At 38.8% G+C, this 72,089-nt stretch overlaps 3 protein-coding genes across 3 annotated transcripts; all 3 read right to left on the minus strand.

Moving 5' to 3' along the window:
• Nucleotides 1–15,937: 15,937 nt before the first annotated feature.
• LOC143574393 (interactor of constitutive active ROPs 3-like) lies at nucleotides 15,938–21,846 on the minus strand. Its single transcript, XM_077059037.1, has 4 exons — nucleotides 21,405–21,846; nucleotides 21,092–21,305; nucleotides 18,077–18,298; nucleotides 15,938–17,250 (listed from the first exon to the last, which is right to left on the minus strand). Exons 1-4 carry the CDS (start codon nucleotides 21,422–21,424, stop codon nucleotides 16,066–16,068), a joined length of 1,641 nt encoding a protein of 546 aa, XP_076915152.1. The 5' UTR covers nucleotides 21,425–21,846; the 3' UTR covers nucleotides 15,938–16,065.
• A 14,565-nt stretch (nucleotides 21,847–36,411) lies between these two features.
• LOC143575091 (uncharacterized) lies at nucleotides 36,412–37,720 on the minus strand. Its single transcript, XM_077059546.1, has 2 exons — nucleotides 36,806–37,720; nucleotides 36,412–36,687 (listed from the first exon to the last, which is right to left on the minus strand). Exons 1-2 carry the CDS (start codon nucleotides 37,718–37,720, stop codon nucleotides 36,412–36,414), a joined length of 1,191 nt encoding a protein of 396 aa, XP_076915661.1.
• Nucleotides 37,721–39,204: 1,484 nt separating this feature from the next.
• On the minus strand, nucleotides 39,205–42,422 carry LOC143575098 (uncharacterized). The gene is made up of 4 exons (XM_077059552.1): nucleotides 42,372–42,422; nucleotides 40,982–42,035; nucleotides 40,471–40,602; nucleotides 39,205–40,370 (listed from the first exon to the last, which is right to left on the minus strand). Exons 1-4 carry the CDS (start codon nucleotides 42,420–42,422, stop codon nucleotides 39,205–39,207), a joined length of 2,403 nt encoding a protein of 800 aa, XP_076915667.1.
• Nucleotides 42,423–72,089: the final 29,667 nt, after the last annotated feature.

A 72,089-nucleotide genomic window follows, 5' to 3' on the forward strand; every position in this document is an offset into this window, starting at 1 on the left:
CAAAGCCTTGCTCATGTTCGTTCGCTTAAAATTAAACTTGTTCACGAACGGTTCAGGAACGCTAACTGAACGGAAAATCTTGTTTGTGTTCGTTTGTTAAGGAATTGAAGTTGTTCACGAACGCAAACGAACATATACTGTTTAAGAAAAAAAAAGACCAAGCCGAAGAATAAGAATAAGGTTTTTTTTATTTTGTACTTTAATTTTTTTTTTTAGATATTAATGTGTGTTTTTTTAAATAATTTATGAGTTTTTTTAATAATACGTTTTTTTAATACATTTATAAAAAAATAAAAAAAAAACAGCTCGCGCCCCATCTCGCGCCCCTCCACACCAGGGCCAGGGGCGCGAGCGGGGGCTCCAACACCCATCTTATCAAGTTTCTCTCTCTGCCACACGTCACAATATTATTGGCTGGAGCCCCCACTCGCGCCCCCTCTCGCGCCCCCCACACCCCTCAGCCTAAGACTAGATGAAAACGTTAGAATGAAACGTCTAATATTGAATGAATAGCTAGGCATCATTACTAAGTACGGATTATAAGTTATATTATAATAACATTTCATTTTCTAAAATGAAAATGACATTTAAAATTGTTAAAAACGCACTAACATTAAAAATAAAGAAAATCAAAATCGATGTATGTGAAGACAAAATGAAAGATTTGAGCGTGAGAAGATTGGTGTCAGTGAGAGTACCAAATCCCCATTTCAATCTGTACGTAAACCCCAACAAGTATTTTATTGGCCGATTCCTGTCCATGGATTTTGTCTCATTGATGTACATTATTCTATGCATTATTCAAATATTAAATGTTTTTAATTATATTTAAATTATTAGTTAAGATGATTAAAACACATAAGGCAGAGAAAATATTTTCATTTTAAAATTTATTTTTTATTTATAGATGTTTAGCACTTTATGTTTAACATTTTTTTAACAATCAACAAAAGTGAGTTTATTAATGAGGCAGTCATGGAAACTAGCCACGATAAACACTACCACCATGCAATCATCAAAAAATCATATACAAAGATATAACGTACCACCCGTAGCTGCTCCATGTTACCCTTATAATAAATCTAACTCAAAATTAAACCACCTCACCCATATAAGATTCAACTATTTGATCCATTACAAACCCACAAGAAGATTAACGCCTTTCTTTCACACAAAGAAGCTTAAGTTTAACATTTTCAATTTTGATTTCAACTAATTTTTTATTTATAAAATCTAGTACGGCTATATATAATTAGTGGCATTAAATCAACCATCATTTATTAAAATTATTTATTTAAGAGAATAATCTTTTTAACTGATCTCAAAGTAACACCACACATCACCCTTGACAAGCCCACACATAAAGGCTAGTGCACATGGAAGGAGAATACTTTACGACCATCATACCAAATAATTTATTGGGTTTTATTAAACATATTCACAAGAATAATTATAGATTTATCAAGACTAAGGGGCTGTTTGGGATTCCTTATTTTTACATTCTTATAGCTTATAACTTATGATAAGTTAAAAAAAAGTGTTTGGGTTTTCTTATTATGTGAGAGGAAATATTTATAAGTTACACTTTTGTAACTTATGACTTCTCCTTATAAGCGATAAAGAGGTGAAAATAAGGAATCTCAAAAAGCCCCTAAGTGGTTATCAATAATTAAACGGTAATTAGTCTATAAAATTAATGCTTATCATTTAAACTTATTGTTACTATCAACTATATATTTAATGTCGTTAATTCAAAAAAAAAAATGAAAGGAAAAAAGAAAAAAACTATACATTCAGCAGATGACAAATATGTACTAAATCAATTATGCTTAACATTTTAAAGTATCCAAAAGTATATTTTGGCCGACACAAACCTAAAAGCTTTAAACCTAACGCCACATGATATTACATCAGTGAAAAATAAACATACCACATACCGACATAAAAATAATATTTTACAAACTTGATGGCTTCTCTCTTTTTTAAAACATGTTTGTGCTATATTGATTAGGAAAATTGTTTATCTTTATAACTATGGGATGACATTGGCATTGATTTGAAACATATTTTGGTATTATTAGTTTGGTAAAAGTTAGTAAATATGTATTCATACTCACTCTCTCCCAAGTTGTGTACCTAATTACTATTTAACTTTAAGGTTTGAGGTTCCATCGCATGTATTAGGAATATCAGGAATCTTCGTTATAAACTATTTTAACTTTACGCATGGAATTATCATCTCCTAAAATTCATACTCATATTCATCTCAGATACTCACTCGATAATCAAATAAAATTCTTATATATAAGTATCTAATATTTAGGAAATTTTTGATTTGATATCTCTTTTTCATTTGCAACACGGTTGCATATTAATTTATCTGTGACCGACAAATGTGGTTACAAATTAGGCCGTGACTCCATCAACGTAATGATGAGGAAGGCGGTTATGTATGAGTGGCAAGATGAGTGCCACATGTTGCTCATCTTACGATACTTGCATAGTATACTTAAGGATATGTGATAAATGTCTCGGAATATTCCTCTTAGTTGTTAGCTGACTTGTCGAAGAGATATCACTGACATGTTTATACGATATCTGTTAGATCTCAAGAACACAATCCTTTATCTTCTAACATGTAATCTTATGTTATAATATGTGCAAGGGTCACTGGGTCAATATTACAAAGTATAAGGTTCAAAGTGTTAAGTGTTACAAGTTGTTTTACAAGAGTGTTGCAAGTTCAGTGTTGTTTTGGTTCAATGTGGTAAAGTTCAGGGGGCTGCACTGGATAATCCGTTCATATGGTTGTTAATCAGTTTGTTAGGCCATAAAGGGGTTATTTAACCGTTAACTCTTTAAATTCATATAGTTGTTTCTTCCGGTTCATATTCATACGAACTTGTTCTTGTTTTTGTAATTGTTTGAATTTTAATAAGAGGTAGAATCATTAAGCTATAGTTTTGTTCTTTAACATGTGGCACTCTCTTGTGTGTTGTGGATTTCATACTCTTTTCACATTAACATATTCACATTGTTTCGTTGTCATGTTGAAGATCTTTTTCTTTATAGTAGCCAGAAGCAAAGGACACCCATTCATAAGCTTACTCTTCTTCACGGTTCAATGCATTTGTCATATTCATAGTCTTAAGTCATCATTAGAAGTCAGTTCAACTTTAGAGCCTCTTAGTAAATAGTTAGAGAGTGTGAACTTAATACTGTTGGAAATAATTTTAACTAACTATTACAATTTTTATCAATAAATTTACATAATTATTGGACCTAACAAATATGTTAGTTAAAACTCTTGTGAAGAAGAAAGTAGAATGAAAAGATAGAGCCAATAACGGAAGGAACACTAGAAATATGAGTTAGTCGGAAAAACACAAAGGTCACACAATCACAAAAGCCCTATTCAGTTGATGAAGTAGTATGGTCATATTATTGTAAAGAATTTGACATTCCTCACTTATTTTATTCCAGGAAAATTTAACAGTTACTAACTTTTTGAAAATGGTATGTTACGTTATAACGGCTTGAATACAAGCATAGAGATGTGTTGTTTTAAAGGCTATTGACTTTTGTTGAAAGTATGCTTTACACTTTCAATGGTGAGATTCTTGATCTTTGCTTAAATAGGGTTAAAACTTTAAATTTGATGTTTTGAATTTTAAGAGTCTTATTAGTGGTAAATAAATGAAATAAACTTGTAGATTCTTCGGCGCATTGAGTCGTGGTTGTCTGGCGTATACACTTTTTTTACCGGTTTAATCAAGTTATAGAATTGAATTGGGTCGAAGATATTGCTTAAAATAAACACACTACTAAAAAAGCAAGAAGTATGTCCACTGGTTTCGAAACCTTAACTCCCTGAGGTGAGTGTCAGGAGTAAAAAGTGTATAGTCTATCACTTTAGTTTTCCTTGATGAATGACATACTTGTACGATGAGCTTCCAATCTCGACAACCAATCAATTGCCACAACTAAGTTGTTTTTTTAATAGCAACAATCCAAACTCAAAGGACTAAACATGCAAATATCAGAAGTATACTGTAATAATCAAATTTCTCTTTATATATAGGATAATGTTATAATACATTCATGGATTAAGATGTCACCAAAATTGGTTACGGGGCTTCAAAGCAAAAGGACATGAAAAATGAATAATTGCACCATGTGGGCTATCTAATAGGTAGGCCTGTAAACGAACCGAATGTTCAGTGAACTATTCGTGAACCGTTTGGCGGAAAGTTCGTTTATGTTCGTTTTTTTAATAAACAAACAAACATGAACAAAAAATTTGTGTTCGTTTAATTAAACGAACGAACATGAACACATGTTCCGTTCGTTCATTTATGTTCGTTTATGTCTGTTTATTTATGTTAGTTTATGTATCAATAGAAAATAATTAAATATTATTTAGATAACTCATCTGCTTAAATGTTTTATATTTGTTAATTTGTGCCCATTTAAGTGTTTTCATTTAAGTTCGTTTATGTTTGTCTGTTTTCATTTACACTTGTTCATGTATGTTCGTTTATCTTTGTTTAGTTATATTCGTTTAGATTTTAAACAAACGAACACAAATGTCCCTTTTTGAATAAGCAAACATGAACATAAATATTTGTTCGATTAAGTGCCCGTGTTCTTTTAAAGTTAAATATACGAACACGAGCATGCCTGATGTTCGGTTTATTTGTACATATTTTAGTTTGCTAACTTAGTCGTTTTATTCGTTTAGTTTAGAAATTTTGGTACTTCAGATGTGTTTATTGTGTTTCAGGTCACAAGTACCTAACGCACTTAATTTGGACCTATACGAGCACGGGATGAAGACCTGGGATGTCTAGCACGCGAACCGAGACACATTTTGGGACCTACTGAGTGAAGCGACGCATCGCGTAGCGCGATGGGTGTTGAAGGTGGGTCATCGCGCTACGCGATGCCCTTTAATATATTTAATTCCGTTGACTTTTGGTCCATCGCGTGGACCAGGGGAGGTGACCATCGCGCTACGCGATGGTCCCCTTAGTCGTGAAAGTTAGGGTTTGATGTTATATCTCGTTTTGACGACCCTAGACGGGATCATTCAGTTTCCAGAGCATTCTTGGAGAGGAATAGCAGCCTACCATCACTTCCAATCACCTCAAGGCCATAGATATGATCCAAATCATCAGAATCGAAGACCGAGAGATGTCGAGACGCGGCTAGACCCTCCGAGTCATACCCGGGATGTATAGTTTGTAATCGTAGTTTATTTCTCATGTACTAGAACAACTATTGTAACTGTCTTGATGTTAATCTATGAGTATTGATGTTTAGTATGTCTGTGCATTCAGTCGGTTTAGGTTTTTGTCGATCAGAACGATTAGTTTGTCGGTTGCTATAATAATTGCTCGTAGGATTGTTTTGACCTGTTAATTGCAAGAAAGCATACGTTTGCCCTTAGTTGAGTCACACTGGCATGGAATATTTGATAACTAGTGCCGTGTGTTAGCGAGCGTGGATGCCTAAGGTTTAACCGGTTAGTCAGTCTGTAGTTGACACAAGATAGTTAATCTGTTAAGTTGCATGAATTGTTGTTTGATTGCTTACTTGGATTCCCGCGTGTGATTTGCTTTGTTAATTGATTGAATACTTGATTATTTGTTTGCTTATTATAAAACCCAAATCAATTGCTAGTGTGATCAGCACCGTTAACTAAGTTACTTCATAATGTTAGGAATCAATTTCACTTCACACTGACCACTGAAGAAACACCAGTCGAACCCCGACAGATTACGAGTAACCTGAGGGTTAGATAGACGTTTCCCACGAGGGGTTAATTCCGGCAAGATGGTTCTTCCGATAACCTGCAAAACAGACACCGTGAGCTCGTCACTAAGAAAGGGGGGGGGGGGGTTCCTCCTTGTGACCACCCTCCGGCGTGAGAATCAGTCTATATTACTCTTTGAATATAAAAGTATATTATTAATACTAGAGCAGTTATCAGGTAAATTATACAAGATATTAGATGATGAAATGATATTACCATTTGATGTCTTTTATAGCCGAAGGTGGGTTTCCAAGGAGGTTTAGCCGGCCTACTACTCTGCCAACTGTGGCCTACGCACGTGCTCTGCTGGTAATTGGTGGATAGGTAGCGGCTGACAGCGATCAGGCGTGCTGTTCACTTTTCCTTTTCCACCAACTACAGGCTAGGCACGTGATATGGCAGGAGTTGGTGAACAGGCGGCGACTATTGGTCACAGTGCTGTGGCGTGTTGTCTGCCATGCTGCTGTCAGTGAGCTGTCGTATCGTTGGTCAGATCTTTTGTCCATACCTCGTCAGGTATCACACAAAAGATCCTCCATTATTATACGGACTGGCTCATTTAGGCGGGAGTTTTCCCCCTCCCGCCTTTATGCGGGAATGATCCCGGCTTTGCTCATTCCTTCTTCAGGTGACTACTGAATTATTATTGAGTCTGAGCCTTATGCGTGTAGCCATGCTGCGCGGGTGGCCAGTCCCAAATGGCGGGTATCCACTCCTGCGGGAACAGGCGGATACTTGGAAACCATAGGGAGGCATTTCCTGCGGGACCAGCTTGCGTACCGCATGTGAGGTCGTCACAACTCTGAGCGTGGTGGGTCCTGCGGGTTTGGTAGGTCGCGGCGCAGACGTCCCTATGGTGAGGTCTGCTGGTTCAACTGCGCAGACGTCCGTTTAAGGAGTCTTGCGTGTTCAACTGCGCAGACGTCTCCTTTTAAGGAAGTCTTGCGGGTCCTAACCACCTCTGCTGGGACCTACCTCTTCAAGTCCCCCCAGTCCAATGTTCTGCTCATGAATGTTTAATAAAGTGAGGTGAACTTTTGGACTTAAGCAAGGGGTTTTTGAAAAGGGTTTAGTTTTATGGGTTTTCCGCGGGAAGTCTTACCCACGGGTTTCCCAATGTCACGCAGAATTTCCCAATGTTCTGCTTGATCTCTGGGATGATGCGGATAGGTCTGTAATCTCCCCGCAAGTCAGGAGCGTTTAGAACCTTTTGTGTAGATTCTCCATGAGGTCTTGGTGGTTTTGAACATAGTGATCAATCATGTTATAACCACCAATTCCATCCTGAAGTTTCAAACAATCTAGTTCTTGACGTTCCCGCTATGCGGGGATGTTAATCCCGTTTCTGCAAGCATGGCCCAGAAGATCCTTCTTGGTTTCAATTCCCATGGAGTGCTCGGTATGCGAAGGGTTTTGCCTTGACGCTGTACCCGCACTTCGTCTTATTAGTTACTTTACTCCCAAGGTATCCCTGGCGTTAAATCCCTGCAGGGCTAGGTGCGTGAAGGGTTTTGCCTTAACACTGTACCCGCACCTGACTTATGGTTGCCGAGGTGTTCCTGGCGTTTAATCCCCTGCGAGCGCTAGGTATGTGAAGGGTTTTGCCTTAACACTGTACCCGCGTCCGACTTACAATTAGGTGCCGAGGTATGACTTTTTACGGGTGTTAGGTATGTGGAGGGTTTTGCCTTAACACTGTACCTGTGCCCGTTTTGTAGTTGGGTGGAATGCCAAGATTTTCTCGGCTTCACTTCCCTGCGGGTGCTAGGTATGTGAAGGGTTTTGCCTTAACACTGTACCCGCACCCGGCTTTATAGTCGGGTTTTTTCCGGTTTCCGTTCCCTGCGGGTGCTAGGTATGTGTAGGGTTTTGCCTTAACACTGTACCTGTGCCCGTTTTGTAGTTGGGTGGAATGCCAAGATTTTCTCGGCTTCACTTCCCTGCGGGTGCTAGGTATGTGAAGGGTTTTGCCTTAACACTGTACCCGCACCCGGCTTTATAGTCGGGTTTTTTCCGGTTTCCGTGCCCTGCGGGTGCTAGGTATGTGAAGGGTTTTGCCTTAACACTGTACCCGCACCCGACTTCATAATTGGGTATTCTTGGCCTCTGTTCCCCGCGGGTGCTAGGTATGTGAAGGGTTTTGCCTTAACACTGTACCTGCAGCCGTCTTACGGTCAACTGGATAGCCAGGGTAAGGGGTTTTTCCCGCTTATTTTTGAAATCTTTTTGAATCTTTGAAATTTGAAAAGTTGGTGAAAGGATAAGAACAGTCGTCGTGCGACGGTTTCTTCTGACTGTGTCAGGACGTGCTGGAAGTTATGGCGACGTGACATTATATGGTCATTCCAGACGCTTTTTACGGCGCGTGGGCGCGATTTTTCGGGCGCGTGGCCGCTAAATTAAATTCACTCGTCCTTTCAACAGCTATTGCCAGCTTGCCTGGTGCCACATGTCACGGTTTCATTGCACCTTCAATTTCTCTCTCCTCCGCATTAAATTCATCGCATTAATTGCGATCCCTATATAAAGGGGAAGAGGGTCCTTTGTAATTCACATCTTCACTTCTTCTCTTCATCTCTAAGGCGATTTCTGGTGAATACTCTCTTATTTAGTTGAGCATTCCTCCGAAATCGTTTCTTCTTCCTCTGCAATATGTCTTCTCATGATGCTGAAGCTGTAGCCGACGATAGGAGTACTGCTGGCAAGTGCCAGTGTGCTCTGCCTATCGATCTGTACCAGTATGTTGTCAGGAAATTCATGCTTGAGTCTCTTGAGCCTGAGTTTCCTGAACCTCAGCAGACTGTGTATGATGCCCCCAGTGGCAAGATCGGGGTATATGCTGCATTCTTTGTTTATGGGAACCTTAGGTTCCCATTGACAAAGTTTGTGTACCGTGTCCTGGAGAGGCACGGTGTGCACCTGACCGAGGTGCATCCGATGGCGATTGCCAAGATTCGGCACTTCGAGTGGGTGTGCCGAATTCTGGGCATTGAGCCCTATGTGGACCGCCTGATGACCTTCTATACTTGGAGGTGCATCCAGGGGTGGTACACCCTGACAACCCAGATCAAGGGTTTGAAGATTTGCGCGACCGAGCGCAGTTTCCGATCGTGGAAGCGGGAGTTCTTCTACATTTCTGCCCGCGCCATCCCCATTGCCATGAAGTTTAAGAAGGGGCAAGCGCTTCCGAGCCTTCACGCTTCCAACTACCAGGAGGCGGAATGGTTCGCGAAGATATCTCGGATCCAGTCTCCGGTTTACCGGTTTCCGGAGTCCGGGATGGTGATGCTGGGGATGAGCCGGGTATGGAAGGAGGCGTCTCGGTTTCCCATCCTTCTCGAATACGGTTTGAATTCTATTCCTTATGGTATGTCTTTTCTTTCTTGCTGATATGAGTTTGTCTTCTAACTGTTTCTTTCCTTTCAGAGGGGAACGATTTGGAGTCGCTCCTGTACCCGCGGGAAGCTGACGGTCCCGTGCGGGTGGGTACTCGTGCTCTAGACGAGCACGAGTTGCCCATCCTGGAACAAACAGCGGATCGGTTTGTGGAGGTCTATCCGCTGGGCCACGAGATCCTGAGCCACCGGCGGCCAGGTAAGGCGTTATTCTCTCCTCCACCCCTCAATGCTGTACCCGCTGCTGGAATTCCTGACATCCTGTCTTCTTCTGAGGAATCCGCAGATGGTCCTCCGCTGGTGCGGAAGAAGAGGGCTGCCGGCGGGAAAGGGAAGGAGAAGGCGGCCTCCACAGCCGATCCAGTGCTCCTATCTGACACCGAGTCAGATAATGAAGAGGTGGCGGGGAACCCCGGTGGTGAGAAGACCACTGCTCCGGAGGCTACGACTGTTACCTCCGGAGAACCAATGACGACGACGGTGACCGGCATCAAGAGACCGGCTCCATCGGGTTCGTCCCCGCCCGTCCGTACGTTCAAGCTCAAGAAAACCCGTAAGTACAAACATCCTTCTTATCTTTGTAGATTTATCACTTTATAAATTTATTGAAACACTTATCTTCTTGTGCAGGCGTGGATGTTGACGCATTCCAGGGTGGAGCGCAGAGGAGTACTTCTCCGCCGATGACGGTAGGCTCGGTCAGCCTACCTGAGGCGACGACCCAGGCGCCTGCGCCTGCTTCCGCTGGATCAGTTGCTCACTCCTTTGAGCCGACTGTTCCAGCCGAGATGACGTCACCGCCGGTGGTAAGTGCGATTTTTACAGCATCTTTCACCGAGCCGGCGGTTACGATTGCTGCAGATTCTGCGGCAGCGGCGACCACGGCTGCCGCTACTATGCCTCCGCCACCGGCAACGACGGCCGGCACATCAGGTACGCGCAGGGCTTCTCGCCAATCTCTGTCACCTTCCCATCTGTCCGACCTTTTGGATGGATTTCCCTTAGGTTCAGGCGATGGGTTCGGTGGCTATCGGCCTGTGATCGACCCTACAGGTGCGTAGGGTTCTATTGGCCTTTATATTTTTTCTTCATCTTTTCCTAACTGCTTTGTTTCTTTTGCAGTGTCGGATTCCAATGAAGTGTATGATCCGCGATGGAACATCCGCCGAGGAACAACCCTTCGTACCCCTGTGGAGTGCGTGGAATGGGCTCGCCACGCTGCTCCCCATGGTGCGTTGGGGGAAGCCATGGCTAGCTACCAGGATGGTAGGCTAACCAATGAGCTTCGGGTTCTCCAAGCCCGGATGCAGCCGCGCGTCGAGCTGCTTTGTCGTGAAAACGACAAGTTGAAAGCAGCTCGCGCCAAGGAAGTATCTCAAGCGCGGGCTCTTCGGGAGGAGAACCAACAGTTGGCCGCAGCTGCTGCGGAGAAGGAGAAGGCCTTCAAGGCCCTCGAGGTTGAGGTTCAAGCGCGACTCGAGGCCCGCTCCAAGGCTGCCCAAGCTGTTAACGAACAGCTTCGGCTGGCTAAGGAGACTGCGAGGAACGCAACCGAGAGGGCCACCAAGGCTGAAGCCGTTGCTGAGCCTTTACGCGTGGAGAACGAGGAGCTCAAGGCCAAATTAGAGGCTCTCCAACGTGCTCATGATGCCTTGGCGATGGAAGATGCCAAGAAGCTCCAAGAGATCCTGGACCAGAGGGGCGTGCTTGACCACACCGAGCGGAAGCTTAAGGGTGTTGAAGAGGCTGCTGCAAAGGAAGTGCTACTTGCCAACCTTAACAAAAGCGAAGCCGAACGCACCCGCACTCAAGCTCAAGCCGCCCTCCAAGAAGCTCTGGTTGCCAAGGAATGGCTTCTTCGAGAAGCGTTGACTCAGGTATGTTTAGCTTTACGTCTTCACGCTTTCCTTTGTACATAGAAAAGGTGTTTGACACTTGTATTTTCTTTGTAGGTTGTGCATCGGGTCTTCTCAGAGACTACTTACGATGATGCCATGAGCGCAGCCCTCAACGCTTCTCATGAGGATGGGGAAAAGGCCGGCTTCCTGCTTGGTCTAGGGTTCGTTGAGAAAGGCGTCCCGCCTTCCAACTTCCATTTGTTCGATGTGGACACCGAAGCTGCATATGACCAAGCGGTGAACCAATATGCCGCCTTCCCGCATCCGGTGGTGGAGAAGGTGAAGGAAGTCGCTGCTGCTGATGATGGACTTGCTATCCTCAAGGCTTTCCTTGAACCGCCACGCTTCACTGATGGGGCGGGTCCAAGTGGAAGTGGTCCTGAAGCTTGATTCTGAAGATCCCTTCCCGCTGCTAGGATAGACTAGATTTTGTTTTGTAGGCGGGTAGTTACCCAGCCATTCTTTGTAATATATCTTTGTGAAATACAAATCTTTTTGTGGATAAGACTGTTATTTCCTTTGGGTTCATTGCTTTATAAACCTTATATGACTTGCATACTTAGTTTAAATTAGCGATTTCCCAAGTGTTTAGAATAAGTTAACCTTGAATGTGGTTGACAGTGGGTTGAAGTTTTGCTTCCCCCTTTGTGAGTGTGCGGATAGGACCGGCACTTGCACTTGGTAGGATGGCTAAACTTTACCTATGTCTGATCTGCGCATAGGTTTTTCCTTATCCTTTCAGAATGACTTTTAACCGTTCGACGCGCGGTTGTTAATGAGTTAGTGTTCAGCTTCCGCTACCAGGATTCATGCGGGTATACCGGCACTTTCACATAGTGGGATGGCTGAACTCTTCCCCTTTAACTGTCCTGCATGAAGGTCTTGTCATTTTCTGGGTTTATGCGGGTTTTGCCGCCTTCCCCACGCAATGACTCTTCTTGATGCGATGACTACCGGCATTAGTGTTCGAATCGACCGTTCAACGCGTGGTTGTTAATAGGTTAGTGTTCAGCTTCCTCTACCAGGATTCATGAGGATATACCGGCACTTTCACATAGTGGGATGGCCGAACCTTTCCCCTTTAACTGACATGCGTGAAGGTTTGATGCTTTTGGGTTTGTGCGGGTTTTGCCGCCTTCCCTGCGCAACGACTCTTCACTTGATGCGGCGGATACCGGCATCTCCATGTGCAAAGTTCATACAATATAAATATAAAATCATCAGCTTCAATTTGAAGGAGAATCGTTTCCATTAGAAGTGGCTCTAGGCATTTTCTTTACAAATTTGGAATTGATCTACATACAAACTGTGTAATTGAGCTCCCATTAGGCGTGGCTTGGATGGGAGCATCATCGAGCCGACGTGTATCTTGTTCGGGATCTCGTTGTTTACGCAGTATGTAGTCTCCGTTGAAGCTGCGATTTTTATTCGTGCGTTTCCCCAGCTGGGGTTCACGCATCAGCCTGCTCGACGCTCACTTCGCCACAAGGTGCGCGAGTGTCCCATCCTTGACAAATGCTTCGACCAAATCCTTTACGTCTAAGCATTCTTCAGTGTTGTGGCCTTTGGTTTTGTGAAAATCACAATACTTTCTCCGATCAGCGTTGTGGCGATGCCGGATAAACGGAGCCTTTGGCCACGGGAGCTCCTCCGTGGCGAATATCTCGGTCACACTCTTTGTGAGTGGCGTCCACCTGGAGTTCTTCTCCGGTTTAACGTTATCTCTTCCGCCCAACCGATGTTGGAAACCTGACGGGGTGTCAAAGTTTACCCTTGACTGCCAAATGCCCAGCTTCCGCTTTTTGTTTAATCGGGCGGTAAGGACGTTGTTTTCCCTTGTCTTCTGGGTGTAGAGGTTCGTGCTCTGTGGAAGATCTCTACCCAGTTGCCTCTCGGTTTCCGCAAAGCGTTTAGCTGCGGTCATGATGGCATCCCATGTGGATGGCATGCCATCTTTGCCCGTCAGGGTGCGGATGAGTTCCGGGTCGTTTGCGCCCTGGATGAAAGCGGCGCGAACGAGATCTTCGCTAACGTTGCCCAGGCTTAGCTTCTTCGAGTTGAAGCGCGTGATGAAGTCAGGCAAAGATTCGTCCTCCTCTCGGACGCACTTGAGGATTGTCCACTGCTCCTCAGTGTACTTTCTTTGCTGACTAAAGTGTTGGCTGAACTTCTGTTGGAAGTCTGCCCAATCGTAGATGTGGTGGACCGGCAGACGGTCGAACCACGCTCTAGCTGCCCCGACCAGCGTCATTTGGAACATATAACACCACGTGGGTTCCGTCCAGTTACTGACGGTCGCCCCCGCGATGAATCTGTTCAAGTGATCGTCAGGGTCAGAAATACCATCGTACGTGCCTATGTTGGACATCTGTTTGGCACTTCTTGGGGCGATTGCTTCCGCAATGTCCCTTGCGAATTTGGACGTTCCCGCCATTGCCGCAGTTGGCGTGAATGTTTTGGAGAAGTCCCGTGGGCTGTTGCCCACGTTTATTGGACTGAATGCTTCTCCAAAACGCCTTCTCGGTTGGGAATCCGTTTCTTTACGCTTCCCTTTCGCTCTATGACGAGGGTTCGCGTCTTCCTCGGATTCCTCCGAATCATCGTCGTACTCGAATTCTTCCACTTGTTGGAGTGAACGTAAACGTTCATCCAACTCAGCTTGGAACTCTTTTTGACGTGCTTCGGCCCACGCTTTAACCTCATCAAGTGTTTGGCAAGGGAGCCTCGTCTGTTGATTTTCTAACTGGGTATCGGTGAATCCCAGTGTCTGATTATTTACTTCACTTGCCCCTGCTTGGGTAGCTGGGGTAGTGTTCGTAAAGTTTGTGTACTCGGTATTCCCCCTTATAGCTGGGGTCATAATTACCGGAGTCTCTTGGTTACTCGGTTTCAGGACAGGAGTATCCTTAACCATCTTTCCAGAGGTTTTGAAAAAAGACTGGAGAAAAATAAAGTTCTAGCTTTATGCACGGATGGCGCCAATGAAGAAACACCAGTCGAACCCCGACAGATTACGAGTAACCTGAGGGTTAGATAGACGTTTCCCACGAGGGGTTAATTCCGGCAAGATGGTTCTTCCGATAACCTGCAAAACAGACACCGTGAGCTCGTCACTAAGAAAGGGGGGGTTCCTCCTTGTGACCACCCTCCGGCGTGAGAATCAGTCTATATTACTCTTTGAATATAAAAGTATATTATTAATACTAGAGCAGTTATCAGGTAAATTATACAAGATATTAGATGATGAAATGATATTACCATTTGATGTCTTTTATAGCCGAATGTGGGTTTCCAAGGAGGTTTAGCCGGCCTACTACTCTGCCAACTGTGGCCTACGCACGTGCTCTGCTGGTAATTGGTGGATATGTAGCGGCTGACAGCGACCAGGCGTGCTGTTCACTTTTCCTTTTCCACCAACTACAGGCTAGGCACGTGATATGGCAGGAGTTGGTGAGCAGGCGGCGGCTATTGGTCACAGTGCTGTGGCGTGTTGTCTGCCATGCTGCTGTCAGTGAGCTGTCGTATCGTTGGTCAGATCTTTTGTCCATACCTCGTCAGGTATCACACAAAAGATCCTCCATTATTATACGGACTGGCTCATTTAGGCGGGAGTTTTCCCCCTCCCGCCTTTATGCGGGAATGATCCCGGCTTTGCTCATTCCTTCTTCAGGTGACTACTGAATTATTATTGAGTCTGAGCCTTATGCGTGTAGCCATGCTGCGCGGGTGGCCAGTCCCAAATGGCGGGTATCCACTCCTGCGGGAACAGGCGGATACTTGGAAACCATAGGGAGGCATTTCCTGCGGGACCAGCTTGCGTACCGCATGTGAGGTCGTCACAACTCTGAGCGTGGTGGGTCCTGCGGGTTTGGTAGGTCGCGGCGCAGACGTCCCTATGGTGAGGTCTGCGGGTTCAACTGCGCAGACGTCCGTTTAAGGAGTCTTGCGTGTTCAACTGCGCAGACGTCTCCTTTTAAGGAAGTCTTGCGGGTCCTAACCACCTCTGCTGGGACCTACCTCTTCAACCACATACTCCTCGTGGTTTGACACCCTACTTACCCTAGCTTGCTTAGGTGATTAAGACACTGATTTAATAGTTTTTGACTAGATAGCGACAGTCTAGCATCAATGCCCTTATTCATGTTCATTCGATTCATTTATAGACTTTCATTGTTCAAATTAATGAATACATCGGTCTCAATCTTTAGGCTTTGCCGATTTTATTTGTGTTCGTTTGTTTTTATGAACTGTTCGTGAACACATTAATTTATTTAACAAACGAACACGAACATAAAATCTCGTTCGGTAAGTGTTCGCGAACCGTTCGTGAACACATTATTTTCTTAACGAATGAACATGAACAAGGCATTGTTCGTGTTCGTTCGGTTCGTTCACAGCCCTACTAATAGGTGCGTAGCCAATGTTAGAGGTGTTCGTTGGGTTTCGGTTTTCAATCTTTTTTTGGGTAAAATTAAAGTGAAGCGAATTCAATATGCTATCGAACTGAAAATCAAACTATACCTTGGTTTGGTTTTGGTTTCACTGAAAAACCTGATTTTTAACAAAGAGGGTGTTAAGTCAATTGGTTTTCAGGTTTCCTCGATTTAATGAGTTATTTTTATTAAAACAAAAAACTAATTACCTAATTCAATGTCAGTTTAAAACCAACCGAATATGTAACTCAGTTAGTTTTAACAGGTTTCACTCTAGTTCAGTTTAAAATACTTCATACATGCTATAGTTTAGTGCGTTACAGCTGTATGAGTTGTATTTTGTGTGTATGAGACAAAAACTTTTCTTAATAAATCAAAGTGCAAAATAACAACTTGCAAACTTTGGTTTTTAGTATGTTAAAAGAATTACAAAGATTGTTACATAAGAAATTAACAAATATGATGAAAGCTCACATATAAATTTGAAGTAATTTCCAAATGGTATTTCTCATCATGATCACTAATCATTTGTTTTGTGGTTTTTTCCATAACACCCCAATCCTTTTAAGCACATTGCCATTTTTCCTCTTCAAAAACTCATCATCATTCTCGTCGTCATTATCGTTATCAATCCCTACATTGCAAGGCGACCCGATGTTCATCTTTTTTCGGGGGCTATAATGTCCCATTGACCAAGTCCTATCCCCCACCATCCGCCCATTGTTGTCACTGTTTTCATCACAAAGCATGGCGGTAGCCACCTCAGCCGCCTTCCGCCATTGACTCATTTGTAGTTTCAACTTCCTCAACTCTTCCTCCAACTCATAGTTACTCGTCTTCACCCCCTCCGTCACACCATCCATTTTCTTAATGTCGAGTTTAAGCTTCTCGTTTTCATCCGACTTTTCACGTGTTATTGTATCGAGGCTCGTCAACTTTGACTTTAAAATGTCAAACTCTTGGTTTGAGTTTTGCATGACACCATTCATTTTATGCATTTCGAGCTTTAGATTTTCGTTTTCATCACACTTTTTGTGTAACTCGGTCTCTAAACTAGTCAACTTTGACTTTAAACCATTGACTTCCTCTTTCAACTCATTTTCTCGTACACCCGAGACCAAATTCGCCAGTTTCGTACTCAAATCCTCATTCTCCTCAACAACACATTGCAATTCAGTCTCTTTATCCATCAAATTAGCCTTCAACTCCTCAATTTCTTCCTTTGACTTATTCAGTTCAGCAGTCAACTCCAATGTTTGACTTGATTGTTGTTCACTTTCTTTATCTGCCTTCTTCTTATTGTTAACAATCTCTTCTAGCAAACGGATGCGCACCCTCGAGTGTTCTAACTCCAAAACCGTTGCGTTAAATGCATCACTGTTTAAGGTAAGGGACTCCATGTTCTTTTTAGCGGTTTCGAGCTGCAATAATGTTTCATTCGCTAAAGCCCGGGCCTTAGATTCTGAAACTTTGGAATCTTCGAGTTGGTTCTTCATATTATTCATGAGTGAAAGTGTTTCAGACATGTTTTGTTTCAATATATGTATTTCTGCTTCTGCTGATTCTGCTTGTTTGGTTTTCGTAGCTTCTGATTTGGTTGTGGATTCAAGTTTGACTTTTAGCTTGTCAATCTCTAGTAGGGCTGAAGTCAATGCTGCTGAATCATCTGAGTTTGGTTTTTCGAATGCGGAGCCATCATCGTGTTCATCCTGTCAGGAAAATGCAATAATGTAGCTGATTTTCAAATGTGATTTCAAACTTAAATGAAATTTAGTTTTGACTTTTATACCAATGGTCAACAAAGACGAATTAGAATTAACGGATTAAGAACACAACATGATCAACAAACTTGACAGTTATACTGAATATCAAATGCCAACTGATCAGTGATCACAATAAGTTTAACATCCTAGCGCCTATTAATACGCAAACAAATGACAATTATTTAACTAACTTGCAGCTATTTAACTAACTACCATAGCTACTGAAACACCGTTACAGGTTACATATTATACACTTAAGTATTTACAATGACCATTTGACCCATAAATATAATAAATTTAGTTTAATCCTTCGTGTCTAGTAGGGTGTTTATGATCAAATCTGTTGGTTTTGAAGAAACTTAAGAGCCGAATCGCCAATTGTGGATTTGAGAAACAACAAACCAATCATGCGGGTTGGACTAGTCTGTCCGAATGGTTTTCGTGTTCCTTTTAACGGTTTGAACCTTTTTTTTTTCAAAATTGTTGTATTGTATCAAAATGTTAAAGATAGTTCATGAATATGTAATAATGTATAAAACTATAAATAACTGCATTTTCTAAAAATAAAAATGTTTAAACATATGGTTCACAAATTCAAGTTTTAAACCGCTGGTTGGAATGTGACACTGCCAAACCATCAAAATCGAACTGTATAAATCTTAAGCCGACAGAACCGACCAAAATTTTTTATTTAGACCGTTCAGTCTGTTTCAACTTTCAACAGTTTACGAACACCTAGAATATGAACATAATTCTCAAGAAAAGGCCTTACACGCGCTTCAACGGAAGATGATTGATCCAAGAGCTTTTGAGACTCTTCAAGCCTTAAACTCAAGGCCAAAAGCTCCTTTCTCGACTCTTCAGCGTCTATTTTGGCTTGTTTTTTCCAAGATTCCGACACGATAAGTTGATCCTTAACCGTCCTCAAAGCATCCTCGAGCTGAGTAACTTGTGTTTCGAGTTCGGCAATCCTTCCCAGACGATTCTTCTGCGACTTCAAACAAAAAAAATATGATTTTAGCAACTTAGATTCAACATTTATACCAAAAAACTAGTGTTGCTTAAATGTTTATAAACTTATAATAGTATCCCAAAAGAAGGAAATACAAATTTGTGTACATATGATATTCAAGGTTCAAAATTGTGGCCCTAAGTTCCCACTTGTGTTGGTAATAATATAATATTATTTTCGTTACTCGTTGATGCGGAAATGTTAGCATGGGTCACTACTTTACGAAAAGAAAATTATTAAAGAGACGTAAACAATTGTAACTTGAAGCATTCAAAGTACTGCTAAGGGTGTTCATTGGTTAGATTTTAAATAAAACAAAACGTGTCTTTTTTCCTATGACTAGTTTATACATTTTTCTATGTTTTAACACTAAAAAGGCAGACTAAAGACATGTTGCCATGTTGGTGTTCTAACAAACTAATTAGGTGAAAACCATTCATTAAAATCTAATAAAAAAGTCTTAACTTAAGACTCTGTGTTGAGAGAATTGAGTAAAAGTGAAGATGATTATTAATAACCGAGCGTCGAACTGTGTGTAACACGTAACCAAGCGTTGGTAGGCGTGAAACGGGTAACCTGACGCTGGAATGCATGAAACGCGTAACCGGAAAACGTGTAGCAGGGCACTCACGACACATGTAGCCGGGACGTGGGTACACGTTTTTATTACGTATAGTGAACCACCATTTAGGAAAGGAAAAAAAATGTTAACTTAACCCATCTTGACGACTTGACCTCAACCCATCATAACCTTTTTTTTTTAAATGAACTATCATGACCCAATCCAACTCACCCATATTACCACTTCTAATTATTATAGTTATAAATTAATAAATATTGTAGGTTTTGTAATTCGTAAAGGATATGGATCTCTAAAATAGTGTAAAGAATCACTTTTGAAATATTTTTATGATAGAACTATAATTCTATAAATAATTATAAAAGACAATAAGTTATGTAAATGATATTAATATTTTGTAAAGTTTATTTTTTTAATTTTAACTTGATATTAGACTTGATAATAGTTGTGATGTGGAATAGAACATCGTGGGTTCAATTTCTGTAGAGCGTAAAAATTTAGTCGTTCCAAAAAAGTAAAAAAATTATGATATGTGCCAATCTATTACAACAATGACTCAACCTTGTGCACCATAATATTAACTAGTGTGTTCCCTTCGCGCATTGCGCAAGGAACTCGGTAATAGGCTCAAGTTTTTTTAAATAAAGATATACAAATACACTATAACGACTATCACTTCAATACAAAAAATGCTTTAAATCTAAATATAAAAGAAAACTTGGGATCAAATTAACACATTTTAGAACTTTGAGGGGCTAATTTGTAAGAACTTAAAAGTTGAGGGACCTAAAATTACAAAAAACTGAACTTTATTGTAGCATTTTAGGTTTGGTTTTAATATATAGTAGAATATCATATGGTCAGTCAGTTACTATCAATTCATTTAAGATATTGTGTTTATAATTTTATATTGTGTGAAAGTTTTGTTGAATTTATATATTTGCAGCCCACTATTGCAATATGTAGTCCACTGCTGCAGCCCAAGTGCCCAACTAGCAGCCCACCAGTTATCCAGCCCAACACAAAAAATCAACTTAAAAATACAGTGAGTATTCCGAGTTTCCAACTACCCAACCCAATTAACCCGAAACACGAACGAATTGACCCGATTAACACCCCTAGATTAGGGACGAAAAAGCTATTGTAAATGCTCTTAGATAGTAGATACTCATATTGTAATCTTCCCTCCTTATTGTAAAAATTGTCGAGACTTTTATCAATTATAAAGAATAGATTCTCTTGATTGACTAATGTAACAAGTTGGTTAAGACCGAATAATGAATATTGAATACCCTCAAAACCAAACTTGGTCAATTCACCCTTGTAATTAGGATTTAGAGGTTTAAGTGTATCTATCCAACTTGAGACTAATTTTATTTATGCATATATATATTTTTTTAAATCTATATTTTATGAGAAAACTAATTTGTATTTAGGAATCTTATGAGTAATTTCAAGTTTAATATATTTTGAGACAAGTCATCACTCATTACACAAATTAAAGTCATTGTCCAAATTTGTTACAATGAAAAATAAAATATTTCAGACTGTTGCACTTAATTACAATTAATGTCAAGTTGGATATATGGTAAAAAAATCAACCTACTTAAAAAGCTACCAGATATAATGAAATTTATTATTTTTATCAACCAAATTAACCATTATATAAAGTGTAAACTATAATTTTATGAATGACAAAAAAATATTGTTATAATTCATATAAAATATAAAAATGCTAATATTCCACTTCACTTTCAAATTAGCAGGTGATATATGAAAACGAATTGAGCAATTAAACTTGCCATGTTTTACACGGCAATGCCTTCATGACCGATTTTGTAGGACATGAAACCAGACGTCTAGTCGGTCCGGTTAGCCTACTATGAACCGATATCAATTGAACAGGCTATTTACCGGTTGCAATAATTTTAGATTATTTTTTGTTTTATAGCTTTTTACTTTTAAAATCTCATTCACAAACTCATTTTGTAGTTCACTTCATATTTTATTTATAAAGTTATAAATTCATACTTTTTATATTTTGTTTTACATAAAAATATACATATATTATTATGGGTTTTAAATCCGGTCCAACCACTGAACCAATAAGACAACCGGTTAAATGCTCATATCCCTCCCAAGAACAAAAGATATGAATTTGATCAAATTAAACCTTAGATTTGCTCATTCTATACCTCGTTAACAGGCCCTCTAGGCGACACGTGATCAACGACTTTAGGACTTGTATTCCTCGGTGTTCTAGCACTCGGTTGGCTTGTCGAAGAAGCGGGTTCAATCCTGGTAGTCTTAAGTTGTCTCACAACTCGACCCGAGTCCCGGTCACCACCTGTCAACACCGATCGGGGAGATATCCTCCGACCACCTTCAGATCCCGAAGAACTCTTTGTACTAAAAACAATTCAAACAAAATAAAATTAAAACACATATAAATGGTTACACTAAATGTTTTATTTAAGGTTATGGAGGTATTAGGTAATAGGTATATACCTTGTTTTAGGAGTCTGCATTTGAATCTTAAATTCATCAAAATTAAACCGAATGGGATGTTTATAACAAACCGGCCATATTAAATGCTATGTGACCCACAAAACCTGCAAAAAGAGGATCAAAAAGTTATTATTAACCGGAAAAAAGGAGAGATGTAACGAAATAATATTGGTGGTTAAATACTTAAATGCACATACTGTATTTATGACGTCATAAAGAAGTGATTAAGATGTTGGAGCACTCATGAGCATAATGGGAGAGAATTTAATGTGAAATTTGAAGGGTTTAATAGGGAAAAGAGTGTGTACGACTTTTAATGAAGAAAGGGAAAAATATATATAAGAAATATTTAACAAGTGATGTAATGTGCCAACGATGAAGGATCAACAAGCATCTTATGACTTATATAGTCGACTTACAAAGGTTGACTTGGACTCTTGTATACATAATACATATCAAATTATGCCCATGAACAGATCACAGAATTGTATCCTTTGGCTTTTCTTCTACATCAGAATGGACTAGTTAAGTTACAAATATAAGAGTAATACTTATAAACCTAATTTAATAGTGAAAAATACAATAGTAATATATAGACTAATTTGGTTATTTAAAAAAGAAAGTTAAAAGCTAAATGAGAAAAGTAATGAGTAATGAGTAGACGCTACATGCTTCAAAGCTAAAGGGTAAATGCGTCTAGTGATAATCTGAAAATTTAGACAAGTGAAAAAATAAGATCTTAATAAACCGTGTAAATGGAACTTGACGCACGCACCATTATACGAACCAGTTTGTCAACATTTCAAATAATTTTTTTTTGAGAAAAATATATATAGCATATAGCAATATTACATCAATTAAAGACAAAAAAAATGTCCGCTTATATGATATAGCTTTTCCTTTAAAAAGTCATAAATGATATAAAATTTATTTGTATTTATAAAAGTAGATAAAAAACCAACAATGATGTATTACCTTTTATGTTCCCCTACCTTCAATTTTAGTCCACCTAATTAATTTTAATACTTATCCTTTTCATCCTGATCTTTGGTTACTTTTGATCAAAGTTCCCCTTTTTATAATACTAAAAACTAAACATAAATTGTACGTTTGCAAAAAGTTCAAGTGTTTTCTTTCAACCGAATTCTCTTCTTTTTACCTCATTGTTTTCCTTGTAATAAATTTGGCATACATAAATGTTAAATGTTAATACAATAACTTTAGGTAATATGTATGTATATAAGTTAGTATAAAATATCCTGCAAGCAGCAGTTATTTCAGCAGGAAGCAATGGTGATGAAATTTAATGAAAAATAATTGAGTATCTGAGTAGCAGTTGAAGCATGTTTGGTGCTCTCCATTATTGTTTTCACGAGTGTCAGGCCAGAAGGATGAGCAACACAAATTACCCATATCACCCTCATTACAACCCGGATATTTCCTGTCTCCCAAGGGCATTTTCGTCATTTCAAACAGTGCTCCATTTTTATCCGTGATTGAAGGTGGTAGAAAGTGTAGACTAGTCTGAATTTGACTATTTGCACCATGACAAATATATAATAATAAATTGTAGAAAAAAATGGTCTAATGATTAACAATGCAATGTGGTTTACATGTGTAATCATGGATTTAATCAGAAAATGTTTTAGAGATTTAAATCAGAATTTATTCGGGAAAATCAAGGTTTTATATATGTTTATCAAAGAACAAGATATTTTAACTAAGAAATTAATGAGAGAGATGGGGATAGATCGGAACAGTGACATAACATGTCTGTGAATTTGTGGATAAGCCCGGGAATTTATTAACCGTTACGAGAATTCGGGTCCATATAAAGGATTAATTCAAAGTAGAAACTTAAATTATTATTATTATTATCTTTTTCTATCTCTGCAAATTGTTGTATTTGGGTATTCGACCTCTTAAATAGGGAAGACACCTTATTACCAGTATGTCTAGCGTCGGCTCTAGAGGGGGGCTGGGTAGTTGAGGGCACCTGGTCCGTCATCCTACTAGGCTCGAATTTTTTTTAATAAAGGATATTATATGTATTTTTATGAAAAAAGTTATGTATATTTAATTTTTAAACTCAATTACATAATTACTAACATGGAAAGGGATATGACTACCAACAAAAAGCTTGTAGTTTCTAGTCTCATTTGAGACATGTTTAAGCCTATTTTTATACAACTCAAATCATAACTAGGTAAAAGTTTCTTTAAAATTAAATTGTTCCCAACAAAATACTTATTTTACTTAAAGCCTAAAAAATTTTTCGCATTCGACCCAAAAAGTTTTTTCAATTCTCGAAGCAGGCCTTGCCTTGAGTATGTCCCTTGATAGTCTTATCCTTAGGTGTGTTATGACAAGGATGAGAGGACGCTAAACTTGTCAACGCTAGGCCTTTTTAAATTATGGTTAATATATAATTACATAAATCAATTATTTCACTTCACCTCATCACACAACCAAATTTTATATTCCATTAAACCACAACCCATCCAACGAACTCACAAATAACATTTCACACCTCTCAAACAAATATTTTTAATTATTATTTTTATTAAACATCAAACTTATTTTCACCTAAAATCTCTTTAACCTTACACTTGAAATAATTTAAACCCACTATCTCTATTTAAAAAGGTAGACAACATACCACTAGGGCACTAGACCATTATGTTATGGATATATCCTTAATTACATAATGTCAATTTATATATATGCAATTTTGGAAGAGTTATGCATCATAGCTTGTACCTTATGTTGTTTGAGTCGTAACCTAGTTTAGACTATCAATAAGGCTGAAGTTTGGTGACTAGGATCGATAAACCCAAAAAACAAAAGTTTAGATCATATGCTCGATCTTTGTAATTCTCATAAGCTTGACAATTACAATACTCTTGTTCTTAATGATATAACCCATAAGCTCGGGTATATATATACTAATTTAGATTAGAAAACCCAACTAAACTATAATACAAATACTATAATTATATTCAAATACTAATTAGTAAAAACAAATCTAAATAATGATAAATAAATTCCTTATTGTCCAAGTCATTCTTTCGACTTGTTCACCAAGTAATTTATTCCATGTAAACCAAGTTACGTACTTAACTTGATAAACAAGACACCAAGCCATCATAGGCTCGATGAGTCGGCTCAACGGAAATTACATCTAACAATCACCCCCCCCCCAATTTCCGACTCAAAATAGGTGGATCTTTGTCTCCAAACTTGTCTTCTTTGGCCTTTGTGATTCGACCCACGATCTTGACCATCTTGGCTTTCGCAACCCTCTTGGTTTTCATCATATCGGTATTGACATTTAGGAACTCCTCTTGACTTATAGACGTGTTCTTTCGGCTCTCTCGAACTCGACTACTTCTGTGACCCTGTTCCCGACCATTCACTCGGTCGTATGGACTCGCATATCCACTCCTCTGGCTACGATTTCGGTCATCATAGAACGAACAATAGTATTCCTTGATCTTCTTTCGTTTCTGAATCAAACCACAAACACATCTTTCAATTCAAAGTTTGTTTTATATGGGTTAACGAGCTGTGTTTAGACCAAGATTTTGATTTGAAAGATGTGTTTGTGTTTAAACAAGATTTTGATTTTCATTCCTAATTGTATCTCCGATTTGTTCCTGTGAGACATTCCACCTTGGACATATGGACGTTTAAATCCTAAATTTGTTTTTTCGGCGGGCCTTTATCTACTTGGGCGGGTTGTTTACGAGCGCCCTGGTGAACATTCTTTAACAAGTGCTTTAGCTTTCCTGTAACACCCCGGCTAAAGCGGAACACGCCTGGGTGTGACGTACAGATCACTCATAAGCTCGTAACGCTATTAAAGCGACAATAATTATATTTATTTCATTTCAATACATCACAAATACACAATTAAATAACAATACGATAAACATTGAATTTCATTATGTTGTATTTCTAATACCCTAATGGTCCACTAATCTAGTCTTCAATCCTTAGACTTCAACCTGCAGCACGTTTAAAATAATATAATTTGTCAACAATAATGTTGGTGAGAATTCATAAAGTTTTGCTAATATATAATACGAAAGTGTAAAATTCACAAGTCAAGATGTATAGTCTCAATCATATAGCAAAAGAAAAGTAAATGCATGATATTCCTGTTTGCTTGACATAAGTCAAATTTACTAAGGAACCCCCGTTCGCCGAGCTACTTAGAGTATAGAATATGATAATGATACCGCCATTAACAAATGGATGGCGCAGGCACGTCCCGTCGGACCCTCCCACTAAGAGTATGTGTATGATACCGCCATTAACAAAAATGGACGGCGCAGGTACATCCCGTCGGACCCTCCCGCTATGAGTATGTGTATCCACCAACAAAAACTGTAAACAACTAGCACATAATCACACAGTTTACAAGTAACAAGATACAAAACAAATGCATACAAGACACGCATGTGAATTTTAGTTTGACACAAGAAAACTAAGTTTGGACGTGCTATACCCCAAAACGTGTAAAAGTAAAAAGGGGTTATGAAAACTCACCTTTGATATGGAATAACAAGTAAGTAAAAGCCGAAAAGCGTCAAATGAATCAAATCGGTTGAACTTCACGAGCCATCAGTAAAATAAAACGAGCATGTAACAACGATTTCATGTAATTAATAAGGTTAATTATTGTATAAATTTATTGGGAATTAATTATTATTTTACTATAATTATTATTATTTTTAACGTCTTTTAAAAATATTTTATGTTTTAATAATATTTTAATATAATTTAATAATTTTACGTAACCACGAGAAATATAATGAATTATATGTCGTGGATTTAAGATTACAAGTTTTGACGATTTTTCTAACGATATTTAACGAATTTTTAATAGTTACTATTCACAAATTAATATTAACGAATCGAATTTTTATTCGCGGTTAAACGAGATTAGAAAATGGTTTTCTTGAGGGAAATGGTGAGTTTTTATCTAATTTATTTTATAAAAATTTTATTTAATTTATAGAGAGTTTTATTTACTTTATTATGATTTTTAATTGATTTATTTGGTTATTATATTTATTAAAAACTGGTTTTTGAAAAAAAATAAAAAAAATAAAGGCTAAAAGCCTGACGGGGGTTTCGAACTCGGGTCTTTGGGTTCATAGTCACATGAATTAACCAGTTGCTCTAGCTAGCAATTTAGCTTATAAACGAAAACGATTGTATATAAAGAGAAGGTTTAGTTTATCTTCACTACATAAACCCTAGATTCAATTTTCAAAAACAGTTCCATGGTTGAAGAAATTAAGTTAGGGCTTTTGTTTTGTGAAGAACAACGATCATAAGGGATATATGCAATACCTGGAAAGATAATGGTTTGACGACGAATGGGTCTTGGCCGGAAACTGGGTTTGGACGGAATTATTATAGTATTTAGGGGGATAATCGATGTAATAAGATGATATGAGCAGCTTAAGATGATGATATATGATCTATTTATAGTTGGAATTGAGCCGTAGAAACATAATTGATATTTAAAGCGGGTTAAAGATTTTCCGGCCGTTGGGTGATTTAATTCGGTATTATATATACATTAATACTCATAAATATGAACGATTAATGTTATACGTTGACGGATAAAGTTATCATAATCATTTAATTGGTGTTATTTGGGCAATTTGGACGTTTTTAAGGGTCGCCGGAAACCTCGGCTCGCCGGCCGGAGGTCGCCGGGAAAACGGGAAGAGGGGAAAGGGGGCTGGGTTGGTTTATTTTATTATATTATATTTTAAAACCAAGTTACACAAATGGTCCCTGTAGTTTCTGAATGTATTAATTTTGAAATTAAAGTATATTTACACCTTAAGCCTTGATCTTTTGGATTATGTTTCAATTGTAGTGAAATTATTTTACTTGTATAACTTTCAAAATGTATCCGTATAGTTCGGGATTTCGTTTAAATAAGAATTTTAAATCTCGGCAGTTCATTAGTTGAACAAAATGAATAGTAAACGAACAATAACCGTAAATTATCTTGAATGTTAGATTAACGATAAAACATCAAACACGGATATAATGAAACGACACAATGGTTCGGTTTAACGAATACTAGTAAATAAGGATACCAAAATAACAATTTGTCGCATATAACGTATAACGAAAATTAATTAATAACATTAAGATAAAGATATATATATATATATATATATATATATATATATATATATATATATATAACCGAAAATTTCAAAATGGTCGGGTTTTCAGGTTTTAAAAGTAACGAATGTTACAGGGTTCATAACTTTTTTGAAATTTCGTCCCGAAATTAAAATAAAAATAATTTTTTTAAAGAAAACAACTAATATGAGTGGTTGCTTTAAAGTTTTATCGATTTTTTTTAATATATATATTTAAATAAAAACAATAACGTCGATCTTTGAATGACCCGAAAGACACCACATATGGAATATGGCAAGGACACTTATATATAGGATGTACCAGCGGCGTATCCACCATGCCCTTATCATACTGCATTTGTCCCGTCTTTCCAAGATCATTCTAGGTTCCGAGTTATTGCACACAACGTACTTGTTATGTCTTCCATGCGAGGACTTGGATAATTACGTGTTGACCCGTAATTACCTTTATCGTCGGATGGTCCATATAATCCGTCCCATTGTGTTGGTTAGGATAAAATAAATTCTTATATGAAGACTTTTAATTCAGAAACAATAAACTATAAGGATAACAAAAGTTGCGAGATAAGTCTTTGAGGTCAAATCTTAAGATAAGTAACGTCAGAGTTAACAATAACCAACAAAATAATTGAAAAAAAATTCAAATAACGAAATTCTAGAATTAAAGATTATCCAAACAGAAGGTTGAAAGATGAAATAAATTAACAAAAGGATTAAGGTCATGAGAAAAACCTTGATGCTAGGATACTACGGTAAATGAAAAATATTCATCATAATTTAAACACATGAAACTTTGAAGTCATGAATAAATTTCATGAAAACATATGATAACTATAAGAAAACTATCATAGAATTAGGAAACGTAAAACAACGACACAAGGATGTTAGCATGTTTAGGACGTTCACATTGAGATATTGGTAAAACGCAATTAAGATATCAAATCCTTTGAAATTTTAACAAGTATACGAGGCTCCTATTAGATAGCTATGTCTCACATAGCCCCAGTTTGAAAGTAAACCAGTCATAGGTAGCCAAAAGTGTGATTACGGTTTCTATTAGATAACCCTGAACATGGTCCCGGTTCCGCTAATGCTTACGTTTGGGGTTGACCGATCAAAGACCGCCAAAAAGAGTGATTACGGTTTCTATTAGATAACCATGAACATAACCATGAACATGGTCCGGGTTCCCTCTAACGCTTACGTTTGGGGTTGACCGGTCATAGACCGTTAGATTGAATTAATTTAACTAAATCTTATTCTATAGGTAACGTATGGAATGTGTGTCGTGTTTTGTGAGAAAAATTAGATCAATCAAATGCAAACATAAATTCACCAATACCATTGAAAATTTAACGTACATGGAGACATTATTCAAATGGAAAGAACAAAGAAAAAATTACAAATGCAAAAAGAAAAAAAAGGTTGTCCGCAGCGTTTGTCTTCTCGAGGGTAGGTGTGTCCTTGGGTAAAAGGTCTAGTGTGGGCCGGTGCCATGATTTCTTAGCTGAAAATCATTGGCATTGATGTATACGTGTCCTTGCGTACCTTGGCTGGTTTGACCTACTTGGGTTTGATCGATTGGGTTTAATTGGGTTTGGAATAGCTTGGATGGGTTGGGCTTGCATTGGTTGGGCTTGATCGGCTTGTGCTTGATTGACTTGGGCTTCTGGTTGAAATGTTTGGGCTTGATATAATTGTAGTTGATTGGTTTGGTTTGGGCAGGTTTGGATTTGATAAACGAGTTTTGGGCATGCGCGTAGATGATTTAGGCTACCACAATGATAGCAGGCTCGTAGGGTTGGGAGAGTGGAGGCAGGTGGTTGGGCATATGATATTTGGAGTGGTTGAATAATGGGTTGTGGGATGAATGGGTGGTGTTGAGTATGCATTGATGCTCGACATGTGTTGATGTGGTGACCGAAACGATCACAGTTGGAACATTTTCGGCATTGAGCGCTAGTGGGGTGGTGGAATTTACACGTGTCACACAAAGGGTGTGTTCCTGTGTAAGGCTTTTTGTTAGTTTGGGTTTGGGTTGAGTTTGTGTTAGTCATGGCATAGTTTTTGCGTTTATTGTTGTGGTTGGTGTAGGTGGGTTTGGATGACTCAGGCTTAGTTTCGTTTGGTTCGGATGGTGATTTTTCGGTGTTTTTCTTCGAACCCTTCATTGTCAAAGTCCCGGCTTTGACATGATTATCAGTGAGGGTTGCAGCAAGGTTAATTGCGTCACGGATTTCTTTAGGAGAGCTACTGATGACACTGTCTTGGATTTCTCTTGATAGTCCTCTGATGTACTTGTCGATGGCACGCGTAGTAGGGGTAACAAGGTGTGGTACCAACACACTAAGTTCATTGAAACGGGTGGTGTAAGCAGTGTGCTCACCACCTTCCTGTTTGAGGTTCCAGGATTCTGCCTCTAAGTTCATGAGTTCGTTTGGAGGACAAAACTGTCGAGTCATCAGGTCTTTCAGTTCGTCCCACGACAAGGCCGTGGTAGCTTCAGCACCGCGGGTCGACTTTTCCTTGACCCACCATGTAAGAGCACCTTTCTCGAGAACACCTGTAGCGAATCGGGTTCGCTTAAAATCAGGACACTCAATTTTGAGGAACACACTCTCCATTTTTTCGTACCACTGAAGTAGGGCAGTAGCACCGTGAGTTCCGTTAAATTCAGTAGGTTTAGCATCGGTAAAGTTCTTATAGGTCACAACGGGAGCTGGGGGAGGAGCAGGGTTAATGTTTGCCATGATGTTCTGGTGCATCTAGGTCATGATATTAGGGAGAACCGCTGTCAGGTGCTTAGTGATCTCGGAGGTTATCTTGCGGCTAGACGAACGACGTTGACGGGAAGCCATGCTGCGAACAAGGGTAACGGAAATCGTGAGACTCGGAATGGTGTATGCCATACAAAGAAACCTTTGATAAATTTTGTTAAAATATGAAGTCCATAATAATAAGTGTTGTGAGGGAATTAGAGTTTTCATGAACCACCATGGACTCTTATAATCCAACACAAAAATCAAAATTTTGAGAAATAACTTGAACAAAAAGCTGGGTATTCGTGTATCACCACGACTTAACAGACTTTTGATTAAAACGCATTGTAAAACATTGAGGTTGGAGTCATACGTCGCATGAACCACCATGACTTGTATGACATCCTAAAAGTACAACGATATCCTTATCACAAAGGGGATATGATCACGTTTGAAAGCATGAAGATGCGAAAAAAATCAATTTGAAAGTTTTTGAAAATATTTGCTTTAGGCCTAAGCCATGGAGTTCGTGTATGAACATGTGTGCAGGTGATGCTATGAAATATTATAAATATAAATAGAAGCAAATGAATGAACTTGTAATATAAGTGCGGACAAACAGCACATAGAGTATACATGTAGTTTGGGCCCTAAATAACTATAACTATACTAGGCCGATACGTCTAACAACCTATCTTATAGTTACATCTCTGATACCAATCTGTAACACCCCAGCTAAAGCGGAACACGCCTGGGTGTGACGTACAGATCACTCATAAGCTCGTAACGCTATTAAAGCGACAATAATTATATTTATTTCATTTCAATACATCACAAATACACAATCAAATAACAATACGATAAACATTGAATTTCATTATGTTGTATTTCTAATACCCTAATGGTCTACTAATCTAGTCTTCAATCCTTAGACTTCAACCTGCAGCACGTTTAAAATAATATAACTTGTCAACAATAATGTTGGTGAGAATTCATAAAGTTTTGCTAATACATAATACGAAAGTGTAAAATTCACAAATCGAGATGTGTAGTCTCAATCATATAGCAAAAGAAAAGTAAATGCATGATATTCCTGTTTGCTTGACATAAGTCAAATCTACTAAGGAACCCCCGTTCGCCGAGCTACTTAGAGTATAGAATATGATAATAATACCGCCATTAACAAATGGACGGCGCAGGTATGTCCCGTCGGACCCTCCCACTAAGAGTATGTGTATGATACCGCCATTAACAAAAATGAACGGCGCAGGTACGTCCCGTCGGATCCTCCCGCTATGAGTATGAGTATCCACCAACAAAAACAGTAAACAACTAGCACATAATCACACAGTTCACAAGTAACAAGATACAAAACAAATACATACAAGACACGCATGTGAATTTTAGTTTGACACAAGAAAACTAAGTTTGGACGTGCTACATCCCAAAACGTGTAAAAGTAAAAAGGGGTTATGAAAACTCACATTTGATATGGAGTAACAAGTAAGTAAAAGCCGAAAAGCGTCAAATGAATCAAATCAGTTGAACTTCACGAGCCATCAATAAAATAAAACGAGCATTTAACAACGATTTAATGTAATTAATATGGTTAATTAATGTATAAATTTATTGGGAATTATTATTTCACTATAATTTTTATTATTTTTAACGTCTTTTAAAAATATTTTATGTTTTTAATAATATTTTAATATAATTTAATAATTTTACGTAACCACGAGAAATATAATGAATTATATGTCGTGGATTTAAGATTACAAGTTTTGACGATTTTTCTAACGATATTTAACGAATTTTTAATAGTTACTATTCACAAATTAATATTAACGAATCGAATTTTTATTCGTGGTTAAACGAGATTAGAAAATGGTTTTCTTGAGGGAAATGATGAGTTTTTATCTAATTTATTTTATAAAAATTTTATTTAATTTATAGAGAGTTTTATTTACTTTATTATGATTTTTAATTGATTTATTTGGTTATTATATTTATTAAAAACTTGTTTTAAAAAATAAAGGATAAAAGCTTGACCGGGGTTTCGAACTCGGGTCTTTGGGTTCATAGTCACATGAATTAACCAGTTGCTCTAGCAAGCCATTTAGCTTATAAACGAAAACGATTTTATATAAAGAGAAGGTTTAGTTTATCTTCTTCACTACATAAACCCTAGATTCGATTTTCAAAAACAGTTCCATGGTTGAAGAAATTAAGTTAGGGCTTTTATTTTGTGAAGAACAACGATCATAATGGATATATGCAATACCTGGAAAGATAATGGTTTGACGACGAACAGGTCTTGGCTGGAAACCGGGTTTGGACGGAATTATTATAGTATTTAGGGGGATTATCGATGTAATAAGATGATATGAGCAGCTTAAGATGACGATATATGATCTATTTATAGTTGGAATTGAGCTGTTGAAGCATAATTGATATTTAAAGCGGGTTAAAGATTTTCCGGCCGTTGGGTGATTTAATTCGGCATTATATATACGTTAAAACTCATAAATATGAACTATTAATGTTATACGTTGACGGATAAAGTTATCATAATCATTTAATTGGTGTTATTTGGGCAATTTGGACGTTTTTAAGGGTCGCCGGAAACCTCGGCTCGCCGGCCGGAGGTCGCCGGGAAAACGGGAAGAGGGGAAAGGGGGCTGGGTTGGTTTATTTTATTATATTATATTTTAAAATCAAGTTACACAAATGGTCCCTGTAGTTTCTGAATGTATTAATTTTGAAATTAAAGTATATTTACACCTTAAGCCTTGATCTTTTGGATTACGTTTCAATTGTAGTGAAATTATTTTACTTGTATAACTTTCAAAATGTATTCGTATAGTTCGGGATTTCGTTTAAATAAGAATTTTAAATCTCGGCAGTTCATTAGTTGAACAAAATGAATAGTAAACGAACAATAACCGTAAATTATCTTGAATGTTAGATTAACAATAAAACATCAAACACGGATATAATGAAACGACACAATGGTTCGGTTTAACGAATACTAGTAAATAAGGATACCAAAATAACGATTTTTCTCATATAACGTATAACGAAAATTAATTAATAATATATATATATATATATATATATATATATATATATATATATATATATATATATATATAACCGAAAATTTCAAAATGGGTCGGGTTTTTGGGTTTTAAAAGTAACGAATGTTACATTTCCCGACTTAATCGCGGCCTCAATCTCGCTCCTCAGGCTTACACGGTCATCTATATTGTGCCTTATGTCTTCATGAAACATACAATGTTTGTTAGGGTTCAGGTGAGCCCTGCGCGTCATTGGATGTGGCTTCATGAACTCAATATTCTCGGTGGTTAGGATTTTTGTTGGAGTTTTCCTTAGGGGAGTCCACTTGTGACTCTCCTGTCCCTGCCCACGATCTTTGTGTTTCTGTCCAATTAAGGACCTTGCATCAAATTGTTTAGGGGGTTCAGCGGGTGCTTGAATTCGGAACCAGATGGAGCCCCGTTCTTCCTTTTTGGGGTGGGTATTTTTGGACTCTGATTTAGTGAGTTGCTTCGATGTCTCACCTCCTAAAAGTTTTTCTGTAGCTGCAAAAACTTTTGATGCGGTCATGATGGCATCCCAGGTTTTGGGCATTCCATCACGACCAGTCAAACAGCGGATCAAGTCATTGCTCCGAACATTCTGCCTGAATGCTCCGCGCAGCATATCTTCACTGATTCCTCCTATGTTCAGGCTTTCATTGTTGAAACAAGTGATAAAATTCTCAATTGATTCGTTATCCCGGCGGACCATGTTTAAAATCTCAGATGGGTCTTGCGTATGCTTTCTCTGTTGGCTAAAGTGTTCGAAAAATTTTGCCACCTAATCATCCCAACTCTTTATCTGTCCGTCGGGAAGTTTTTCGAACCATTCTCTAGCCGCCCATTTAGAGTCAATGCAAACATGTGGCACCAGTATTGGAGAGGTGATTCCTTGGATCTGTCATCCCATTGTATTTGCCCAAGTTACTTGAAATCTTCAAGTTTGTTGGGAAGGGAGCTGTGGTAATCCACAGGATAAATTTTGACTTCTCTGCGAATGCTAACCGGTGGTAAGGTTTTGTAAAGTCTTCTTCGGCATCACTACAATATTCAGTATGCTTTAGCGTTGCCCGCGTACGACAGGTCCCTTCCCTTCCAAAATTGCGGCTATCATCACTCGCGTATCCTTCCTTTTGATACGTGGTGTCACGATATTTTCTAGAAGCATGACTATGATCATACGCCGCTCCGCGGGGTACACTCCGATGAGCTGGACGAACTCTGTCATGACTTCCTTCTCCTTGATAGTCACTTGAAGGTTCCAAAATTTCCAATTCTGGGTTAAATGAATTTCGGCGTATGGCTGACGGAGGAGGAGAGCAAGGTGGCGAGTCCTCATAAGTTAGAGCCCTCACTTGAATCTGCCTATTTTTTACCATCTGGTTATACTCCTATTTCAGCCGTTGTTATTCTCGGCAAAGCCACTCTTCCGGAGTCAAAATCTCTTTTCTAGATCTAGATTGGCGATGACGAATTTGTGTTTCGTCACCACTAAATCTTGGAAATTCCTCAGCTCTGTCTTCCAGAACTGGGGTACGAGCATTACGATAAGACTCTTGTTTGGCGTCCTCTAAGACGGGACCACCAGAACCTTCAGTTCGCCTGATGTTTACGGGAGTAACAATTGGAATCTGCTGATTCTGACTCATTGTAACAGAAAACTACCAAACTTAAAACGACTGAATATTATAGCCTTAAAAGTACGGATGACGCCAATGAAGAAGCACAAACCGAACCTTGATGGTATCCGATTTGTATTTCAACCTGTATGAACTGTAATACGAACTACCAAACAGATGAAATCAGATCTCAGCTTAGTTCCTGCAAAACAAACACCGTGAGACTCACTACGGGAAGGACAAGAGGGGGGGGGGGGGTCTTCCCGTAACCACCCTCCGGTGTGAGAATAAGTACTGTACTGTGAATAGAATAAGTACGAAGTACAAGTAATGGATGTAATCCGTGGGGAGTAAATGAATACCTCATGAAGATGATAGAAGTATTTATAGCCGAGGATGGGAGAAGGTGATTGTGGAGTTGTCATTGTCTAGGATATTCCTTTTCTACCTGAATGGACACGTGTGGCGCGTTTATAGGATATGACATCATGGCCACGTTCAGAGCGGTTACCAGGTGTCCAGCTATCCTCTTTTTATTGGCTGGTGTCGCTGTCAGGGAATGTGTGATAATCTTCTAGAAACAGTTTGTTACAACTGTTCTTCCTTATCACGTGAGAACTTATTATTATTTCTCTTTCGTGTGAGGTTCCTTTGCAATCCGCGAATTCCTCTCGCGGATGTTTGTTGATGACCCACGGAATAAATTAGAGATTTGCGGACTATTTCCTTAGCTTGCGGGTCGTTTACTACCCTATATCTATAATCTAGGAAAGATATCACCACCTACACCGGATCATTTAATGTAACCGATTTATGTGGTGAGAGACAGAATATTTATCATTTACTGTTTGCAAATTGATACAAAGTTATACTTTTTTTAAACTTCAACGTTTATTTACATTTTTTGGATTTATTTCTTAACTAAACCGTTTACAAATTTAATAAAAAAAAACACGAAATTTTGGTTAGGTCATATGCAGTGGCGGATCTAGAAAATTCCAAATGGGGGGTCGTAATATAATTGTTTTACATTCGTAATTCAATGGTGTACACAACTTAGTTTTTTTTACCGATAGCCGGCAGCTGGCATCTTCGAGGTCCCATAGCTTGAAATCACTGTAGAATTGCTTCATTTTCTACATTTGCAAAAATATCTTTTTCTACATAACACACCAATGCATCTGTGAGAAAATTATCACCCATCTTGTTACGTAAATCAGTCTTGATAAATTTCATTGTGGAAAATGATCTTTCGACGGTAGCTGTTGCAACCGGAAAGACCAAAGCCAACTCAACTAGTCGATAGACGAGGTCATATGTAATATGATATTCATCTAAACCCTTTTCTTTGCAAGTTCTCCGATATCATGAAGTCCGAAAAAAACTTCATTGCTTTTCATATTTGAAATGTACCGATCAAGTTGTATCCTTAGTTGACCAAGCTCAAAGCCACTAAAATCATCTGAATATAACTCAGCAAGCCGTAGTACCTTCTCACGGTCAAAAGTTTGAAATGAGTCTCTAGGGTCAAGACACGCTATACATGTAAGCAACTCCGAGTTTGCCTTAGTAAAACACTCATTCATTTCATTAAGAAGAAGATCAACAACCTAGAATCATGTGGAAATAAAATATATAAAGTTTTCTAGAAAAAAATGTTATAAGTTGAAGTTTGTTAACAAAAATAAATAAGAATAAGGAACCTGATAAAAATATCGACGCGAAAACGATGAAGATATGTCTGTGGCTCATCATCAATTGTCCTTCTAACTCGCCCTGGAATGAGTCTTCCATATTAGGCATATTAATTTCATTTTTAGAACAAAATGTGGTGACTTCATTCATTAGCTCCTCCCAGCCATCATCCTTGTATTTCTTTATATCATATTTCATATCTTCAATCAATCGAACCGTATTACCAATATTTTGATTTTTCAACTGTAGGGCTTGTGATAAGTCATTTGTCTTTCTTAATAAGTTTACCATTAAATGAGCAATAAAGACAAACTCAAAGTTTTCCATTTTCTCAGCCATACCAAGCGCAATGCCTCGAGTTTTTGCATCAGTACCCTCTCTTGACAAAGCAATAAGCACTTCTCTCACTGGTTTCCACAAGTCTAAAAGTCGAAGTATAGTTTTAAGATGGGAACCCCAACGAGTGTCGCCTGCTCGGGCTAAACTCATTTCTTGGTTTTTACCTTTTCCTGTACATACTTCACCTGTCTCAATTCGTTTCACAAAATCATCATGTTGTTTTTGTCGAATCAAATCTTTCCTTTTACATGAAGCTCCAACAATATTCACAATCTTTGTAAGGTAATCAAAAAAAGAACTTACAGATGCATATTCAGATGACGTGGCCACGACTACCAATTGTAACTGATGTGCAAAACAATGTATATAAAATGCACATTTATTTTCTGCTAAAATTTTTTGCTTCAATCCATTTAGCTCCCCACGCATATTGGAAGCTCCATCATAACCTTGACCTCTAACTTTAGACATTGTTAAATTATTTTTTGCAAAAAAATTATCAATAGCACTTTTTAGAGATGATGCACAAGTGTCGGTAACATGCACCACCCCAACAAACCGTTCAATCACTTCTCCAACATCATCCACATATCTCAAAACTACTGCCATTTGCTCTTTTATAGAACAATCACGAGACTTGTCAATTAAAATAGAAAAAAACTTATCTTTAATCTCGTTCACGATAATCTTTCTTACCTCCGCAGCACATGCATTAACTATTTCTTTTTGGATTTTAGGCGAAGTCAACTGATTATTTCCATGTGATTTTGAATTAAACGCCTTATTTACTTCATCATTACGTTCACAATACCATTTGACAAGTTCAAGAAAATTACCTCGACTATTAGAGCTTAGACTCATCATGCCCACGAAAAGCCAAACCTTGTTTTAAAAGGAATCGAATCACATCAACAACAGCGGTTAACCGAACACGATAAACAATCTCATCTTGCTTACATTGTTGTGACAATACATTGTCTAGATTGTGCCTTTGATCTTTAAATAACTCAAACTGAATTCTAGCATGATTATGTCTACTATTTTGACCTCCTTCATGATCACGAAAATTTTCAATTGCTTTTTTCCAGTTTCTAAAACCGTGGTTGATAAAGACTATCCCCATGTCTATTACCGGTAGGGAACAAATAACACCACAAACAAAATGCCACATCTTTTGATGCACTATATTCTAACCTACAAAAACGACCAAACCATGTTTTTTGAAACTTTCTCAATTGTCAACAAATTTGTGTTTTGGGAAAATTATGACCTTTTGGTTGGCAAACACCTTTCGTTATATAACGTCTCCTTACTTCCTCTCGGATATTAATTGAATAATCATTAATTGGTTTGCGCAAGGCTGGGTCACCAACAATTTCATCTTCCGATACTTCAACTTCTTCTCGACTTCTTTTATTATTATTTTCATTGGCATGTGACGAACTTGACGGAGTCTCTATACTTGATTTGGGTGTGTTACCAAAACACTTTTTGATAGAAGCGTTTCTACATACAAAATTAATAAAAATTAATTATCGCAATCAATTATATAAAAAAATAAGTTCCATATTAGATCACATATATTAACTGTTCTTGTAAACAACTACATAAAAGACAACGACGCAACAAAATTCCTAATTTCTTACGGTTAAATCATAAAGTATTAACATACTACATAATAACAATTAGTTAAAATAAAAACTAAAAACAAAAAAGCTATCTTACTTCATATTGTCTTGAGAGCTAGGGCCACAATAGGAAAAGAAATACCAAAAGGGGGCTTTAAATATACCAAAAGTTTTTATTTGGTATACCAAGTCAACCCTATTAATCTACTACTAATCATTTTTATTCTATTTTATTTAAATATAACTACTAATCATTACATAATAATTATTTAAACTACTAATATCTATTTTTTAATTAGGTTTTTTTAAAGGCTATTGTAATTAGTTTTTTGCAATACTAGTATGAATAATAGTATATTAAATATTTTATTATACAATTATGAATATTACTAGTCTTCTAAAAAGTACTCAAATATATAAATACGAAAATACAAGTTCATTATGAATGTAAAAACACTAAAATAATTAATCACTTAAATCCACAAACCCACTTTCAGGACGATAAAGTTGGCTGTACAGTTCTAGACGCGACTTATACATTGTTTCCCACCTAACTGCAGACCGGCTAATATTGTTAAGATTCCAATAAGGCGTGATAACAGGCATTGGGGATTCTCCTTGTAACTCTACCATGACATAATGGGTCTCACCAAATACTAAAGCAATTGTAAGAGCTCTGTGATGTTGACTTTCTTCTGGACCACTCCAAAATGGGAAAATAGTGGTACTGCCTGACATGCTTAAAGAATGGATGATAACACCAAACCTATTGGCAATCAGAACACCTGCCTCAGGCATTTTCATCCAGTGTTCTTCTGGACAAGGTGACCCAAAAAAACACAAGTCATGATACAATGAATTTACATCCCTGACAAACATATCTTTATAAATATCGTATCGATTTTGTAACTCTTCTCTCATTTGCTGTCGAATGTACTCATAAGATTTTTCTTCATCAAGTCCGAGGCAAACAGCTATTGCTCGAAATCCACAGTTTCCATCGCCTTTAACATTCTGTATATTTGTTATATATGGATGAAATACTTTTGGAATATCGCTCATTATATTGGAATCATTCAACTGTGGCATTACATTTAAGTCTATCATGTATGAACGCTCAAAACATTCACCTGGGACTTCATTCAAGTCTATCAATGGTTCACTGTTCAGGTCAAATTCGAATGAACTATGTCTGGCTGGCTCCTTAATCGGATCAACAAAATTGGGCACATTTGAGCAACTATATCTGGCTGAACAAAATTCAGCACGCCTTTTCTGTTGTGATTTTTTCAAGCTTGGCCGTCCACGAGTATTTTTCTGAACTCGAGGTTCCTGAATATCAGTTGTACCTTGACCGACACGTCTTTTTTGTTGTGATTTCTTCAAATTTGGTCTTCCACGAGTATTTTTCTGAATTTGAGGTTCTTGAATATCTGTTGTACCGAGACCTATTATGTCCTTCAGCTTTCTTAACCAACTTTTTTTCCCAGCTTTGGACTGCTTGTTGAAGTTTTCTTTAAAATGTTTTAGTTCATTCTCGCAACTAACATCGTCATCTTGGACAGTTGTTGAAGTTACAAAATCTAGCTTCCTCCAAAAGATATCAATCGAATCCAAGGAAATACATTGACCTATGTTAAAATATAAATAAGTAATATATTAACAATTTTATAGAATCATTATTAAAAAAATCTGAACTAATATTAAAATAATCAATCAGATTATACTTACCTGAACTAATATACATTGAAAGTTCGCAAGCACATGGTAACCCACAGCTGTTGCGAAGTCGACAACCACAATTTGAAGAGTCTACTTGAAGATTCTTCCAGCTTTCATGGTCCGCAAGAATTATATCGAGAGCTTCATTTGAAACAAAACCGCGCAATAGTTTAAAACATCGTATATTGTGTTGATGTATGCGAACAACTCTGCTTTTCTCAAAACTTTCTTTGATTGATGTATGTTGCGACTGCACGAGACGATTAATACAACCCACAAATTTATCCAAACAACATTTTGAAGATTTCAAATATTTTTTCAATACCTCATGCTGGCTTTCTACTCTATTGGTTGTGTTATTTCCAAAATTGAGATGTTGATCAATCCAGACAGACACAAACATCTCCTTGTATTTGTTCAACCAATTTTCATTTACATATTTTAAAACACCTGAAAAAGTAATTAAACTTATAAGAGATATATAAAAAGAAAAAAATATATCGGGGCGTAGAAAACATACGTGGATATTTTATCAAGAATGACTGAAGTTGCTTGTAATTGTCTGTGTAAGAAACCAAAGTTGTAGAATCTTCTAGTAACTCCCATAATTTTAGAAAGTTGTCCCAATCACGTGCTGACCTGATAGATTGCCTACAGTAATTGAATATGTTGCGACTAATGTGCCATCTACAAAGTAATTGAGTAGCATTCGGGAAAACTTCTTTGCATGCATTCACTAAAGCCAACTCCCTGTCTGTAAGTATAACACGTGGGTGCATACACTTGTCTAATGTTAACTTTAGACAGTTTAAGACCCATGTATAGCTTTCTATCTTTTCATTTTGCATGAAGGCAAAAGCTATGGAAAATGTCTTGTTGGTCGAAGTTACACCAACAATCTGAACAAAAGGCATATTATAGCTGTTTGTTTTGTACGTGGCATCTATAATCAACACGTGTGGGAATGCACGCCAAATATCGAATGATATTGGATGAACGAAAAATAAATTTTCTAACTCGTTTGAACCAGTTGTAGTAAATTCATAAACATAACCATTAGAATGTAAAATAGACATGAGAACCTGCATCGGAGAATTGCCTGCTTGCTCACTCATGCGAATTTTAGTGCGTGCATTGTAAATCGTACTGATTGTAGATGCATTACTTAGGTTCCTCTCCTTCAGTATCGATAGAATATCACGTGGTGCCACATTCATCCTTGTCAATTCTGCAACCAAACTAAATTCATCATCAGTTAACCGCTTAGCATATGGATGGCCTTCCATATGCTGTACAGGCGGATGGTTATGTTCATCACATATCATCGTTAACGTCCAGGAATTATATTCTATTGAATATTTCCCTTCTAATTCGAATGGGCAGTTAGTTTTTTTTGTGCCAGAAACTTTACTTGAATCCTTAACTTTATATTTTCCGCCACGATCACACATGATTACAACTTTATACACGAACCCATTAGGATATTTGTTTGATATTTTAGTGACAACGACAACACCAAGAGAGCGTGCCAAGTTTTGTACCCAATTCATCAATTCTTCATGGGACCCGAACACCTAAAAATTAATAAAAAGTTAATAAAAAGAATAGATAATACATTTAATAATAAAAAGTTAATAAAAAATGTGTATATATAAGTTAATAAAAAAGAATAAATGATACACCTAATAATAAATGTGTATCATTAAAAACATGTATATATATTAAAAACCTAATTTGTTAAACTAGAAATAGTCAAAGGGTTATAATGGTAAATATTAATATTAAAAACCTAATTTGTTAAACTAGAAATAGTCAAAGGGTTATAATGGTAAATAGGGTTATAAACTAGAAAAAAACCTACGGCCAATTAGGGTTATAAACTAGAAAACCTAACCCAACACTGATTATACCTGATGAGTGAAAAATTGTGGTGTAGTCATGATAAATTCGTTATCTGCCATGGTAAGAAATCGGAATATTAGTTTAGTTTGATCCTAAGAATTTTGTTATTGTTATTGTTAAATAATATTGAATCTGTTCATAAATTTTCAACTGTATTTTTTGTTTTGTTATGGTATAAATTTTCAACTGTATTTTGGGTTATGTAAAGATTTAAATTTTCATTGTTTTCTAGGTTTACAAATAAATGCTGACAACTTTTGGTTTAATGCTGACAACTTTTGGTCTTTGACTTTGGTATATTTTTTGGTATATTTAACAGAACCCATACCGAAAAAGTGTAAATGTGAAGTTGTAACATAAGAGTGACGGCTGAATTCTGATTTTGCTCTGCCCTAGGTCAAAAGTGAAAAATATAGGTCAAAAGTGAAAAATAAGGTATCATTAAAATATTAGGTTTGAATATGGACTTATTAAAAAAATTAAATTGATCATTTAAAGGGCCCACATTCCTATAAACCCATTTAAAAATACAGTAAATAGCTTCTTAGTTCTGCCCACAAGCCACAGCTCATGCCATCTCCATTTTGGTGGGATGGTAAAGGCTTTGGTCTTTGGGTGAGAGGTCCAGGGTTCGATTCCTGGCAATGGTGATATATTGTAAATAGTAGGAGGAAAGCATTAACATTCAAAAAAAAAAAAAAAAGCCACAGCTCATGTCGTCTTCTTCATTCTTCATCATAGTTTTGCCGGACCACTACCTGCCGAAAATTCTCAAATACAACATATCTACCTTTTCTTTTTGACTTTAAGCACTCTATGAGAGATGATTGAGAGGGTCAAACCACTAAAAAAAAATTTTACCTACTCCGATCCGCTGTAAATTTGGCCGGCCGAAGGATCAAGGGACCCTCCTGACCCTCCCTTAAATCCGCCGATGGTCATATGTGCTACGTTGAGATTTGGAAATATCTATTCAAATAGATTGACAAACTCATAAACCAATAGTAATTTTAGAAAAGACAGCGCAATTCTTATTTATCTAGCTATACATAAAAGAATAATCTTCTTAGGATGCTACTATAACTATATCATCCTTAGGCATCTTAATTCAGTACACCACCCCACCTGTTACACTTTTTCACGCAAGTCATTCAATATTTTCTGATATGTGCCAACCAATGTTTTCTTTTAATAGTTTTTTATTATTAAAAACACCGTTTATCACCATTCGGTTGAAGGATCTCGTTTTTATTTATATATTTTTAATAAAAACCTTTTTCCTATTAACTTTTGTTTATTCAATTTTTATTATTTTGGCACGACACATGATTCCCTCAAGTATATTAATCACTGGGGTTATGGTCTATTGACAATGACAAAGCTTGTAAACACCTTGGTTCGAAAATGAAGGTCTTGGGTTCAAGTCTCACATACGACAAAGATTAAAAGAAATTCGTTGTTAAAAATGATCTGACACAAGATTCCGTTTATTATTTACTAGGACACAAGATTGAAGATCCTATTAATTATTTGGTACATCACAAGATTCCGCTAATTATTGATACAACACAAGATTCTGTCAATTATTTGATACGACACAAGTCCAAAATCTACTATATAAAGCTTCTTTCATTTTTCATCATCTCTTTCACATAACTCTTACCAATTATCCGTTTTCATAAAACTACTAATCGTTGTGGGGTTTTTTCACGGAAACTATATAATCGAAGGTGATGAATCTTCCAATATGATATCCGTATTTTTCACTTACAATTGTAACCATTATGTGATGGTTCAGTTATAACTTATAAGCAGTCGAAATATTGAACTTGTAGTAGTTCTATACTCCTATGCATTTGGGGTATTTAGGTCGTACTCTGTTAGTCTTTACCAAATAGAACTAATAATTATTAGACCATTTGTAGTGGGATGCCTTCCCCACCTATAACCCCTCAAAACGCCAGGAACACCAACACTGGTGTTGAAGGTTTGTGATTGGGTGAGGTAATGAATGGTGAAGATGATTTTATGTTTTTTTAATAACGTAATAATAATTGGGTAATGATTTAAATGAAGGTTATCCACCACACCTCTTTTTTATGTAACCCCCTATGATAGCGTGCCGCCAAATGACCCATAACACCCTAGGGGTTATCAAAATGAGTTTTTAAGACGTAATCTTGTAAGTTTTTAAGACATTATAAAATTCCAATTACTTTTCTTTATCTAAAGATATGGTACACATGAATATTTTTCCGTTATAAAATATAAAAAAACGACTTGTACATTTTAGCAATCTTATAAAAAAACTAAGGTACGTTTGGTATGCAGGAATGACAGTAGGAATGGAATGACTCATTACTTGGGAATGAAAAAGTGGCGTTTGGTTGCTCAATGAAATGGAATCATCCATTACATATGGAATCCCATTCCATCAAAACCATTCCTTCCTACCCCCCCCCCTTTTTCATTTCATTCCTCCTTTACCCTACTTTCTCAGCACTACCACCTAACAACCACCACCACTACCATTAAGGCACCGTCGCCATTGTAGTTTTTTTGTTTTTTTGTTGGTTAAAAAGTATTTTGAGATATGAGTGTTTTTATTATTTATATTTCAATCATACAATTTTTTAGGATATCAAAACTACATAAAGTAATAATTCATTTTATTCCCATAGGTTAACCAAACAAGACAAAGGAATTGAATGATCCATTTCATTTCCTTGTCCATTCCATTTATTTTTCCATTCCATTCTTCCTTCATCAACTAAACATACCTAAATACCGCTTAGTTATTCCGTTGCTGTAGGGGTATGGTACTAAAATCCGGTTCTACGACCCTAAATCTATTATGTTTGGCTTATTTTATTACATGGACTAATACAATGTTATTGGGCTGAGGGGGTTTTGTGGAGGTAACCCTAATTGGCCTAGGCCCATTAGGGTACCATGATGGTGGCCATGAGACTCTCTATATAAGGAGGTCTCCACCTCCTTATTAGAGGACATGCTCAATAAGAGCCACCACCACTTTTTTGTGTCTGTGAACAAGAAATCCTCAGGATATCCTAGCAGTCACCTCCACTCCCCCAAAAAGCCATCGCAGGTCTCAAGCAGCTGAAGAAGAAGATCAAGACGTGGTTCGTTCATCTCGAAAATCCGTGGAAACATCGTCATGGATCAGGTCAGATTCATTTCGTGCTTCGACATTGGCGCCATCCGTGGGACGGCAACGAACTGCCCTTCGATCTTCATCTCGGCTGTCGGATCTCTCACAGGAAAAACCCAGATCTGGAAGTTTACAGAAAAAAGCTTCAAGGCTTGTTCTATTAAAGCTCAAAAAGATCCATAGATCTAAAAAGAGGCTTCCAGATCTGGGCAAGAAGAAACGGCCTAATTCAAACGATCAGGTCTCCGGATCTGTGATGGTTTTAAATCTGCTCCGAGCTTCAGATCTGTCCAGATCTGATTTACAGATCTAGGTCTAGATTACAGACCTGGATTTTAGGTCTAAAGTTGCAGATCTGACTCTGAAATTGCAGATCCAGAAATTACCAGATTTCCGCCGCCATGTACGCGCCCCCGCGGATTCTCACTCCGCAGCCGTGCATGTGCCGCCGCGGAAACCACCATCTGGGTTTTGCGCAAGAGACCTCCGCCATGCACGCGCACTCACGAGTCACCACTCCATCGCCGTGAATGCGCGCATCAGGCCACGCGCCAAACTTCAAGGTTGGGAATCCTCATAATATCCCACATGGCTACGCGCCAAACTTTAAATGTTGGGAATCCTCATAATATCCCATATGGCGACGCGCCAAACTCAAAGGTTGGGAATCCTCATAATATCCCATATGGCCACGCGCCAAACTCAAAGGTTGGGAATCCTCATAATATCCCATATGGCCACGCGCCAAACTCAAAGGTTGGGAATCCTCATAATATCCCATATGGCCACGCGCCAAACTCAAAGGTTGGGAATCCTCATAATATCCCATATGGCCACGCGCCAAACTTCAAGGTTGGGAATCCTCATAATATCCCATATGGCTACGCGCCAAACTTTAAAGGTTGGGAATCCTCATAATATCCCATATGGCTACGCGCAAAACTCAAAGTTTGGGAATCCTCATAATATCCCATATGGCCACGCGCCAAACTTCAAAGGTTGGGAATCCTCATAATATCCCACATGGCTACGCGCCAAACCTTAAAGGTTGGGAATCCTCATAATATCCCATAGGGCTACGCGCCAAACTCAAAGGTTGGGAATCCTCATAATATCCCATATGGCTACGCGCCAAACTTTAAAGGTTGGGAATCATCATAATATCCCATATGGCCACGCACCAAACTCAAAGGTTGGGAATCCTCATAATATCCCATATGGCCACGCGCCAAACTCAAAGGTTGGGAATCCTCATAATATCCCATATGGCCACGCGCCAAACTTCAAAGGTTGGGAATCCTCATAATATCCCACATGGCTACGCGCCAAACCTTAAAGGTTGGGAATCCTCATAATATCCCATAGGGCTACGCGCCAAACTCAAAGGTTGTGAATCCTCATAATATCCCATATGGCTACGCGCCAAACTTTAAAGGTTGGGAATCCTCATAATATCCCATATGGCTACGCGCCAAACTCAAAGGTTGGGAATCCTCATAATATCTCATACGGCCACGCGCCAAACTTCAAAGTTTGGGAATCCTCATAATATCCCACATGGCTACGCGCCAAACCTTAAAGGTTGGGAATCCTCATAATATCCCAGATGGCTACGCGCCAAACTCAAAGGTTGGGAATCCTCATAATATCCCATATGGCTACGCGCCAAACTTCAGGGTTGGGAATCCTCAATATCCCATATGGTTACGCGCCAAACTTCAAGGTTGGGAATCCTCATAATATCCCATATGGACACGCCAAACTCAAGGGTTGGGAATCCTCATGGCCACATGCTCATGCACCACATATGCTCATGCATATTACACATGCTTACGCATCACATACTCACACATCACTGTCTACGCGCACGCGCATGCAACATCTGCGCGTGGCGCATAACACAAAACCAAAGTCTACGCGCACGCGCATGCAACATCTGCACGTGGCGCGGAACATAAAGTAGCTCGTAAGCCGCCTCACGCGCCAGCTTCATTATTATTACAGCTCGTAAGACGCCTCGTGCGCAAGCTGTTATTATTCTTATAGCTCGTAAGACGCCTCACGCGCAAGCTTTTATTATTTAAACAGCTCATAAGACGCCTCGCGCACAAGCTGTCATTATTCTTATAGCTCGTAAGTCGCCTCACGCGCCAGCTTCATTATTATTACAGCTCGTAAGACGCCTCGCGCGCAAGCTGTTATTATTCTTATAGCTCGTAAGACGCCTCACGCGCAAGCTTTTATTATTTATACAGCTCATAAGACGCCTCGCGCGCAAGCTGTCATTATTCTTATAGCTCGTAAGACGCCTCACGCGCAAGCTGTCATTATTCATACAGCTCGTAAGACGCCTCACGCGCAAGCTGTCATTATTGTTACAGCTCGTAAGACGCCTCGCGCGCAAGCTGTTACTATTCTTATAGCTCGTAAGACGCCTCGCGCGCAAGCTTTTATTATTCATACAGCTCATAAGACGCCTCGCGCGCAAGCTGTTATTTTCACACAGCTCATAAGCCGCCTCGCGCACCAAGCTGTTATTATTCTTATAGCTCGTAAGACGCCTCGCGCGCAAGCTTTTATTATTCATACGGCTCATAAGACGCCTCGCGCGCAAGCTGTTATTATTCACACAGCTCATAAGACGCCTCGCGCCCAAGCTGTTATTATTCTTCTAGCTCGTAAGACGCCTCGCGCGCAAGCTCTATTACTCACAGCTCATAAGCCGCCTCACGCGCCAGCTCAAATATTATTCTCAAAGCTCATAAGACGCCTCTCGCGCGCAAGCTTTATTACTCTCACAGCTCGTAAGCCGCCTCACGCGCCAGCTCAATTATTATTCTCAAAGCTCATAAGACGCCTCTCGCGCGTAAGCTTTATTATTCTCATAGCTCGTAAGGCGCCTCACGCGCAGGCTATATCATTCTCAGCTCGTAAGACGCCTCTCGCGCGCAGGCTTTATTATTCTTAGCTCGTAAGACGCCTCACGCGCAGGCTTTATTATGCTACAGCTCGTAAGACGCCCCTCGCGCGCAGGCTTTATTATTCTTAGCTCGTAAGACGCCTCACGCGCAGGCTTTATTATGCTACAGCTCGTAAGACGCCCCTCGCGCGCAGGCTTTATTATTCTCAGCTCGTAAGTCGCCCCGCGCGCCAGCTTAATTATTATTCTCAAAGCTCATAAGACGCCTCTCACGCGCAGGCTTTACTATTCTCATAGCTCGTAAGGCGCCTCACGCGCAGGCTATATCATTCTCAGCTCGTAAGACGCCTCTCGCGCGCAGGCTTTATTATTCTTAGCTCGTAAGTCGCCTCTCGCGCGCAGGCATTATTATTCTCATAGCTCGCAAGTCGCCTCACGCGCAAGCTTCATTATTATTACAGCTCGTAAGCCGCAACTCGCGCAGGCTCTATTATTATAGCTCGTAAGCCGCCTCACGCGCAGGCTTCATTATTTTTACAGCTTGTCACCATCATGGGGAAAACCTCCCAAAACTCAGACAATAAAGACAAGGCCAAAGAAAAGGGAAAAAACCGCCTCACACCTTATAAAGTCCAGCGCTCCACCTAGACGCTTGCGCGCCCAGGAGCAACACTGGACTTGGGGGGCTTGTAGGGGTATGGTACTAAAACCCGGTTCTACGACCCTAAATCTATTATGTTTGGCTTATTTTATTACATGGACTAATACAATGTTATTGGGCTGAGGGGGTTTTGTGGAGGTAACCCTAATTGGGCTAGGCCCATTAGGGTACCATGATGGTGGCCATGAGACTCTCTATATAAGGAGGTCTCCACCTCCTTATTAGAGGACATGCTCAATAAGAGCCTCCACCACTTTTTTGTGTCTGTGAACAAGAAATCCTCAGGATATCTTAGCAGTCACCTCCACTCCCCCAAAAAGCCATCGCAGGTCTCAAGCAGCTGAAGAAGAAGATCAAGACGTGGTTCGTTCATCTCGAAAATCCATGGAAACATCGTCATGGATCAGGTCAGATTCATTTCGTGCTTCGACAGTTGCTAATTGCTATTACTATAAAAGTACTTGCATGTTTAATGCTTGTTCAACATGCTATGTGTGTGAATGACAGGTTAATATCATGATATGTCACTAACATAGTAAGCAGTTGTTAAAAGCGTTTTTGATGAACTTTTTTTTTCCTTTATAAACTATAAACTTTTTAATTAGTGTTTTTAACAATTAGTTTTTTTTTCCCCAAAAAGCTATACATTTTTCTAACTAGTTTTTAGAACTGTAACCTTTTTAGTTTTTTTTTCTGAAACTATAACTATTGTTTAAAATTAAATAGAAAAAAATTTAAAAATAACATAACTAGAAAAGTTAGACTAACTTTTATTTAAATATAATTCTTACGTAATTCATTTATATGGCCTGTAACAAGGCCTAAACTTTTATGGGCCGTTAGAAAATAGACCCAAGTCTGGGCCTTTCTGTTTGACAAGCTACAGCCTACAGGGCTCAACATAGATACTTACCTATGGTCGGTCAGTCACTACTCACTAGTCACTAGCCGACCATGCCACGTATGGCTGGCTCAAAGACATGCCCCCAAGCTATCCGGTTTGAATGCTAAAAAAAACATAACCAATAAGATGAATTCACATTATTAAAGTAAAAGTTTATGTTCAAAATTCTATTGATAAGCTATACAAGTAAAAATGCCTAGTTTGATACATGTTGCTATAAAAGTCTTTTAATTGACCTATAGATTTGTAGAAGTTTAGCAAGGGTAAGACATTGTTTGACGTAATTTCGGACTCCAAGTCACAAGTCGGTGAACATGAGGGACCAATGTTAACAAGCAGATCATAGTTGGTTATGTTTCCTAATTACAACATATTTCCTAGCTGTTATGTAATTATAATAGGTATATCTTGACTAACACGTTAAATTAGTCTATATAAACTAAGTCACGGTTAGACATTATAGATAGTGCGAGATGCAACCGAGTTAGGGCTCATCTAGAGACGCACGCGAGATGTAACCGAGTTATGGTTCATCTAGAGAAACACGAGTTATGTGTAATAGAGGTTTTTGAGTTATATTTCCTCCATAAAATATTAAGAGTTATTTAATATTAATTATTTTGTGTTTACATTTTGGTGAGCTATATCAATTCGTCCTTGAGATATTTCCTGCTTGGGATGGTCTTTGTTGTGACGTGCGTCGCTTCTCATTTTTCTAAAGGGGTAGCTAGGCAATAAACACTAGTGGCAGATCCAATTTTTTTGTTTAGTGAAGGAAAAATTTGAGTTGGCTAAAACCATGTTGATCAAAACAGATCTAAAGCTGACAAATTTGTTTGGAAAACTAATAATATTAGTCAACTTACTAACCAGCTTAAATGAACTCGTAAGTTTTTGACATGATCCATTTCATTCATTAAAGAGTAGTCTTTACATTGAATGGAAAACAAATATGCAATAAGCTGCGCCACCGGCCGCTTTACTCACAAGCAAAATGCGTTTAAGTAAATTTTTTTATATTATAAATTGTTTCTGATGATCAAAGTTCACTAACTAAATTCAATAATTAGGTCATTTTGATGAACTCAAGCAACTTCTTGAAGGTTACAGTGGGCCAACGTGAAGCACATGTAGATCCCCCCACAATGTTGGCACAATATAGAACCCAATGAACCATTTTAACACCATTCTTAACTGATGGGGTCTAGTCATGGGCATCAAAGGAGCCTCCTTGAAATGACAAAGGCATGATTAATTTGAAAAAATATAGATATATATTAACAGTAGTTGACTTGAGTTCATTGGGTCCTCTCCCCCATTCCGACATACAGGTATATTGTATACAAGGATGAACAACATTATATGAATATATAAGAGAAAATTCTTAAAAGGATTAAAAAGGGAGAGAATCATAAAATAACCCTTTTTTTTCAAGATTTCATAAACGTCTCTTTAAATCCGTCAACTCAGATGACTTTTGAACGAAAACCACCAGCTCAGACGACTTTTACAAAACCTGTCGTTTTGAAACCCATCGTTTTTCACCAACTTTACAAAACCCGTTGTTCTTGACCAACTTTTATGGAACCCGTCGTTTTTTTACCAAGTTTAGAAATTTTGTTTTATTTTTTAATATATAATTATTATAATTAATTTCATTTATATCTTGATTTTCTTTTATACCTTTAAAACATAAAGTTTTATATAATTTCAAATATACAGTTGAGACGAGCTTATTTTTATATACATGCCGATATAAATTTACACAAAACCAAGTTAGGTCAAATTTTTGTCGAAACGTCTAATAAAAACTTGACACAACTTGGTTTTCAATAAAATTTATGTCGGCACGTAGATAAAAATAAAGACATCTCAACGGTATATTCGAAATTTTATAAAACTTCAAAAGTTTAAGAAAAACTAAATATGAGTAAAATTTTATATATATGTATATATATAGGCTAAGTATAAAATGAAAACCCACTTAAGTTGTGAAAACTCTAGAAACCTATTCTCAACCACATGTTTTTAATTAATGTTTAAATCTTGTGGTCCACAATTAAAGTGAATAAAAATGTAAATATAAATATAACTTTTTCTCTCTCCTGAAAACATATATAAAAATTAGTAAAAAATATTAAAAAATAGCAAAACATTTTTTTTTTGATATTTCGATGTTTTGTATTAAATGTTACAGCATATATTACATGTAACAAAAAAAACGATGTTATATAGGGTTTTCACAACTCAAATGGGTTTTCATTTTAACTTTACCCTATATATATATATATATATATATATATATATATATATAAGCAAATATCTTACACGGAAAGGAAGTCAACGCCGAATTTGTTTTAGGTGGGAATATGAATTTGGTTCAAAAACTTACCAGAACCGACGAATTTGGGTGCAAACTTGGATGAGGTTGTCAGATTTTAGACAAGTAGCATGCTATATTAGTGATTGTTAAAACCCATCAGCTCGATTACAAATGTTTTGTCTCAAACAGATTTAGATAAACTTTTTAGGATTATTCAACAAAGGAGGGTAATAATAGAATCCTCTCTCCTCTTTTATGCCATTTTGGGAACTTACCCGTATAATAAGTGTACACATAGTAGATATATAGTCGTTGACTAGTCATTATATAGAACGGTTGATCTATTGCTCTAATGGTATGGTGTATTCCTTCACAAATTCTAAAATTGTATGTTCAAATCCTTACAAATGCACGTTATATATATGAAACTAGGTGTTAAAAAAAGAAAATTTTAATCATTACTTCATATATAAAAGATATTATATCTATAATATATATAACTGAAACCCCTAAAATCCTATGTGTCGTGATGTGGTTATTCCCCCATTTTATGGAAGCCACCAGATTGCTTGATTTTTAAATGGATACCTCTCATTGATTTAACCCAAATTCATGGGTATGAATCTTACCAAAACCAGATAGCTTTTAAACGAGTTATAACATCTCATTAAATTAAAAATTAATCTTACCAATTATTTGATATGAAAATCCTATAAAATATGGATATACTACAATTTAATATCCAATTTAAAAAGAAAAAGACATTATTTATAATAAATAAACAATTTTATAGTAAAAAAAACATAAGTGAGTCATGGGCCACCAAACCCAGATAGCTTTTAAACGGGTTATAATATATCATTTATTTATAAAACCCTTTCATTATCAAACCCTAAGTATGTTATTAACTTTCTTACAATAAAGAAAATTAAAATCCAAAAAACAAATATTAAAAAACGAAAAATGTAAAACAACCATTCTCTTAAGCCATCAGATTGCTTTATTTGTAAATGAAGGCTTCTCACGCATTTGACCCGAATTCACAGGTAAATGTCTCACCAAACTCAGATAGCTCTTAAACGAGTTATAACATCTCATTATATTAAAAAATAATCTCATCAAATATTTGATATGAAAATGCTATAAAATAGGGATATACTAAAAATTAATATCCTATTTTATTTAAAAAAAGATATTATTTATAATTAAGAAACAATTTTACAAGAAAGAAAATAAACGGGTAATGGGTATCACCAAACCTAGATAACTTTTAAGCCGGATTATAACATATCATTTATTTGTGAAACTATTTTATTATCAAACCTCAAGTATATTAATTATTAACTTTCTTACAATAAATAAGATTAAAATCCATATATATATATATATATATATATATTAAAAACGAATAATGTAAAACAACCTCCGTAATACGAAGGATAAAATCTAGTAATACTATAATAATAAATAATAAGTTCTATATCAAAATTATGTGTTAAATTAATATATAATCTACTTTTATTATATTTTCATTTTGGGATTAAAACTTAAAAGTGATGTATTTTCTTTTTGTAATTTTATAAAGAAACTACCATGATAGAAAATATTACGTATGTTTGACTATTTTTATTTTTAATTTATAGTAGTGTTTATTGCACTCAACATAAAAAAGGGATGGGTGTGAGATGGGTGGGAGTAAATTGCGGATCAAATAAATAATAAATCAGCCACCGCCCACATTACCGTCTAGTCTTGTTACCATGTGCGAGTGTTCCTTTTTTTATACGTTGATTCGTTATTAAGCTACATCACCACATATAAATCAAGTTAGCTTTAACTTTTTATGAAAACAAAGTTAAATTTAGGTTAAAATTGCCAAGGGATCACGAGACATTTTGGAATGAATATTGGTATTTGTTAATCTCAGTTTTAAAATTTGTTTGTAAATAGTGTCCTGTACCCATTAGTATCACTGGTTAAGTACTTGTTGAATATCATATATATATATATGATATTCAAATATATATATATATATATATATATATATATATATATATATATATAATGCCTGTTAGCATGTTAAAAATATACTTTGAATTTATATTTTATTCTGCTTGTTAGAATGTTAAAAATATACTTTGGATTTGCGTTTTATTCTAACATATGAAAAGACTATTGGAAATTTTTTGGACTAATAATAATTATTAGTATGTGTTAGGGATAAATTAATTATTAATTAGTCCAAAAGAGTATAGATGAATGCGATATCGATACTCTAAAGTGTAGTTGAGAACTTGAACATTGGTAAAAAGGGAAATGGGTTTGCCCCATATTGGTAGAACGCTTGAGAGCAGCCTCAGTATTTTTGGTGGTTGGACCGGGCTTAGGGACACATGTTAGTTCGTATGACGAGTCATCATGACATGTGTCGTCACCATAGAAATGTCGTGACAGGTGTCGTCAGTAGCGATGACTCGTCTGCCATGTGTCGTAATCTGGACAAGAGTATTCCACTGTTTGCCAAGTGTCATGAGCCAGATGCCATGTGTCGAAAAGTGAGGTGAGTCAGCACGCTACGTGTCAGCGCCTGAGCTCACCTCTATCCAGAGAGTGGCACGTGTCCTACGACACATCACACTCTACCTACTATAAATAAAAGGGTTGTTGGGCATATTTAAAACGCACCGACACACCGACAAACCACATCAGTCACGACCCGAATGCACACGAGCCCCTATTCGTTTACCACACACATAGACCCAAACGGCTTCCTGCCAATGCTACGTTCTCTCAATTCCAACTCTCATTCAATCCCAAACTCGCGTTACAAATATGGTTCGGGTGCTAGGGTAATCCCGGCAATACATATTGCTTCGGCTGTTGTACCCTGGGAAACAGACGGGCTCGCGGAGGTGGCCCGAAATCTGTTTTAAGGGACCTTTGTTTAACAGAAATCCTCAGCCACAACCGGGAACCATAGTTTGTTCAGTTTTGCAGCTAGAAATGTGTAGATGTTTTCGGGTGATCAAGACGGGTTCACTAATCGAAGGGGCATACAAGAAGACATGGCTTGGATGTGATACTCGGGACTCCGTAAACACGAGTTAGACGACGTGAGCGCGGTTACGGTGCGGTTTCAACACAATGATCAACTCGGCTCTGGTCCGGTTTCAACTCGTCAAAGAATCCGGCGTTCGAGCACAAGTTGGAGACTTCGGTATGAATCAAGACATGTATATTTGTTGTTATTCTCGTTTAGATTTGTATACGGTATATGTACTACAATTTCCCAAATTGTATAAAGAGATTATTTATTTGTTTTATTAATATTATTTAATAAATCGTGACCCATGTCCTACAAAGACAAAATATATAGGAAAAAAAATTATGTTTTTAAGTATGCTTTAAGTAAATTAATATCTTTGTCTCTAGTAATTGATCGGGTAGAGTTTAATATCATGCACGTCTTATACACATCAAACCTTTTTAAACTAATCATATACCTGACTCTTACACAAATACCCCGTGTCATTAGCCTTTCAAATATTCAAATTTACTCGGCAACGGTTCGGATTTCTTTGCAATCTGACTAAGACTATGTGTTATACACCATTCTTCTTATTTTTCATCATTCGTCACGTCTGTGTCTCCTAAGTTTTTCCTCCATCATTCAACCTCACCACTCAACTCATATTATACACTATTATTCTCCATCAATCTCCATCATTCCTTTTTATTTATATTATTAAATAACATAAATAAATTAAAGAAAAAAGAGAAAAAAAAACAAAAAAATATGATTGGCTAATGGGGCAAATGACCCGAGTAAGGGTAATCATTTGCACATGTCACTAGTGACCTGTGACCAGGGGTAGTGGTGTGGTGTGGTGTTCAAATGGTCTCACAAGTGATTGTTCATTTTGAATGTGAACAAAGATAAGGGCTTATTTTGTTATATTTACAGCTAATTGAATTGTAATAGGTTTAGGTTATTATTTTTATTGAGTCTCTTATCTTTTTTAAGTTCGTTTGATTATAATAAAAGAATCGCAGACTGTCACTCTAATATTTTGTATTCGTTTGTATGATTTGATTGTTTGATCCGTCTGAATCAACCACGGGTACCACGTAGCCCCCCTTGAGAGCCCCCTCCCCGGTGTATAAAATAAGGTCATAAGGAAACTAAACCTTATGCAAAAATACAAATCCTCAAAGTGGTACGTAAGTCAAATCATGATGTATGATTTTTTTTATTCTTTTTAATGGTAAAACAGGATTGATGGGGTATGTTTGAATGTTTATGCAATTTAAACCTTTTGTTTTAAAAAATTGCAAACTTTTATACCTAACAAATATTTATATGCGTCTTCTATGCTTTTATACTTTTTTATAATTATACATGTTTTTATCAAAAACATTCTACAATTTTATCTCTGATTAAATTCTACACCTCGCAAATCAAACTAAACTAACATATTTAGATAAATATTTTATATGTTAAACTAAAGAGGGGTTGTTATAAGAATACTTAACGATGATCTTACATAGTAGAATGAGTTGTGGGAAGGTTCATATATATTTTGGGGTGCGAAATGTCACAAAAGTAACGTTGTTTTTGTGAGGCATATGGTACTTTAGGAATGATAAGTTTACAAGGCACATGGATTTAATGTGAAAAAGAAAAAAAAAAAAAACCCAACGAGCGTGAACAAAGAAGAAGGGAAAAACGAATATACAATTATTAGAAATTAAATTAATGAACAAAATTTCTTGCATATATGTAGGAAGCTATGAAAAGGAAAACTTAGTGGCTACATATAGGCCTACTATACAGTAGTGGAAACCAGAAGAAGCATCACGAAAATAGCTATCATGCATTCATCTGTGAAGAAACACTAACCAGACCCCGGGCAGATTACTGGTAACCTGGGGGTTGGAGAGATGTTTCCCACGAGGGGTTAGACCCTTGGAAGATGGTTCTTCTGATAACCTGCAAAACAGACACCGTGAGCTCGTCACTAAGAAGGGGGGGGGGGGGTTCCTCCTTGTGACCACCCTCCGGCGTGAGAATCAGACTAGATTGCTCTTTAAATATAAAAGTATATTAAGAGATTGCTAGAGCAGATATCAGGTATAATATGATGATAATGTAGTAAGATATGATATGTTGAGATGATCATACCATTTGGGGTATTTATAGCCGAAGGTAGGTTTCCAAGGAGGTATGGCCAGCTGCTACAGTGTTCCTGTTCATCAACAGTAGCCTACGCACGTGCCCTGCTGGTAGTTGGTGGGTAGGCAGCGGCTGATAGTGACCAGGCCTGCTGTGTACTATTCCTTTTCCACCAACTGCCGGCTATGCACGTGGTATGACAGTAGTTGGTGAGTAGGCAGCGGCTAATAGTGATACAGTACAGGAGCATGCTGCTCGCCATACTGTATCAGTGAGCTGTCGTATCTCTGATCAGATCTTTCGCCCATACCTCGTCAGGTACAGTAAAAGATCCTTCAGTATACGGACTGGCTTATTTGGGCGGGAGTATTCCCCCTCCCGCCTCTGTGCGGGATTGCTCCCGGCTTGGCTCGTTCCTTCAGGTGACACTGAATGATCGAGAGCTAAGTGCCTTGTGCGTGTAGCCATGCTGCGCGGGTGGCCTTCCCTAATGGCTTGTATCCGAGGCTGCGGGGACAGGCGGAGTCCTTCACCATTGGGAGGCATTTCCTGCGGGACCAGCTTGCGTACTGCGCGTAAGGACGTCACGTCTCTGAGCATGGTTGGTTCTGCGGATCCAGTTGGTCTCTGCGCAGACTTCCCTGTTTAAGGTTAGTCTTGCGGGTCCAACTGGGCTCTGCTGGGACCTACCTCTTCAAGTCCCCCCAGTCCAATGTTCTTCTCATGAGTGTTTAATAAAGTGAGGTGAACTTTTGGACTTGAGCAAAGGGTTTTGAAAAGGGTTTTGTAAGGTTTTCCATGGGGATTCTTTCCGCGGAAGTCCTTGTCACTTGCAGAAATGCCCGAGTTTCCTGCTTGGTCTTTGGGTATGATGCGGGTAGGTCTGTAACCTCCTCGCAAGTCAGGAGCATTGAGTCCCAGTTGTATGGATTTTCCATGAGGTTTTGGTAGTTTTGAACATAGTGATCAATTATGTTAAGACCACCAATTCCATCCTGGAGCTTCAAACAACGTAGTTCTCGACGTTCCCGCTATGCGGGGATGTTATTTCCGTATCCGCAAGCATTGCCCAGAAGATCCTTCTTGGTTTCAATTCCCAGCGGAGCGCTAGGTATGTGAAGGGTTTTGCCTTGACACTGTACCTGCGCTCGTCTTACGGTTACTTTACTTCCAAGGTATTCCTGGCGTCAATTCCCTGCGGGTGCTAGGTATGTGAAGGGTTTTGCCTGAACACTGTACCCGCAGCCGTCTTATAGTTACTTGGTTGCCGAGGTACTTGGCTTCAATTCTCTGCGGGTGCTCGGTATGTGAAGGGTTTTGCCTTTACACTGTACCCACATCCGTCTTACGGTTACTTGTTTGCCAAGGTTTATTTGGCTTCAATTCCCTGCGGGTGCTAGGTATGTGAAGGGTTTTGCCTTTACACGGTACCCGCATCCGTCTTACGGTTACTTGTTTGCCAAGGGGTAAAGGGGTATTTTCCCGCTTACTTTTTAATATTTTCGAATTTTGAATTTTGAAATTCGAAAAGTTGGTGAAAAGATCAGAACAGTCCAAACCTCTGAAACGTCGTGCGACGGTTTCTTGTGACTGTGTCAGGACGTGCAGGAAGTTATGGTGACGTGACAGAACATGGTCATTCCAGTCGCTTTTTCAGGCGCGTGGGAGCGATTTTTCGGGCGCGTGGCCGCGAAATTACTGGCACACGTCCTTTCAACAGCTGTTGCCAGCTTGCTTTTTGCCACGTGTCATAGTTTCATTGCACATTTGATTTCTCTCTCCTCCGCATTAAATTCACCGCATTAATTGCGATTACTATATAAAGGGGGAGAGGGTTATTTGCAATTCACACTTTCCACTTTCATCTCTTCTTCTCAAGTAATTTCTGGCGAATTTTTCTGTTCAGTAAAGCATTACCCTGAAATCTCTTTTCGTCTTTCTTCCACCATGTCTTCTCATGATGCTGATGACCAGAAGACTGCTGGCGAATGCCAGTGCTCTCTTCCTGTCGATCTGTACCAGTATATCGTCAGGAAGTTCATGCTCGAGTCTCTCGAGCCTGAGTTTCCTGAACCCCACCATACTGTGTACGACGCCCCTAGTGGCAAGATCGGGGTTTATGCTGCATTCTTTGTCTACGGAAACCTTAGGTTTCCGTTGACAAAGTTTGTGTACCGTGTCCTGGAGAGACACGGTGTGCACCTGACAGAGGTGCACCCCATGGCCATTGCCAAGGTCCGGCACTTTGAGTGGGTGTGCCGGATACTGGGCCTTGAGCCCCTCGTTGACCGTCTGATGACCTTCTACACTTGGAGGTGCATCCAGGGGTGGTACACTCTTACAACCCGTATCAAGGGTTTAAAGATTTGTACCACCGAGCGGAGTCTTCGCTCATGGAGAAGAGAGTTCTTCTTCATATCCGCTCGCGCCATCCCCATCGCCATGAAGTTCAAGAATGGCCAGGCGCTTCCGAACCTTCCCGCCCTCAACTACGAGGAGGCGGAATGGTTCTCGAAGATTTCCCGGGTCCAGTCCCCGGTTTTCCGTTTTCCGGAGTCGGCGATGGTGATGCTGGGGATGAGCCGGGTGTGGAAGGCGGCGAATGCGGATAAGGTTCCGATCGTCCTTGAATATGGTTCGAACTCTGTCCCTTATGGTACGTCTTGTTTCATTTTGCTGACTTCGATTTTTACTAACTTTCTTGTTGATTTCAGAGGGGAACGATCTTCAGTCGCTCCTGAACCCGCGGGAGGAAGATGGTCCCGCGCGGATGGGTACTCGTGCTCTGGACGAGAACGAGTTGCCCATCTTAGAGCAGACCGCGGGTCGGTTCGTGGAGGTTTACCCGCCAGGCCAAGAGATCCTGAGCCACCGACGGCCAGGTAAGCCTATCTTCTACCCTGAACCTCTCAATGCTGTGCCTGCTGCTGGAGTTGACATTTCTTCTTCTGAGGAATCCGCAGAAGGTCCTCCACTGGTGCGGAAGAAAAAGGCTGCCGTCGGGAAAGGCAAGGAGAAGGTGGCCTCTACGGCCGACCCGGTAGTCCTATCTGACTCGGAGTCAGATAGTGCAGAGGTGGCGGGGAAGCCCGGTGGTGAGGAGACCACCGCTCCGGAGGCTGTAGCTGTTACCTCCGGGGAGGCAGCGACGACGACGGTTGCCGGTGTCAAGAGGCCGGCTCCATCGGGTTCGCCCCCGCTCGTCCGTACGTTTAAGCTCAAGAAACCCCGTAAGTACCCCCATAATTCTTGTCTAGATTTGTTGTTTCAAATAAATTTTTCTAACACTTTTGCTTGTGCAGGTGTGGATGTTGACGCATTCCAGGGTGGAGTTGGAGCAAGTATTCCCCCGCCAATGAGGGAAGGCTCGGTCAGCCTTCCCGAGGCGTCGACCCAGGCGTCTGCGCCTGCTTCCGCTGGTTCCAGCCTTCCTGAGGCTGTTCCAGCTGAGAAGTTGTCTCCGCCGGCCGTGAGTGCAATTTTTACAGCATCTTTCACGGAGCCGGCGGTTACTGTTGCTGAGGAGGCGGCGCCAATAATGGCTACCACAGCGGCTGCCACTATACTTGCGCCACCGGCACCGACGGCCGGACCATCAGGTACGCGCCGGGCTTCCCGCCGATCTATGCCACCTTCCCGTCTGCCTGACCTGTTGGATGGATTTCCTTTAGGTTCAGGTGATGGGTTTGGCGGCTATCGGCCTGTTATTGACCCTACAGGTACGTAGGGTTCTTTTTCCCTTATATATTTTTATCATCTTTTCCTAACTGCCTTTGTTTCTTTTGCAGTGTCGGATTCCAATGAAGTGTATGTTCCAAGATGGAACATACGCCGAGGAACAACCCTTCGTACCCCTGTGGAGTGCGTGGACTGGGCTCGCCACGCTGCTCCTCATGGTGCGTTGGGGGAAGCCATGGCTAGCTACCAAGAGGGTAGGCTAACCAATGAGCTTCGGGTTCTCCAGGCCCGGACGCAGCCCCGCGTCGAGCTGCTTTGTCGTGAAAACGACAAGTTAAAAGCAGCTCGTGCCAAAGATGTATCTGAAGCGCGGGCTCTTCGGGAGGAGAACCGGCAGTTGGCCGCTGCCGCAGCCGAGAAGGAGAAGGCATTCAAGGCCCTCGAGGTTGAAGTCCAGGCGCGACTCGAGGCCCGCTCCAAGGCTGCCCAAGCTGTGAATGAACAGCTTCGGCTGGCCAAGGAGACTGCGCGAAACTCAACTGAGAGGGCTGCCAAGGCTGAAGCTGTTGCTGAGCCGCTTCGCGAAGAGAATGAGCAGCTTAAATGCAAATTAAAGGCTCTTCAGCATGCTCATGACGCCTTGGCAATGGAAGATGCCAAGAAGCTGCAGGAGATCCTTGACCAGAGGGGGGTGCTTGACCGCACTGAAAGGAAACTCAAAAGCGTCGAAGAGGCTGCCGCCAAGGAAGTTCAACTTGCCAACCTTGATAAAAGCGGAGCCGAACGTGCTTACAAAGAAAGTCAAGCTACCCTCCAATGGCTGCTTCGAGAAGCGTTGCCTCAGGTATCTTTATCTTTTTCTTTACTCTTTCCGCTCGTAATTAGAAAATGTTCTAACTTCTATTCTTTTGTAGGTTGTGCGTCGGGTCCTTTCAGAGACCTCTTATGACGATGCGATGAGCGCAGCCCTCAACGCTTCTCATGAGGATGGGGAGAAGACTGGCTTCCTGCTTGGTCTAGGGTTTGCTGAGAGAGGCTTTCCGCCCTCCAACTTCCCTTTATTCAATGTTAATACTGAAGCTGCTTATGACCAAGCTGTGAACCAGTACGCTGCCTTCCCGCATCCAGTGGTGGAGAAGGTGAACGAAGCTGCTGCTGCTGATGATGGGCTAAACATCCTTAAGGCTTTCCTTGGGCAGCCGCGCTCTGACGGTGCTGGTCCAAGCGGAGGTGGCCCTGAAGCCTGATCCTGAAGGTCCCTTCCCACTGCTAGGATAGACTTAGCTTTGTATAGATTTCTTTTAGGCGGGTAGTTACCCGGCCACTGTTGTAATATATCATTGAAATATACGATTGTTATTCCTTTCATTGGATTCTTTGCTTTATAAACTTATGACTTGCATACTTAGTTTAAAATAGCAATTTTCCAAGTGTTTAGAATAAGTTAACCTGTGAACGTGGTTGATGGGTTAAAGTTTTGCTTCCTCTTTCGTGATTGTGCGGGTAGACCCGTCACTTGCACTTAGTAGGATGGCAAAACTTTACCCATACCTGACCTGCGTGTAGGTTTTTCTTATGAGGATAAGTTAACCTTTGAACGTGGTTGATAATAGGTGTGAAGTTTTGCTTCCTCTTTTCGTGATTGTGCGGGTAGACCCGTCACTTGCACTTAGTAGGATGGCAAAACTTTACCCATACCTGACCTGCGTGTAGGTTTTTCTTATGAGGATAAGTTAACCTTTGAACGTGGTTGATAATAGGTGTGAAGTTTTGCTTCCTCTTTCGTGATTGTGCGGGTAGAACCGTCACTTGCACTTAGTAGGATGGCAAAACTTTACCCATACCTGACCTGCGTGTAGGTTTTCTTACCTTTTTAAGAATTTTGTTTTGAACCGTTCGACGCGCGGTTGTCGATAGGTTAGTGTTCATTTTCCTTTCATGATTCATGCGGATAGACCGGCACTTTCATTTAATAGGATGAACTCCTTCAACTGACCTGCGTGAAGGTTTGCCACGTTATTGGGTTCGTGCGGGTAAGACCGCCTTCCCACGCAACGACTTCACGTAATGTGAATGTCGTCACCAGTGTTGGATAGTTTTAACCGTTCGACGCGCGGTTGTTGACAGGTTATTATTCAGTTTCCTTAATGATTCATGCGGATAGACCGGCACTTTCATTTTTGGGTGCTGAACTTTTTCCCCTTCAACTGACCTGCGTGAAGGTTTGTCACGTTATTGGGTTCGTGCGGGTAGGACCGCCTTCCCATGCAATGACTTCACGTAATTATGCGGTGAAAACCGGCATATTAGTGTCCAGAAAAGTATAAATGTAAAATCATCAGCTTCGATGTTCTAAAGAGAATCATTTCCATTAGAAGTGGCTCTTGGCCTTTTCTTTACAAATTGGAATTGATTTACATGCAAACTGTGTAAATGAGCTCCCTTCCATGTTGTTGGGATGGGAGCGCCATCGAGCCGACACGCACCTGTTTCGGGATCTCGTTCTTTACGCAGCATGTAGTCTCCATATTGAAGCTGATTTTTTATTCGTGTTTACCCCAGCCCTGGTTCCACACGCACCTGCCTGCCTGCTTAGCTTTTATTTCGCCACGAGGTGCGCGAGCGTCCCATCTCTGACGAATGTTTCGACCATGTCTTTTACGTCTATGCATTCTTCAGTGTTGTGGCCTTTTGTTCTGTGATAGTCACAGTACTTGCTCCGATCAGCATCGTGACGATGTCGGATTTCTGGAGGCTTTGGCCATGGGAGCTCTTCAGTAGCAAATATGTCAGTGACGCTTTTGGTAAGTGGCGTCCATCTGGAGTTCCGGTGCGGCTTTACATAATCCCTTTCACCCAATCGGTGCTGTAAGCCGGATGAGGTGTCAAAGTTTACCCTTGACTGCCAAATGCCTTGCTTCCGTTTTTTGTTCAATCGGGCGGTGAGGACGTTGTCCTCTCTCGTCCTCTGGGTGTAAAGGTTTGTGCTCTGCGGAAGGTCTCTACCCAGTTGCTTCTCCGTTTCCGCATAGCGTTTGGCTGCTATCATGATGCCATCCCATGTGGATGGCATTCCATCTCTACCCGTTAGGGTGCGGATAAGCTCTGGGTCCTGCGCGCCCTGGATGAAGGCTGCGCGAACAAGATCCTCGCTGATATTGCCCAAACTTAACTTCTTTGAGTTGAAGCGAGTGATGAAGTTTGGCAGAGATTCATCTTCTTCCCGTGTGCATTTGAGGATTGTCCACTGCTCCTCGGTATACTTTCGCTGCTGGCTGAAGTGTTGGCTAAACTTCTGCTGGAAGTCTGCCCAGTCGTAAATGTGGTTAACCGGTAAACGATCAAACCAAGCCCTAGCAGCCCCCACCAGCGTCATTTGGAACATGTAACACCACGTGGGTTCCGTCCAATTGCTAACGGTTGCCCCCGCTATGAACCTGTTCAAATGATCGTCTGGATCAGATAGGCCGTCATATGTGCCTATGTTAGGCATTTGTTTAGCACTCTTCGGGGCAATTGCTTCAGCAATGTCCCTTGCAAATTTGGACGTTCCTGCATTTGTAACGTTTGGTCTGAACGTTTTAGAGAAGTCTCGTGGACTTCCATCTATGCTTTTTGGTTTGAAGGCTTGTCCAAAATGCCTTTTCAGTTGGGTTTCCGTTTCTTTACGCTTCCCTTTTGCCTTATGACGAGGGTTCGCGTCGGAGTCGGATTCCTCCGAGTCATCCTCCCAGTATTCGAATTCGTCGGCCTGTTGCACGGAACGCAAGCGTTCGTTCAACTCAGCCTGGAATTCCTTTTGTCGTGCCTCCGCCCATGCCTTGACTTCGTCGAGAGTCTGGCGGGGGAGTCTTCGTTTTTCAAACTGGGTATCGGTGGATCCCAGTAGGCGGTCATTTACTGCACTTGCCCCTGCTTTAGTAAGTGGGGTAGTGTTCGTAAAATTTACTTCACTTGCTCCGGCTTCGGTAGCCGGAGTAGTGTTTGTAAAAACTGTGTTGCCGGTATTCCCCCCAATAGCTGGGTTTGTGGTTACCGGAATTTCTAACCATCTTTTGTAGAAAGTTTTGAAAAAACTGGAGAAAATTGTAGTTCTAGCTTTATGCACGGATGGCGCCAATGAAGAAACACTAACCAGACCCCGGGCAGATTACTGGTAACCTGGGGGTTGGAGAGATGTTTCCCACGAGGGGTTAGACCCTTGGAAGATGGTTCTTCTGATAACCTGCAAAACAGACACCGTGAGCTCGTCACTAAGAAGGGGGGGGGGGGGTTCCTCCTTGTGACCACCCTCCGGCGTGAGAATCAGACTAGATTGCTCTTTAAATATAAAAGTATATTAAGAGATTGCTAGAGCAGATATCAGGTATAATATGATGATAATGTAGTAAGATATGATATGTTGAGATGATCATACCATTTGGGGTATTTATAGCCGAAGGTAGGTTTCCAAGGAGGTATGGCCAGCTGCTACAGTGTTCCTGTTCATCAACAGTAGCCTACGCACGTGCCCTGCTGGTAGTTGGTGGGTAGGCAGCGGCTGATAGTGACCAGGCCTGCTGTGTACTATTCCTTTTCCACCAACTGCCGGCTATGCACGTGGTATGACAGTAGTTGGTGAGTAGGCAGCGGCTAATAGTGATACAGTACAGGAGCATGCTGCTCGCCATACTGTATCAGTGAGCTGTCGTATCTCTGATCAGATCTTTCGCCCATACCTCGTCAGGTACAGTAAAAGATCCTTCAGTATACGGACTGGCTTATTTGGGCGGGAGTATTCCCCCTCCCGCCTCTGTGCGGGATTGCTCCCGGCTTGGCTCGTTCCTTCAGGTGACACTGAATGATCGAGAGCTAAGTGCCTTGTGCGTGTAGCCATGCTGCGCGGGTGGCCTTCCCTAATGGCTTGTATCCGAGGCTGCGGGGACAGGCGGAGTCCTTCACCATTGGGAGGCATTTCCTGCGGGACCAGCTTGCGTACTGCGCGTAAGGACGTCACGTCTCTGAGCATGGTTGGTTCTGCGGATCCAGTTGGTCTCTGCGCAGACTTCCCTGTTTAAGGTTAGTCTTGCGGGTCCAACTGGGCTCTGCTGGGACCTACCTCTTCAATCTGTATTATGTTTTTATACTAATATCGTTTTTATACTAATTAATATCATAATATATTAGAATTTAGAAAAATCATGAAAATAATGAACTTATAGCACATAAACTATGAGGTGAACGATTATGAAAAGCATAGACTCAAATTTGATAGGTGCATTATCTCTTATGGGCCGGTGAAAAATTTTCTCGAAATTATGATTTGTCACTCATTACTATTACTAATATATATAAAATGGAACTTTGGCGCCGCAAGTATTCTATTGGGTCATTTGGCGGCGCCGTATTAGTTCGTAATTTTTATTTTGTTTTATTTAGTTTATAGTTATCATAATGAACATAAGAGAAACCGACTAAATGTCATTTTTTTTAGTTCCGGTATCGTAATGAAGCTAGCGGAAACCGACCAAATTCGAGTACACTCGCCTCTTCAACGCCTTTGATCGACAATGCTCAGGTTTTACCAACGCACAAGTTTACTGTCCGATGCCCCCTGGCCATCAGCTCATCTTCATATTTATATATATATTTTTTCATTTTTAGCTCCAGTACCATAGCGAAATCAAAACCAACCGAAATCGTGTCGAATTACTGCCACAGTGACCGAGACCGACAACGCTTGTATTTTCCCCCGCCCGGGTTTGCCGACCAAATAAACATTGTTTTAAATATTTTGTTTTTTTATATGTTAATATTTTTATAAGTTAAATTGACGAATTAATTTTTTGGGCTTTAACGCTCAAACTTTACCGACAATGTCTATACCTTAAGAACATAACTGATACTAACCGAATTCGCGTCGGCTCATCGTCGTAACGCTCGGGTTTTACCAACACTCGAGTTTCAACGCTAGAATTTTGTTAGCTGTCCCGGAGCAACGCACCGGGTAGAAGAACTAGTTTATAAAAAAGGTAAATCACAACGCCTTACTGGTTAAATGAGAAACATACAATTTGATATATATATGGAAAAAAACCCCATAAAACCAGATAATCGTAAAACCCGATCCTTGAATCTAATTCGTTTATTATTATTATTATTATTATTATTATTATTATTATTATTTATTAAGGACTACAAGACAACCTTTAGAGATCGATGTACAAATTATAAAACAAAAACTCAAAATATGACTTGTATGTTTATTATGACACGAAAACATTCAAACAATAAGCACTCGAGCAGAAGGTTCGAACTTAGAGGACAAACTGTGGACAACAAGAAGGCTGTGGAGGGTGGTTGAAGTTGTTCCTCCAAAATGGATAAGCGTGATTCTACCAAGAAGCCAGGCTCTCGAAAAGAGTCATGATTTTGCTCGACATGCTGTTAATTAATTTCCGTTTAGAAGAAGAATAACACGTTGAAATGACGAGTCGTGTACCTGTGATGTTGTATGTGGGTACGGAACTCGTCATAGTCTTGATGATATCGGGTTCCCGTTTAGGGTGCACGTCTTGATGGAGATGGGTAAATAGAGAAAAAGACGAGAATAATGATTGGTATTGTTTTTTCTTTATTATTGTTCTCTATTTGTATGCACCCAAAGGGGAAACCCTAGAGTTATGACATAAGAGCAATATTGTTTATCAAGTAATTATCGTCATAGGATATTAATATTTAATCAATATCTATCTATTCTAATAAAATAAAATAACTATGGACATTTGTCAGTTAAATCTCATAACTTTTTTTCCTATAAACTAATAATTATGTCATAGATCAATAATTATTCACTTTTCTTTTACACTTCATTTATATTAGGGGCATTTACATATTTCTCCTTGCTAAGTGTCTCAATTTCATATTTCCCCAACTTAAAAAAACAATCACATATTTCCCCTCCCTTAAACATATATATTACATATTTACCCAATCCACTAAAATTATTTTATTAGTTGACTATTATACCCCTAATCTAAAAAAATAAAATAAAAATATACAAATTAGATATTCATGTCCTAAACATGAATGTCTGTTCACTATTGCACCATCTTCCCCCTCTTCCTTATTTCCTCAAGTGGCAACTCTATCGGCCTACAACACACAACCCACCATTTCACACAATCCACCACCATATTTACTTTCTTGCTCAACCCCGTCTCCAGCGACCACCACCTGTAAGGCCCCGTTACCGGTAACCCTACTTTGGTGTTGGATTTACTCATAAACGCAGCTCTAAAATCAGAGTTAATTAAAACTTTCATGGAATAATTTAAAACTTCAAACATCACATTATAAAACATTCATTTTTGTCTTAAGATACAAATTGTCTTTCCATAAACATTAACTAGAAACATTCATGACACTTCTTCGTAGATGCCAGTCTCTTCTGTTCATGCCATGTGTCCCTCCTCAAGCCAGCTGCCTCAACCTATTTGCTTGCGTGCATACTAAAAGTCAGCTACGCTGAGTGAGTTCTAGTTATTCAATTGACATACATAACATTCATACTATACTCATACGTGTTCGGAGATACGTATTCATACCTTATTTACTATTACTTCTTTCATACATACTTTACATACATGCACACGTTCTTAAATACTTCCTTTCATAAAACCCTATGTTATACCATAAGCTATTCTATCTTAAACATCACAGATATTATAAGGGTCTGGTCCCTAACATCACAGATATTATAAGGGTCTGGTCCCTAACATATCAGATATTATGAGGGTCTGGTCCCTATCATCTCAGATATTATGAGGGTCTGGTCCCTTCTGTCTCGAATAACCATACCTTTATCACACGTGAATACTTTACCTATCTTCTAGTTATAAATATATATACATACTCGTTCATACAATCATTATGTAACAATACATTCAATACTCCATCATACACGTATCATTCACTTTACTAATCAAGTAAGTGTATTATCTACCACATAGGAGTATGCACACAGCCCCGAAAACATAACAGATAAAGGGGGCTAGAACTCACCTAGAGTTGGTTTCTCTTGCTGTTAATGGTAATGCCCTTCCTTAGTTGTGCACGACTAATTGTACAACACATTACGCATGTTAATTATCCATTACTACTATTTCCTACATCTAAGTTAGTGAAACCCTCAACTAACGGGGGTCTGGGGGCAACGCCCCTGGTAGCGAGGTCTAGGGGCGGCAGCCCCTAGCAGGGTCCAAGGGGCAGAGCCCTTGGCTGGGGTTGAGCTGCCAGGTTAGATCGGAAAAATTTTATTTTCACTAACAGTCCTTTAACAAAAATGCATCAGAAAATGAATTTCATGAAATTTCGCATGGAATTTCGCTTCGCATGACTTTTTCGCTTCGCATGGAATTTCGCTTCGCATGACTGTGCGATGCGAAAATATTGATTTCGCTTCGCATGGCTGTGCGATGCGAAATTATTGATTTCGCTTCGCATGGCTGTGCGATGCGAAATTCCTGCCTTTCGTCGTTTTTACCATTTTAAAGCCATTTTTCTCCTTGTTTCCTCCTTAGGACCCGATTCTACTCTTTTTATGGGTTTTGGGTTGTACCAACTTTGTATACCCGTGTTTCTCATAGTCCAGACGTCACCTTTTTTGTTCTATAATACACCCGTGAGGCTAAAACTCACCAAGTTCATGTTTTTCTTACATTTCACAACCCGATCTATCATCACATCAGTTTGCATGTCGATTCTAACCGTAAAACTTAACCCTTTGGCCGAAGCTTACCTTTTTACTCCGGGTTCGGTTCAGATCTGGACAACCCCGAAGATCTGGACGTTTTTTTGATGTTTGAGATACTCGAACACCAAGATCTTCCTTGCTTTAGCCCGGATTCGGATTCGGGTCTTGAGAGAAATTGTGTGTGTTCTTGAGTGTGTGTGTGTGGTGGAAGGGAAGAAAGCGGTGAAAGGAAGGAGGGGTTGGGTTTATATAGGGGACTATGGGCCCCACAATCCACTCACACTTCTAATTCCATTTATTATCCAAACATTAATACACCCAATTAAGTTAACGACAAACAGTTAATCATAGAACTTTCTGTTATTTATAATTTAGCAAAAGTTGGATGTTACACCACCAAAACCCACATTTTTTGGATCCGAAGCTATGGTGTTAGATGTATACGTGGCTGATCTTGTTTTATCGGTTTGAGAGCTTTTGAGCTTATGGGCGAAGGGGTTAGGTGGAGAGAGACGGTTGAAGAGGAGAGGTCGTGGAGAGAGACGGATGAAGTGTGATAGGGGCGATGGTTTTGCGACGGTGATGTAGTGGCTGGAAACTCGTTGGATAATCGAGTTTGCCAGAACTTGGAAGTGGCTTGGAGAAGATGGATGGTGATGTAGTGGCCGGAAACTCATCGGATAATCAAAGTTTGTCGGAACTTGGAAGTGGCTTGGAGAAGATGGATGTGGGTAAGGGTATTTTAAACAAGGGTAAGGGTACAAAGGTAATTTGATTTGAATTGGGAAAATTTGTAATTAATTTTTTTGGTTGGGGATATTGTAATTGTGTTGTTTAATAAGGAGAAATATATAAAAATACCTTTATATTATATCTATAACATGATTAAATTATTCACTTTCCTTTAAACTCTATTTTATTATATATACTATACATTTTTATAAAAATAAATGTTCTTATAAATTATAAATATATGCTTTAAATCTATCCATTTATTTTTTCAGCTAATTTACTAAACTATATATATATATATATGTTATACTATACCATTCACTTTCATATATAATAAAGTTTATTATAGTCAGTTTCTTGGTTTTTTTTATCAATGATTGTTTCAGGTTTTTTGTGGAACTTCAATTTTATTGTTATGGGCCAAAAGTTGGTAAATAGATTGTGTGGTACAAGTTAACTACATTTGGCTCAACATTGTTACGGGTCAAAAAGGGGTAACATGAGTATTTTTAAAAGTTTGAGAATGCAAGTAGATTTATCATTAAATTTGTTGCGGGTTCAAGTTTTGACTTGAAAATGTCAAACAAATGAAAGTTAGAATTTTAAACGTGATTATTCGAATTTATTTTCAATAACATTTTTGGAAATAATAAAAAGATTCGGGATTTAGCTAATTGACTATTTTTCCCACAACTATTAAAATTTAAGAAAAGATGGTGAACACTTTCGACATGCTACCTTCAGGCATATCAATACTTCTAGCTCTTATCAAATTTGAAACATTTGTGTCAGCACTGATTTTTCCTTTAATGGTGATTAAAATGTAGTGTGTGAAACATGTCATACAAAATTATGCTCTAGTGAAGCAAAACATTCACAAAATTGAATAGGTTAACGTGTTATTTTTATGTGTTGTCAGTATAGCAAAGTTGAGAAGCCCCCTCAAAATTATAAAAATCATTTTCATGGTGTACCTCAGAACTATTATTGTATGAAAAGTCTTTTCTGAATTTGTTCATAACCAAAATTCTTCAATTATATATATATATACATATATATATATATATGTATACATATATATATATGTATATGTATATATATATATATATGTATATATATATATATACATATACATATATATATATATATGTATATATATATATATACATATACATATATATATATATACATATATATATATATATATATATATATATATATATATATACATATGGGGAAGTATAGAATGAAAACTCACTTGAGTTGTGAAAACCCATGAAAACCCTATGTAACATCGTTTTTTTTTGTTTTTTATTTTTTACACACGTAATATATGTTGTAACATTTAATACAAAACATTGAAAACTAAAAAGAATGTTTTGCTATTTTTTAACATTTTTTTACTAATTTTTATATATGTTTTCAAGAA

This window comes from Bidens hawaiensis, unplaced genomic scaffold (genome assembly GCF_021521415.1).
Source record: "Bidens hawaiensis isolate Kalapana, Puna unplaced genomic scaffold, B.hawaiensis_p1.1 tig00001412_1, whole genome shotgun sequence".
NCBI lineage: Eukaryota > Viridiplantae > Streptophyta > Magnoliopsida > Asterales > Asteraceae > Bidens > Bidens hawaiensis.

Coding starts and splice junctions, on each gene's coding strand:
- LOC143574393 (XM_077059037.1), bottom strand. CDS start 21,424: ATGCAGACTCCTAAAACAAG. Junction 18,299..21,091: donor CTAGAGGGCCTGTTAACGAG/GTATAGAATGAG, acceptor TTTTGTTTGAAG/TCGCAGAAGAATCGTCTGGG. Junction 17,251..18,076: donor CATCTTCCGTTGAAGCGCGT/GTAAGGCCTTTT, acceptor TTTTCCTGACAG/GATGAACACGATGATGGCTC.
- LOC143575091 (XM_077059546.1), bottom strand. CDS start 37,720: ATGGCAGTAGTTTTGAGATATGTGGATGATGTTGGAGAAGTGATTGAA. Junction 36,688..36,805: donor GCCACAGACATATCTTCATC/GTTTTCGCGTCG, acceptor ACATGATTCTAG/GTTGTTGATCTTCTTCTTAA.
- LOC143575098 (XM_077059552.1), bottom strand. CDS start 42,422: ATGGCAGATAACGAATTTATCATGACTACACCACAATTTTTCACTCAT. Junction 42,036..42,371: donor CACAATTTTTCACTCATCAG/GTATAATCAGTG, acceptor ATTAATTTTTAG/GTGTTCGGGTCCCATGAAGA. Junction 40,603..40,981: donor ATTCTTGATAAAATATCCAC/GTATGTTTTCTA, acceptor TTTCAAATGAAG/CTCTCGATATAATTCTTGCG.